This window comes from Camellia sinensis, chromosome 4 (genome assembly GCF_055761805.1).
Source record: "Camellia sinensis isolate YWXY chromosome 4, ASM5576180v1, whole genome shotgun sequence".
Classification (NCBI taxonomy): domain Eukaryota; kingdom Viridiplantae; phylum Streptophyta; class Magnoliopsida; order Ericales; family Theaceae; genus Camellia; species Camellia sinensis.
In genome coordinates this window covers 20,112,177-20,184,265 of record NC_138964.1, presented here as the reverse complement: position 1 = coordinate 20,184,265, position 72,089 = coordinate 20,112,177, and the positions used below count along the sequence as shown (strand labels likewise).

Below are 72,089 nucleotides of genomic sequence, written 5' to 3'. Positions count from 1 at the left end.
TATAGAGAAACATGAAATTCCCTCAAAAACATCCAGCCATGCACGCGGGAGCAAATGCAAGGATTTGTGCAAATAGCTAGCACAACTCTCACAAAATATCTGCAAAAGACATTGGTGGCCGACAGGTCACATCGGTGGCCGGCAGCCAGAAGTGATGGCCGGCAGCCCAAAGAGGTGGCCGGCAGGCCACCAGAGCTTACAAGCTTGAAGATCTCAGGTTTTGGTTCAAAAACAAGGCAACAGGGGTGCAAGGTTTGAAAGGCTCAAAGATGTGGCATTCCGCTGAGGATTTCGAGCACTTGACAAGCATATACATTCATCTCTGGGTGTGCAAGTGATGACATCCAAGTCGTAAGGGCTGTTAAAAATGGGGTGTCTACAGTTGCCCCTCTTTGACAGAACTCGGAGTCATGAAATGATGTGAGTAAATGTCAAAACCCGAAAACGACCCATTTTGACAAGGCCGTAAGACTTAGACAAACAATCAAGACAAAAATAAATGGTTGCGCCCACAGGCTGCGTACGTATCCCTTTGCGAGGAATCAAACCAACGTAGTTCTGGGGTAGAATGCAAACAATATGGACATGCACAAAGACACTGTGAAAGCTAGACTCATACGCTTCGCGATGCCGGCTATTTTGAAAACTCATGATCATGCGAGATGAAGTAATAAGTAATAACACAATAAGCAATATAACGAGATAATAACATATGAATAGGCTAGTTCAAGCTTAAAACCAACATAGGTTCCATGTAAAAAAGATCTACAACACAATCTAACCACGCCAAAATGCAGGACGAGGAAAGAAAACACAGCTCAGGGTTACGCCTTGCAGGTCCTGAGAAATTGAGAAACGAAAACCACTCGAGGTAGTGTTTCACACGTCCTGAGAAGCAAGAAAAACTACTCAAGGCCGTGCTTCACACATCCTGAGATAAAAAAAACAAAACCACTCAGGCTCGCGTTTCATGCAACCTAAGATAAAAACCACTCAAGGTCGCGCTTCACGTGTCCTAAGAAACAAAAAAAAATCGCTCGGGCTCACGCTTCGCACATCCCGAGATGAAAGACGCCTAGGGCAGCGTGTTACGCGTCCTGAGATACAAGAGAAAAATTGCTCGGGCTCACGCTTCACGCGTCCCGAGATAAAATACGCCCAGGGCCATGCATCACGCATCCTAAGATACAAAATAAAAACCACTCGGGCTCGCGCTTCACGCGTTCCGAGATGAAATAGAGAGGTGTGTGATAGATGTACAAAATGAAGAAATACGATAAATGCACAAAGTGAACAAGTGCGATAAATGTACATAGTGAACAAGTTGATACAATGACAACGCATATTCCATGCAAGATAGACAACCGACGTATGATGTTAATTGAAGGCATATTCTATGCGAAATTAAGAGCATGTTTTATGCATGAATCATAATTGATGCAAGACATGCGTGCAACATGGATATATGCGAAATGCATATTCTATGTGATGGGAGAGCATAAATATGTAATTCAACAAGACGACAAAAACTAATATTCGGTGACGACCTTCGATTTACCTCTCGAAGATGTTACAACATGCTCACAAAGGATACACCTCGTTCATGTTGGCAAGTGAGGAACATCGTGCGCCAAAACATAGTTTTGAGCTCCCTTAGAAACAATCTGGACCCAACAGTAAACCTTTCCTACACTTCTTGGGAAACAAAGACACAAAACAACATCAAAACCCAAAGAAAGGTCATCGACCACTCGCCGGCCACAAGCGGAGAGCGCAGGCCACCTGCCGGCCACTAATTCAGATTGCCAGCCACTAATGTGGCCTGCCAGCCACGTGCTGGCCACCCGTGGCAGTTCAGGGCATTTTGGTCTTTCCACGCGTGGGTCTTTAAGTATAGACCAAGACTCCTCATTTTCACACACCCACACTTCCGAAAACCCCCTCTCTCTCTCTCTAGGTGCTTTCTCTCTAGATTTGTGCTTTTTACGCGTTTTCCAACACCCTACGCAAACTTTTTTTCGTAAAACCCACTTTGTTCTCTACATTTTGAACCGATCAGATTTTGATTTCGGTATTTTTTCTTGGATTTTCACCACTTTAGGCTTGTTCCCCTTGTGTTTCTCTCGGGTTTTGTGAACTTTCTCGGGCTTTAACTTTTTCTCCCATTTTCTCTCTCTTAGGGTTGACTTTTTCAAAGCTTACCCTATTTTCTCCATTTCTCTTCACGTTTCACCTACTTTTCACCCATTCTCCAGATGGCGGACGAGATTCCTCACAACGGAGCTCCTCTAGAGGTTTCACCTGCGTTCTTACCTGTTGCCGAGGTAGAGGAGCCAGTAGTTGTCGAGGTTGGCGAGGCGGCTCAGGGCATTGAAGCCGATCTTAAGGCAGAGTTTGAGCCAGAGCCGCTACCATTGAGAATACGACCTTTTGATCCGGTGAGAGTACAACCTTTTAAAATAACAATCAATAGGATAGGAGGTTAGGGAGAAATAGAGTTAGGAACGTAGGGTACAATAAGGTTGGCACTTAATGGAAATGCAACCATGCAAGATGGATCAGTAACCGATGGGTGGTTAGCTCGAGATCGAATGATTAGAGCAGAGTGAGGTGAAAATTCAAACCAAACTCATGAACCGTCTAATTATATTCATTTAAAATTCTTATTAATTCATCTAAATTAACAAACAAATTTAAATAGATTATTCATTGTCAATTTAATTATAATTAAGTTTATATGAATCAGATATGGTTATTTATTTAATCCCGTCCAATTGGACACCAGTTTTATCATCAATTCAAAAAATTTTAAATAACTTTTTTTAAAATAAAAAAAAACATATATTTTTGAAAAAATAATAAAAAAATATAAGAATATATTTTTTTCAATAAAATAAAAGTAAAAAAAAATTGAAAAATAATAAAAATAAAAAATAAAATAAAAAAATAAAAAATAAAATTAATTTTTTTCAATAAACTATAAAAAAGGATTTTTTTTTTAAAATATAAAATATATTTTTTGAAAAAATAAATAATGATAATAATCGATTTGTTTGGTTTTGGTTTTCAGAAATTTCTATTTTTTATTTTCTATATTTTAATGTTTTCAATGAATTTTTTTAATAGTTTAAGCAATTTTTTTTTTTAATTTTTTTTAGACACACCTAATATAAATACACTTAAAAAGTATAATATTTGTGAAAAAAATCTTTAAAAAATACACTAAATACCAAAAAATATAAAAAAATACGAAAATTCAGTACATTTTTCATATTTTTGTGTATTTATTAAAATTTTAAAATATTTTTTCACAAATATTTTATTATTTAGATACATCTAAGTATGGTGTATCTAAAAAAAAATTACTTAAAATTTAAAAACTATTCAGTAAAAATTAAAAAAAAAATATGAAAAACAAAAAACTCATTTTTAAAAACTGTTGCGTTTGGTAGAGCTTTCTAACTAAGATTTGAGAGTAGGAGTTGTATTTTCAGTTTGTGGCTTTTGGAATTATGATTTGAGTGTGAAAAATTTATTTGGTGAAAGAGTTTTGAAAAGAGTTCTGAATTGAATGGGGAATTTTTGATGTGACATATAATATTTGATACAAAAACTTACAACTCATAACCAAACATAAAACTCAAAATTCTATTAAAACAAAAAAAAATTAAAAATTTGGAAAATATTTTTTTTGAATATATAAAAATTAATATAGGTCAATTGCAAAAAAAAAATTAAAAAAAATTGCACTGTTCCGGTCGACCAGCCAAATGATCGGTGGGACGTCTAGTAGGACATCCGGTGGGACAACCGGTCAGTCCAATTTTTCCACTTTTGATCGTGTTTTGAAAAGTGAGTGTGGAATTAAGTTTTGAAATTCGTAAACAAACGCCGTGTTCAAATTAGACACAGCCTAAATTCAGAAAGCTGAACCCAGGGATTGGTAAACTAGATTTGGATTCAACTAGTACTTTGTCTTTGCAAATCCTTACAAGAAGTAGTGGCTTCATAATCAATGGAAACAACATCACCCCAAATACTTGCAGTTTTGTGCAAGGTTTTTGCATTCCATGCATTCAAAGGAACTCCTTCAATTCAATGGCTAACTAAATTCTTCTAGTTGAAGTGAATTCTCTGTAGTCGAAATGTTTCGAACCATTATTTACTGTCTGTAAGCATTGCTTTCGTTTCATCTTCAGATCTGAATTGAAGTACAACTTTGAATCCTCCAAGCGGTTTACCTGAAATGTACTGAACCTCATCGCATCTCATAGCTTCTTCAATCATGGGTATACTGAAATAATCTCTTGCAATACCAATTGCAAAAGATTTGATCCAATCGTTATCAAGATTGTCTGTTACAATTGTTAATAGTTGGTCATTTTGATTTGCTAGTTGAGTTCTGTTCCAACGGGAATGGGTAGCCATATCCTCTCCATTCTTGCATTGTCTTTGAGATTGAGGGAGCCATCTCCTATTTTTTCCTCCATTCCTGCCTTGTGTTTTCTGGTTGAGTTCTCCTCGTTTTTTTATGAGTTCTTAATTTTGTGAAAGAAATAACTATTTTTTGATTTGATGAGCATTTGATGAAATAATTGATACAAGTATGGAATACTTTTTTATTAAATTTAAAGATGAAGAATTGAAGTTGCTCTTACATATAACTACGTATGATTGATTTTGTTCAATTTGGTAGGTAGGGTTTTTGAGTGTAAGGTTTTAGAGGACCACTATAGCAGTCAAGCGGTTTGGATAAGAAAGGCTAAGAATCTTCAAAGGGATATTGAATTAGGTTTTTGATTTTGTTATAATGGGTGTTGGTTGTGTGGTGTTGGGTGGTGGCAGATTTGAGCAGTTGTCTATATTTTTTAACTTTTTATTTTCTTGCTTTGATTTCTAGGTGGTTGTTGCGTCAAATATTTGAGGTGGAGGTAGCTAGTGGCAGATAATAGTGATGGTAGTAGCAGAGTTGAGGAGGTGAAGGTGGAGGTTGAGTGGTGAAGGGCTTGCGGAGAGGGATGGAAGTGGTGATGGGTAAAGAGAGCTGGTAGTTGCCTAGAGATGAAAAGTTGTATTTTTATTTTATTTTTATGCTTGACATACAGGGTATATTTGTTATTTTATATTTTCTGGAGGTTCGTGTCATTTCTCTTTACTAATGGGGTTGAGTGCATTTTTAATAATTTCTACAGGAGGTACGCGTAATTTTCCCTAATAATGATAACAATCACAAAATTTACTTCACGAAACCTTTCAGAAATGTGCTGGCAGTGTGTCAGCACTACTTGTGGTAACACTCAACATGTAATAATAATAATGTTGGACTTCACAATAAGTTGTGTTGGCCACATTCCAGAAAGGTTTTGGAAGCAAATTTCGTGAGACGTAACATTATTGTTATTATTATTAAGGAAAATTACATGTATCTCTCTTAGAAATTATTAAAAATACACCACACAACTTCTTGTGAACTCCAACATTATTATTATTACATGTTGAGCCTTACAACAAGTGCTGGCACACTGCAGCACATTTCGGAAAGGTTTTGGAAGCAAATTTTGTGAGACATAGCATTATTTATAATAACAACATATTAAAGGTGCGTTTGGGAAATAAGAGTATTAGTCAAAAAAATCACTAAAAATGTCAAACAAATCTTATAGTGGTTAAGATGCATAATTTTAGTAGTTAAGATTCTCTTACAATTTCTATCTAGTAACTCAATAGATATTGGAAACATACTTATTTATATTTTTCATCTTATTTTTCACTAGCAACTTCTGCAGCTAATTGGATTGTTTGTTCTAAGTTGAAGGGTCTCCTACCAGCTATAAAGCATGGGTACTTCAAAAATATTATCGTACTCGTACTGGGTACTTACTGAGTATTGGTACTCGTACCGATAGGGTTGCATGTTGTGGCTTGCTTTTCATGCTTCTTTCAGAGACAACTAGCCTCACAATTCAGACTCCCATGGTTATAAATCTGATTCCACAAGTACAATGTGAAATGGGTACTTCAAAAATATTATCGTACTCATACTGGGTACTTACTGAGTATTGGTACTCGTACCGATAGGGTTGCATGTTGTGGCTTGCTTTTCATGCTTCTTTCAGAGACAACTAGCCTCACAGTTCAGACTCCCATGGTTATAAATCTGATTCCACAAGTACAATGTGAAATAAATAAACACTAATGAGTCCAAATTCGGAAAATCCTTTAAAAAATCGATTTTGAATCAAAATGCCAAAAATGGACTGCATTACCAGATACAGAGTCGCCACCTAAATATTTTTCGGAGAAATTTAAGAAACCCGGGACTCGTGCCAAAGGCCACTTATCCGTCATCACCAAGAGTGTCTCGGCTCGGGAACTTGGGTACGAGAGGGGAAGGTCATGAATTGAGCACCCCACTCGCCCGATCGAAGATTCACCTCTACTAATCATGATGTGATTTTTATTTACCTTACATGCTCTTGTTCCAATTATTACGCTAACTTTACTATGTGTTGCACACAAGTATAGACTAATTTGCAAAAGTTGGAACACTTTGATTTTAAGTTTGTTTGAAAATATTTTGAATATGTGTTACTTGAAAAAAGTGAACCCATATGTACTTTGATCAAACTATTCCAATTTAAGCAATTAGCCTCCATCCACAGACATTCAAATAGTTTATCATTTAAGCAATTAGCCTCATGGTAATTCATGTTTGACATGGCAACAATCACATGCATACGATATGCTAAAGCAAGAAATGCTCACCAAGTACTCCAAGGCAAGCCAAAATAAAGAAAAATAATTAGAAAACATGCATGTCTCTAACTAATACAACATGACTAATGCAACACATGCGATATGCAACTAATAGATTCGGCTACGAGTTATGACATGTGAGTCAACTTGATAGCATGCAGTTCAAGCACGTAATCAAGTAAGTATTGAATAACAAATGTGAGTTAGAATGATGTGCCAAGCCTAATGAATGCAAGACAAATGAATGCAAATCATGAGAAATGCTAAGTAAACATGATACTATAAACTATCCATCATAAGCGGGTTAATAAAAGGGAGAAAGACGTGGGGTTGGAAGACAAAAACATTATTATAAGTTCGCCCTCGTGCAGGAGGGTCCGAATAAATGAATTAGCAGCTACTTAACTAATTATTATAACACCGAATTAACTAACTACTTTAACTAATTAATTATAACACAAATATAATAATAGAAAGGACTAACTAAGTAGTTACACTAGATAATTAATTAAGCTAAGTAATTAAGTACTCTAACTAATCAACCCCGAGAAGTAAAGAATGCCATGCATGAAGGTGGTTTCCACCCAAAAATGCATCTGTTTTGCTACCAGAATGCTTCTATTGCACAGTCAGGGGATTACACTACTTTTTTTTTTTTTTTTTTTTTTTTTTTTTTTTTTTTTTACCTCAGTTTCTACTCTATTCTGTAGGAAACAATACACTACCTTGTTGGAAAAAGTGGCTGATAGCCCAGAAGTAGTGGCCGGCCGGCCACTGATAGTAGCCAGTCGCCCAGTAAAGGTGGCCTGCCAGCCACTGATGTTGGGTTTCTCCTGTTGCAACAGAAAATAAACAGAGCACAAACAAAGTATTCTCAAGGGATGTCTATCCACCCTATCTCTCCTTATCATCAAATAGCTCAAATGAGGGGTAAGCTTGATTTGCAAGCTATCAATCGATGCAAATTCATTGCATGATGGCCTATGAACCAAGGTATACAATTTCAATAAATGCACAATAAAAGACTCACAAACAAAGCACAAACAAAGTATTCTCAAGGGATGTCTGTCCACCATATCTCTCCTTATCATCAAACAGCTCAAAGGAGGGGTAAGCTTGATTTGCAAGCTATCAATCGATGCAAATTCATTGCATGATGGCCTATGAACCAAGGTATACAATTTCAATAAGTGCACAATAAAAGACTCACAAACAAAGCACAAACAAAGTATTCTCAAGGGATGTCTGTCCACCATATCTCTCCTTATCATCAAACAGCTCAAAGGAGGGGTAAGCTTGATTTGTAAGCTATCAATTGATGCAAATTCATTGCATGATGGCCTATGAACCAAGGTATACAATTTCAATAAATGCACAATAAAGACTCACAAACCTCTTCCCTATTATGATTTGATCAAGGGAAGTGGTTGACCTCGAAAATTTAAACCATTTCATCACTAACAAGTATGAAATGACTCAAGTCTCCATGTGTTCAATTAGCGTCCAATTGAACACCCAATTATGTTATATTTTGTTACCTCTTTTGTGCCCAATTTTATTAACCTTTTTTCACATTACCTTTTCATTCATTAATTCATTAAGTCCAATAATGAGCACTAAGTCCACTAATGGAAAGAAGCATCAAACAAAGGGTTGTTTTGGGCATGAGAGAGATGTCATTCCGTTGGTAATGAACCTCCGAAGAGATTAAACCATTAAGTATAATACCTTTATCTCAAGCTTAAACAAACAATCGGTTTGAAATAACTCTCAAAACAATAAAAAGCCAAGAAATGAGAGAGGGTGCAGAGGTGATTAAAAGATTATCACAAGTAGGGAAAGCACAAAATAAATGCTATCAACTCAAGTAGATTGTGTGTCTAAGGCCTAAAACACTAAACATATGAGGACTATTACACTACAAACATGCTAAACAAAGCTCCAATGCAAGGATCAATAAAAAATAGTCCTAAAAAGTGCTAAAACAATGCTGAAATTAAGACAAAAATAGCTAAAATATTAAGGGAATGAAACTAGCACACAAGCATAAGGAGGGGAGGCTAATCCCTCCATTTTTTAGCCTTCAAAACATGATTTTTAGCCTCTGAAAAACTCTAAAATTCAATGGTAAAAATCTAGGGGAAAAAAAAGTTGATGAAAAGATGGGAAACACAAGGGTAAAGGCCTAGGAACCAAGGTTTAAAGAAGGGTGGTAAGCCCCGCTACCTTTAATGGCCTTAAACCACAAGCTTCAGCCCATAAAAATAGTCCGAAAACAGTGCAAAAATAGCAAGAAAAGAGAGGAAAGAAGTAGTGTAAAGATAGTCAAAGTTATACCTCTTGAAGCAAGGTAACTCTTTTGTTAACAAAACCATAAGTTCTCACTCTCAAGGGTTGAGATTTGAGCTCAAGAACCTCAACAAGAAGAGCCAAAATTTTGGTTTAGGAAGTGTAGAGAAAGAGTGTGTAGGTTACAAGATAGAGAGAGTGTGTGTTATGCAAGTCTTGGAGTTTTTTGAATTTTTTCAAATCTTAAAACCAAGAGGGAAGGTCCCCTTTATATAGAAAATCATGTGTCTATCTCTGAAATATCAGCATAGAGACAGTTGGAGTGGTGCATGCATCTGTGGAGACAGGTAGCAAAAATATCTGGTTTTTGACACAAGTGGCCGGTAGGCCACTTATGGGTCAATCTACTAAAAAATAGCCAAAATTTTCACAACTGGCTGGTAGGCCACTAAAAGTGGCCGGCCATAAAAATCTGCTCTCAAACCCGATTTCAAACAGACATATTTCCCTAATTCGGACTCAGTTTTAGATCATTCTTGAGTCTAGTTGAAGCCCCAGAAGTCTACATTCCAATGGTGGTGGCCTCACATCTGAATTATAAGTATGAAAAGAGATATGCCTATTTTAGTGAAGGCTGCTCATTTCTATCTTAACCGAATTGATGTCCAACTTGTTCCCCACCTAGTTTTCTTCCCTTCCCTCCTATTTTTTTTAACTCCACACCTATAAATAAGATGTTTTTAAAGTTTTTTGAAAGAGTTCACCTCCGTTCCATTTATTTCCACTTTGTCCTTACTCAGTTTACTGAAAAGAGTAATATTTTGAACGAATTGCGAGCCTCGAAACATCGTAGAAACATTTGAAAAAATATTTTGGAAAAGAGGGCTTTAAGGTCTAAAATAGTTTTGGTCAAAAATGGGATGTAAGGTTGGGATTTAGAAGCTCTTCTTGCTAAAGAAATCGAACGATTATACAACATAACTTTCATCATCGAGTGATCAACCTGAGGCCCCCAAGTCTTATGGGCGGTAAAAAATGGGATGTCTACAGTTGCCCCTCTTTGACATAGCTCGAAGTAATGAAATGACGTAAGTGAATGTCAAAGCCTGAAGACGACCCATTTTGACAAGGCCGTAAGACTTGGGCAAACAAACAAAATACAGATGCAATTGGTTAAACCCGAGGGTTACCTACGTATCCCTTTGCAAGGAATCAAACTAATATAGTTTAGGGGCAGAATACAAAATGATACACAATGTAACGAAACAATGTAAATGATATACAATACAACGAAATAATCAAACCACAAACAGTGCAAAACACACAAATACCATAAAGAAATGGAGATGCAAATCAAACTACCTTTTATATATAAAAGAAGTCGGCACAGCTAAACGACGCCTAACACAAGCTAAGTGGCTACACCCTCAATACTGGCCTCAGCATAGCATGGCTGCTTACACATAACTGAACCATGTTTCAATGTGAAAGAGGTGCGAGCACATGCAAAACTATGTTTTTTTATAGAAAGATAAAGAGTACAAGTAATTTGGTGGTATAATATAAGTGAGGAATGATCTGCTGAGGAAAGATAAGGATCCTAAATGCTGAATAATACAAAACAAAGTACAATGCAATGGATGTAATGGATAAAGTGGATAGGGAGGCGTAGGCCAAACCACATCTTACCTAGAAAAGATATGGACACAAAACAAACCACGTCTAACACAGAAAATGTGTTGACACCCTCAATACTGGCCTCAGCGTAGCATAGGTACTTACACATAACAGAACCATGTTTCAATGAGGGAAAGGTATGAGCGCATACCAAACTGACCTTAACGTGGAAAGGATGCATGATGTAATGAATGCGATGGATAATGTAGTAAATGCATGTGATAGATGCTATATGCAATGCGATAGAGATAATGAACATGATGTAGCAGTTAGGAAGCGGCGCTTTTAGAAAGTACCTGGCAGGGGCAATTGGCGATGACTCACCTTATGTTGTTGTGGATCTTTCTCTTCTTCTTTTTTCTAAAGCTTCTTCCTTCATCTTATGCTTCCGAACCACGAGTACTACTTTTCTTCTTGGCTATGTTTGTAACTTTCCCTATTCTCCGACAGGGTGACAACAAGGTTGGTTTAGTATCCAAAATTGAGGCACACATAAGCTACCTCAACCAATGGGTCTGCCATACAGAGTTCAAACCGAGGATACACCCCTGGGTATTCAAACTAGACTTTAGTTTCGGAAATCCCAAAGCTTTGCGTTCTAGGCCTCGACCATTTGAACTCTAGTTTCCACGGTTTCAGTTGATCTCCTAGGAACTTACTACAAACATAGTCAGGTGGCTATACCAGACCACCAAAAGTCGTTCGGGTATGACAAACACCAAAGGAATTACACCTTTAGAGGATTTAAGGTCTCCTAGACCCAGTGTGAGTGCATAAGACAGTGCGGGGTAAATGAATGCACAAAACAATGCGATACAAAGTGCACAAAACAGTACGATACAAGGTGCACAAAACACGGCGAGTAAGGGTGCACAAGACAGTGCGATACATGTGCCCAAATTAGTGCTATGTGAGTTGAATGCACAAAATAGTGCTATGGGTTGAATGCACAAAACAATGCGATACGAGGTGCACAAAACAATGCGAAGTAAGGTGCACAAAATAGTGTGATATAAGTGAATATACAAAGCAGTGCGATGCAAGTGAATGCACAAAATAGTGTTGTGCGGGGTGCACAAAACAGTGCAATGTAGATGCGATGAATGCACAAAATAGTGCTATATGATGAATACACAAAACAGTGCTATATGATGAATGCACAAAATAGTGCGAAACCAAAATACATGTACAAAATAGTGCGCTACAAGGTGAATGCACAAAACAGTGCGATGGATAATGTAGTAGATGAATGGGGTGACATACTCTAACCACGCTGGAACCGTGAGAAGAAGAAAGACAAATCCCAAACACACAAAAATTGCGTAAAGAAGGGAACACTCAAACCACTTTAAAATCGTGAGAAGAGGTCCTACCGCTCAAGTTTGAATCTCACGCATCCTGAGATACTCTAAACACGTTGAAATCGTGAGAAAAACAAGAGAAAAACCGCTAAGGGTCACGTCTCCCGTACACCCTGAGATATTCTAACCACGCCGAAATAATGAGAAGAGAAAGAGAAAAACCGCTCAATGTCACATCTCCCATACACCCTAAGACAAACTCCAAACATGCTGAAATCTTGTGAGGAATGGAACACTCAAACCACCCTAAAATCAGTAAAAGAGGTCCTACTGTTCATGGTTGCATCTCATGTGTCCTGAGATACTCTAAGAACACCAAAATCATGAGAAGACGAAGAGAAAAACTGCTCAGGGTCGCATCTCCTGCATACCCTGAGATACTCTAACCATGCCGAAATCATGAGAAAAGGAAGAGAAAAATCGCTCAGGGTCGCGTCTCCCGCACACCCTAAGATAAACTCCAAATACGCTAAAATCATGTGAGGAATGGAACACTCAAACGACTCTAAAATTATAAGAAAAGGTCCTACCGCTCAAGGTCGCATCTCACGCGTCCTAAGATACTCTAACCACATTGAAATCATGAGAAGAGGCCCTACCACTTAGGGTCGCATCTCATACGTCCTGAGATACTCTAACTGCGCTAAAATTGTGAGACGAAGAAGAGAAAATCGCTCAAGGTTATGTTCCCGCACACCCCGAGATAAATTCTAAACACGCTAAAATCATGTGAGGAAAGGAACACTCTAACCACGCTGAAGTCGTGAGAAGAGGTCCTGAGATGATGCGATGGATGCAAAGAGTATGATGAGATTTGTGCGATAGATGCATGATGTTGTATGCAATTGTGCGACAGATGCATGATGTATGATGAGATTGTGATGTAATGGATGATGTTTAGAAAATGCAGTAAGCCAACAAAGTGACGCTTTAGAAAGCACCTCATGGGGCAAGTGGCAATGAACCACTCTACTTCGACAGGGATCTCCCCTTTGTGTTTTTCAAAATTTCCACCTTCAACTCACAGTTCAAAGGTCCTCAGATGCTGACAAGGGGTAAAATCCTTCAGATAGGTCCTTGTTCTATTGCTCTCTCTTTTGATCGAGGTTGGACCCTACAGTTTATGAATGAAAGAATCCTATTTTGCACACCATGTTGGGAATGACACAGCACTCTAAGCACAAAACGATTTATTTTTGAAATTAAAATTGAGAATGATTTCTTAACTGAGTATTGAGCCTACGACTGACAAAAGTCAAAATGAATCAACAACAGGAAAGTAAAAATAACCTAAACACAAAATGACTCAAAATAAGACTTACAATAAACAAAACCACAAACACAACACTGGATATTTGCTTTCCATTGGCGGGAGAACTCTCAATTCACGAGGAGCCTGTTTTTCCAGGTATTCTTTCACACCCTTTTCTCATTTATGACTCTCACATCACTCTCGCCCTCAATCTCTTTTTCTTTGAAAAGCCATTTCCTTACTTTTTCTCTCAGTGCGCATCTCTTTATTCTTTAATCTCTCTTATTTTTATTTATCCCTTCCTAGGTGTGGTTGGTGGATAAGCTGGAAGTTGTGGACCTTATGAGGGGGGGTTCGAATATCCAGCTTTATTTCTAGTTTGTGCTTCGCACTTGGCTTGGTACCTCACTGCTTGGAGGAGGAGAGAGTTTGGCCCTTGCAGCTTCAGCTGTGCCCTTCCTAGCGAGTGCGTTGATAATAGGGAAAAGACAGAAAACCTGACTTGACTATGCCCCTAGTTCATCACTTTGACTACATTTTTTTTGTTTTTAGCTTTCTACTAAAACAATTTTGACCAACATGAGAATTAGATTAACATGCTTGTTCGACTTTCTGATTTGAAATCATGTAAGTCAGGCTGTGAGCATTGAAAATTTTCCTTTTTTGAGTCCAAGAAATTGTCCAATTTTGACCCCAAAAAAAATGAAATATTTTTCGAGAAAATTAGTCAACTTCACTAAAAATCCTCAAAACTATTTTTGCGAATGGCCACTGCTCAGTGTAGACTCCCCATTTTTGATCGTCCTCAAGACTTGGACATCATCGTTTGTGCACTTGATGATTATGCTTATTTGTGTACGTTTTGAGCGCCCGAAGTCCTTGGCGGAACGCTTCGTCTTTGAGCCTCTAAACCTTATCTATTTTGTGCATGTTTTTGGACCAGGAGCTTGTTACCTTTAGCCAGGAAGAGAGGGTGACCTGTTGGCCAGCCCTAGGATCTGTCGGCCATGGCTTGTGCTTGTCGGCTAACAGTGGTAGCCGACGGCCATTGGTCCCTTTTTCTAGATATTTGTTTGCTAGCTGTGCCAGCTGTTGCTCACTGAGCTACATCTTAATACATGTGTATGGTAGGATGTATCTAAGCTCAAACCTTATTTTTCTATATTAGGGGGGTGCCTCCCCCATTTTGAGAGGTTAGACATTTTAGACCAAAAATCTCTATCTCTCTCTCTCTCTCTTGTTATTTTGTGCCTTAAAGTCTAGTTTCTCTACACTTTTGCACACCAACCCTTAATCAAACTAGGCCACCTTGGAGCTAAGGTCTCTTGGAGTCTTGTTTGTGTTCAAGAAGAAGTTCTAAGCTTGGATTGTTGCTTAATTTGTGCTTGAGCTTCAAGAGGTAGTTTACTTGATTAGTATACTTGCTTTGAATACTTGTTTTTCCATCCTTTTGTATTGCTTTTGAGCTAGTTTTCAACTATAAAAAAAAACTCTATTTTTTAGGCTTAAAATGATGGTTTGAGGCCATTTTGTGTTAAGGGGTAATCCACCATTCTTGTTGCTTAATTGTTTAGACTTTTGCACCATTTTTCATCACATTCAAATCAAACTTTTTAGGCCTTTTGAACACTGAAATTCAGAGGTTTTTCAGTGACAAAAACCTTCTTTTGAAGTCCAAAATTTGAGGGGTTAGCCTTCCCTCCTCGTGTCTTGCTTGCATGCCTAGTTAGCCTCACATGTTAGCTTGTTTTTCTAACCTAACTTAGCTTTAGTCCAGCATGTTTTTGCCTCTGTTTTGACCTACTTTAGCTCTGTTTTGGGCTATTTGGATCATTTGAGCTTTGTTTTGTATAATTGTGGTGTAATTTTATTCACTAGCTTAGTGTTTCTAGGCTTTGAGCATCATTTGTGTGTCTTGGTTGCATGTTTTAATGCTTTTTCATGCCTAATTCCAGCACTTAATATCTCTGCAACCTCCCTCTTTGCTTCACTTTTTCATTTGTTTGTGGGTTGTTTCAACCTTAGGGTTGTTTAAGCTTGAGGTTGAGGCTCATGCTTAATGGTTTAATCCTCTTTTGAGGGTTCATTACCAACGGCATGAAGCTTCCATCATGCCTTGAACTACCCCTTAGTTGACACTTCTTTCGCTTTAGAAGACACTCACCAATGGACTTAATCGATTAAAGAATGAACCAGTAATGTAAAATGAGTAAACAAAATGAATAAGTAAAAGAGGCAAGATAAGTATCTTTCGTGTTGCATTGCATGTGTTCGAATCGGACATTAATTCGAACACAAGGAAAGTGGAACATTTCATACTCGAAAGTGATGAAATGTGCCACTTTCCTTAGTCACTATCACCCTTGATCATGCATGATAGGGTGGTGGTCTTTTTGAGTCTTGTTTTCAACTCATTAAGCTTGTACAAGCTTGGTTCCTCAGCCATCATGCATGGAAAATGCTTGATTAATAGTTTGAGGGCCAAGAGTCACACTCCTTTGAACTTGTGTGATAATAAGGAGCGTAACAGTACAAACACTCCTTGACAATACACTACTTTGCCCCTGTTTGCTCTCTGTTGCAGCAAAAGGAAGTTCAGGGCAAGGGTGGCCGACAGCCACCAGCAGTAGCCAACCGGCCACCAATGGTAGCCGACGGCCACCATTGGTAGCCAACCGGCCATCAACGAAGAAAATTGCTCAGTGTGATAGAAAGGGGGAACAGAGGCATTCTGGGAATTGGCAGCACTGTTGGTGTTCAAATATGTGCAAACAGAGGTGTTCAATGGCAAGGCGGTGGTTTTTCGGGTGGAGAAACCGAGCATGCATCCCTCGCTTCCCAAGGCCATTTAATTGCTTTGTTCAGTTAATTAGTGATAGCTAATTAATTAGTTGCTTTGTACTTAATTAGCCTAGTATTTAGCTAATTTTTTCTGTTTGTAATATTTAATTAGCTTAGAATAAGTTAGTTAATTCATTTCAAGTGTCGTAAGAATTAGCTTAATTAGCGTACCTAGTTAGCTTATTCATTCGGACCCTCCTTCGCGAGGGTGTAATGTTGTAATAAGCGTGCGTACGTGTGTGTATGTTTTTCAACCTTACGTCTTTCTTCCTTTTATTTAATCGTTTTTTATGGTTAGATTAGGGATCATGTTTTGATTAGCATATCTTATGCTTGCATATTTGCATCCATTCATTTGTTTTGCATGCACCGAGGCTCGGCGCATCATTCAAACTGCATTGTAATTTCAATATCTTCTTTGAATACGTGTTTATCGCATGTTGTTCAAATAGATCCATATGCCAAATTAGTAGTCGAGCCTATTAATTTCATATTGCATGTGTTGCATTAGGCATCTTGTATAGTTAGGATCATGCATATTTCTAACTAGTTTTTGTTTTGGCTTGGAGTACTCGGTGAGTTTTATGCTATAGCACGCTTGCATGAGTGTGATCGCCATATTGCCATGATTAGCATGCTTGCCATGAGGCTATGTGCTTAAATGCTAAATTGCATGAATGCCTGTTGATGAAAGCTTGTTGTTTGAATTGGAACGATTCAACGAATGTGTGTTTGAAGCCCACTTTGTTGAGTGGCAAATCATATTTTAAGCTCACCATGCTTGGTGGCAAATCCGCATCTTTAAGCCTACTTGAGGGTGGCAAATTCAAACCATTTTCATAAAAACAAAATGACTTGAAATGTTCCAATTCGTGCGATTTAGTCTATATTTGCTTGTGCGCATCACATAGTAAGGTTAGATTAATAACCGGAATAAGAACGCATAATGTTTATAAAAAAATCAAATCATGATTAGTAGAGGCCGATCTTTGATCGGGCGAGTGGGAGTGCTCATTTTATGACCTTCCCCCTTCGTATCTAAGTTCCCCAGCCGAGGCAACTTTGGTGATGACGGACACGTGCCTTCGGCACGAGTCAGGGTTTCCTAAATTTCCCTAAAACAAAATATTTATGGGGCGACTCTGTATCTAGCAAAGCAGTCCAATTTTGGCATTATTTGATTTAAAATCGACTTTTCAAAAAGATTTTTCGGATTGGACTCTTTGGTGATTATCAGTTTCACATTGCACTTATGAGACTAGATTCAAAACCACGGTAGTCCCAACTGTGAGGCCTTTCTTTTCAAACCCTTTTCCGAAAGGCGGGGCGCGAGAAAAATGTGAGTCCACACTCAACCAATGTGGAATTAACTCTTGAGATGCACAACCTCAAATATGAACTTGCATTGTCTGGCAGCTGAATCTTCTAACGGAATAGGACAACCGATTTTGAACGAAGATTAGCACGAAGATGAGCCAATTTGTACATCCTTGCCGAGTTTGAGCAAGCCAATCAACATGGATGAGACAAGCAAGTTGAAAAATGGTTAGGGCCAAACTTCAGGATGAAGTTGCCTATGCATCCCAAAAATGGGAATCGGGCCTTACATAGTTCCCAATTAAGGTGCACTCGAGTATTAACTCTCTCCTTTAACTTTTTCCAAGGTTGCCCTTTCAGGTTTGCAACCTTGCGAGCTCTATTTTTTTCTTTTCATTTTTCTTTCTTTTTTTTTTCTTTTGCTTTGTTTTCATTTTTTCCATTTTTGTTCTTTTTCCTTTTTTCCTCTTTGTTCTAATTTTTGCCTGGGTCGCCCTTCCTGGTTTTTGGCCCACTGAGCCTCTCAAAGATAGAAAAGTTTAACTTGTCCATATTGATTGGCCGTAGGATCTCTAAGCTATCTGAATCCATGAGAATGACTGTTGTTCCTGACTAAATAGTCTTGATGATGTAAGAGCCCATCCAATTGGGTCTGAATTTGCCTCTAGTATCGCGAATAGGAACTTGACTGTGCTTCAGCAAAAATTTTCTTCTCTCAGATTTCGGGATTTTGGCTTTCTTGCCGGTCTCTATTGCCTTAAGAAATGACCCATTTTTTAATCTTCGATCTCATCTAACATTTTTTGCCCCTAGTTTAAGAGATGCTTCTCATCCGGCTATGCAAGCTTCCTTTGATCACATTCGACCTTATTGAACCTAGTTCAAGAGCTGCTTCCAATTCGGCCATGCAAGCCTCACATTTTGGTTGATCATTGAACATTCTTGAATCAAGGTTTTGAAAGCAAAGGGGTCGAATCTTGAGGCTAAGAGTGATCTTATGCTGTACAATCTCAAAATCAATTCCAGACATGTGTTCATGGGACCATGCAAAAATATTTTTGAAATAGCGACTAGTCGCTCGTGCTCCTTTGAAGACAATGTAGAACCAATTTGGACCAAGCCAAGATCCTTCTCAGTATTCACATTAACCGACATGATTTCATTCATTAAGGGTTTAGCAGGCCTCTCTTCTTCTCAGTTGACCAAATCAAATCCTGAGGAATTCCTCCCTCTTTGTTTTCATCACAGTTCTGAAAGTTTTAAAAAAAAAAAACTTTGGTCAATGCAATGATTTAAAGGCACATAGCAATAGGTGAAAATTACTGTAATTCCATTCAGATCTTCTAGCTCAACTGGCTCCATGATAGAAACAGACTCAAAAGAAAGAGTGTAAAAGACAAACACAAAACAAGAAAGTGATGTCCGAGTTAACACCCCCAAAATCACCAAACTCTAACACAACAAGCCTGACTCAATACAACAAGACCGACTCAATACCCAAGTTTGAAAGTAAAATAAACAGAATTTTCAAAGTGCTAAAATAGTGCGTGCCATCCACCACATCTGGAGTAAAATGAATGCCATCAGCAGGTGGTTCATTCCCAATCACATACTCACGTTATCCCCCCAAGTTCATTGATCCAGCACCTATAGAATTTGTAGGACCTAGTGAGGCGATGACCTTTTTGTCAATCAAATCTTGTACTTCATGGTGAAGACGAAAACAACGATCAGTGCCATAGTCGGTTTATTGATAGAAGGTGAAATACTTAGCAGGATCATGCTTAGCTGGAAGGGGATCATGGAGAGGCCGACAATCAAGGGGTGTAAGATGGCCTTGCCCGATAAGGATTTGGAAAGCTTTGGACAAGGTCATGTAAAGGGGATTGAAAGTGCGGTTACTAGTCCTGGAGGGGTTAACAGAGGGTTGGTAGGTGTTGACTGGGCTTGATGATCTCTTATGAGTGTAGGATTGGAGTTGAAAAGGGTGTTTCTGGTACAACAGCCTTTTTCATGGTTTACTGCCGGATTCACAATGCCTCCAACCTGAGTGGCAAAAGTGTCATCTACAGTTTTCGAAACAACTACAAGCACTTGCTGCTTGTTCATCCCTTTGACCTTGAAAGCCTCTATAGCCCACCGGAGATGTGCATTAGGATCGATACTTTCCCCGGCCTTGTTCTTGCCACTTGCTTCAGCTTTATCAAGGGATTGGATGACTAGGCAAGGCCCATTCATTGTTGACATGTCATCACTCAGGCTTGAGATAGCTTCGGGTTAGCCCTTTTCAACTGCACCTCGGCCCAAGATTGGTGAGCCTTTTGGCGTGAAATTTTTGGCCTGTGATATGGTCGATGATGGAGCCAAAATCTCAAAGGCTGAATCTGCCACAGTTTTTTGCAGATCTTCAATCATGCTTATTAGCTCAGAAGTAATGGGTTCATAGTTTTGAGATGATTGGGGTTCGAGTGCATCCATCATACACAAGTCCGTGCTTTCTAGAATGAATACCTCAGGCTTGGGTAAATGGGCTGTGGTGATATATATGTTGGGGTTGTAGGTGGATGGCAGTGTATGGATTACGTTGAGGTATGGAGGTAATGGATTAGTGGTGGCCTGAGGTTTTTTTGGTGGAGCTATGATCTCTTCGTCAATAAGATCCTGAATCTTATGACGGAGGCAAATGCAACGGTTTGTATCATGACTCGGTTGTTGATGATAAGCACAGTGTTTAGCAGGGTCATATCTTGGTAGAAGAGGATTTGGGAGGGGTCGGGGTTCTAGGAGCTCTATGTGCCCTTTTTCTAGCATAATTTTCAAAGGTTGAGAGAGAGGCATGTAAAGGGGATGAAAATTTCGGGCTTGGGGCCGAGTTGAAGTGGTTGGTTTTAGGCTATCATCAACAAAAGGGTTTTCGATGACACTGGTGACAGTGTTTACTTCTGAACATTTTGTGGTTATGCTACCACTGGTGGTAGCATTGGAGCTACGAACAATATTCTTCCTCACAGGCTCATTACCTTCCACAATGATCCCTTGTCTAATGGCATCCTCGATTTGAACCCCAATTTCATGAAGTTCTCCGAATGTAAATAAGGGAAGAACAATCATTTTCTACAGCAGCTTGCCATGCAAGTTCCGGATAACCATTATATCTGGTCTTTCTCTGAAGGTCGAACAGTCATCATGGATGCTTTAGCCCTTCATCTTTCCACAAACTCAGAGAAGCCTTCCTTTGGCTCTTGACGCATCGCCTCGAGATCACGAGTTTTGACCTCATTTTGCGTGTTGTAAGAGTACTGAGGGATGAAGGACTCAGCTAACTCCTCACAAGTCTGTTTTACTGAATCTTCAAACTTGGCATACTAGATAGCTGCTATACCCAACATGGTGTGACCAAAAAAGGATAGCTTCTGCCGGTGTAGTTAAGCCCATCGGTCGTAAAATATCTAAAAATAGCCGTAAGTGAACCATTGGATCCCCAGAACTGTCAAAGCGGTCAATGTGCGGCATCTTGAACCGCTCTGGTAAAGTAACCGTAGATTTGGTGTACCCATCCTCTATGTTTGGAATGGAGTTGACCCCTTGCGCTTTTTTGAACAGTTTCTCCAGTTTGTTGATTTTGAGCACGGTTAGATCAACCTCAAATTCGAACGGTGCCTCGGTTTGATAAACCGGGGTTTTGAAAGCTTGTGCTGGGATGGGTTCTACTTGGACTAGGAAAATCGAAACACCCTCGGTTTGTGGATCTTGAGCAGTGGCAGTATTAGTAGTAGCACTGGACACAGGAATAGTCGCGGTGGGTACATGGGATGTAGAGGTCGTCGCTGGCTACGGTTGCTGTTGCTGTTGCTGTAGTCTGGTTATGACCTCAACTTGACGGGCTGTGACCTCGGCCAGGCGGGCCGCATCATGCTATAGTGTCTCAACTGTTTGTTGCAGATAGAGGATTAGTTCCTCCATATTGGCCGAGGGCTATTGTGCCATTGGAATAGGTGACTGCACTGGTGCTGAACAAGAAGCAGATGACTGTTCTCGAACTGGACTGAACATAGGTGAATTGAGAGGTGATCACTGTAAGAACTGGATTGGCAAACTTTGCCTAATCCTCCTTCATCTTGTAACTAGCGGTAGCGAGGAAAACATAGGTTGTCCCTGAACTAGATCTCCAACCTGACAAAGTCTATCAACACGAGTCCAGAGTACCCGAGGGATATCAGAGCCTTCTAAAGCTATGGTTCCAGAACTACCTTGCAAAAGAGAAAACAAACAACACTTCGGCCCAATTTCACTAGACCGGATATGATCACAGCTGACTGATTGTACTCCCTATTGAATTTTGCCCCACAAACTGATATCAACTATACAACTGATATGAAGCACCCCTGTACAGTTTCAATGCAAAGCACGTACTAGGTAAAAGAGAGCCAAAACACCCCTATGAGGGGGTAGGGTTACTCTATCCTAGTTTTGTTATGAAGTAGGGTTTCACTAGTTCAAAAAAAATGGCTTCACACAATCCTGCATACGGGTGAGCATCATGTCCTAGTTTGGAACAGTCACTATGGCTTTTCTATATGCAGCTAGGCCGAATGGTCAAAAAGGGGTACCTCAACAAGACTACCTAATATACCTCTCACACCTAACACCAAGAAGTGAAAGGAGAATCAAACGGTACAGTTGTAGCCCAGATCCAAGGGTTGTGTTCCCAACATGGCAGAGCCCACAATCGGTCAGCCTTTTAGCAAACTTTTGAGCAAGCCTCCGACAAACTGTCCAGGAATAGCAGATGGCAAACACGATGACTTAAAAGCAACAATGCAAATGCAATGCAAAAAAAAAAATATAAGTGTAAATAAAATTTCACATCATGAAGTTCGAGTCAAGTTCTCTAAATCCCCAGCAGAGCCGTCAGAAATTGTGGCTTGCTTTTTGTGCTCCTTTCAGAGATGACTAGCCCTATAGTACGAACTCCCGTGGTTCTGAATTTGATTTCACAAGCGCAATGTGAAATAGATAAACACTAATGAGTCCAAATTCGGAAAATCCTTAGGAAAATCAATTTTGAATCAAAATACCAAAAATTGACTGCATTACTAGATACTGAGTTATCACCTACATATTTTTTGAAAAATTTAGGAAACCTGGTCTCGTGCCAAAGGCCACTTATCCGTCATCACCAAAAGTGTCTCGGTTCGAGAACTTGGGTATGAGAGGGGAAGGTCATGACTTGAGCACCCCACTCGCCCGATCGAAGATCGGTCTCTACTAATCATGATGTGATTCTTATTTACTTTATATGCTCTTGTTCCGAATATTAGGCTAACTTTACTATGTGTTGCACACAAGTATAGACTAATTTGAAAAAGTTGGAACACTTTGATTTTAAGTTTGTTTGAAAATGTTTTGAATATGTGTTACTTGAAAAAAGTGAACCCATATGTACTTTGATCAAACTATTCCAGTTTAAGTAATTAGCCTCCATCCACAGCCATTCAAGTAGTTTATCATTTAAGCAATTAGCCTCATGGTAGATCATGCTTGACATGGCAACAATCACATGCATGCGATATGCTAAAGCAAGAAATGCTCACCAAGTACTCCAAGGCAAGCCAAAACAAAGCAAAATAATTAGAAAACATGCATGTCTCTAACTAATGCAACACATGCGATATACAACTAATAGGCTCGGTTACTAGTTATGACATGTAAATCAACTTGATAGCATGCAGTTCAAGCACGTACGCAAGTAAGTATTGAATAAAAAATGTGTGTTAGAATGATGCGCCAAGCCTAATGCATGTAAGACAAATGACTGCAAATCATGAAAAATGCTAAGTAAACATGATGCTCTAAACTATCCATCATAAGTGGGTAAATAAAAGAGAGAAAGACGTAAGTTGGAAGACATATACATTATTACAAGTTCTCCCTCATGCAGGAGAGTCCGAATAAATGAATTAGGTAAGCTACTTAACTAATTATTACACCACCGAATTTAACTAACTACTTTGACTAATTAATTACAACACAAATATAATAATACAAAGGACTAACTAAGTAGTTACACAAGAGAATTAATTAAGCTAACTAAGTACTCTAGCTAATCAGCCCTAAGAAGTAAAGAATGCTCATGCATGAAGGCGGTTTCCACCGGAAAATACCTCGTTTTGTTACCGGAATGCTTATGTTGCACAATCAGGGGATTGCACTAATTTTTTTACCTCAATTTCTGTTTTATTATGCGGGAAACAATATACTACCTTGTTGGAAAAAGTGGCCGGCAGCCCAGAAGTAGTGGTCGGCCGGCCACTAATAGTAGCCTTCCACCCAGTAAAGGTGGCATGCCGGCCACTGATGTTGGGTTTCTCCTACTGCAACAGAAAATAAACAGAGCACAAACAAAGTATTCTAAGGAGGGGAGGCTAATGCCTCCATTTTTGAGACTTCAAAACATGATTTTTAGCCTCTAAAAAACTCTAAAATTCAATGGTAAAAATCTGGAAAAAAAAAAAAAAAAGTTGATGAGAAGATGGGAAACACAAGGGTAAAGGCCTAGGAACCAAGGTTTAAAGAAGGGTGGTAAGCCCCTTTACCTTTAATGGCCTTAAACCACAAGCTTCAGCCCTTAAAAATAGTCCAAAAATAGTACAAAAATAGCAGGAAAAGAGAATAAAGAAGTAGTGGAAAGATCGTCAAAGTTATACCTCTTGAAGTAAGGTAACTCTTTTGTTAACAAACCCACAAGTTCTCACTCCCAAGGGATGAGATTTGAGCTTAAGAACCTCAGCAAGAATAGCTAAATTTTTTGTTTAGGAAGTGTAGAAAGAGAGAGTGTGTAGGTTGCAAGATAGAAAGAGAGAGTGCTATGCAAGTCTTCGAGTTTTTAGAATTTTTCTAACCTTAAAACCAAGAGGGAAGGTCCCCTATATATAGAAAACCATGTGTCTATCTCAGAAATATTAGTAAAGAGACAGCTGGAGTGGTGCATGCATCTGTAGAGAGAGCTGGGAAAAATATCTGGTTTTTGACAGATGTGGCCGGCAGGCCACTTGTGGGTCAATCTACTCAAAAATGGCCAAAATTTTCACAACTGGCCGGCAGGCCACTAATAAGGGGGCGGCAGACCACTAAAAGTGACAGGCCACAAAAATCTGGTCTCAAGCCCGATTTCATTTGGGCATATCTCCCTCACCCGAACTCAATTTTTGGTCATTCTTGAGTCTAAATTGAAGCCTTGGAAATCTACTTTCCAATGGTGGTATCCTCACATATAAATTCTAAGTATGCAAAGGGATATGCCTATTTTAGTGAAGGTTGCTCCTTTCTATCTTAACCGGATTGATGCCCAACTTGTTCCCCAACAAGTTTTCTTCCCTCCCCTCCTATTTTCGTCAACTCGACACCTATAAATAAGATGTTTTTAAAGATTTTTCAAAGAGTTCACCTCCTTTCCATTTATTTTCACTTTGTCCTTGCTCGGTTTACTGAAAAGTGCAATATTTTGAACGAAATGCGAGCCTCAGAACATCGTAGAAAAATTTGGAAAATATTTTGGAAAATAGGGTTTTAAGGTCTAAAATAGATTTGGTCAAAATAGTTTTGGTCAAAAATGGGGTGTAAGGTTGGAATTTAGAAACTCTTTTTGCTAAAGAAATCGAATAATTATACATGATAACTTTCATCATCGAGTGATCAACCTGAGGCGCCCAAGTCTTATGGGCTGTCAAAAATGGGGTGTCTACACATGCGTACCGGATACTTGAAATACGTACTTGGTACTTCTTATACATTCTTTGGCAGTTGGGTACTCCGTGGGTACTTTATGGGTACGGCATAGGTACATCGAGGGTATACCAAGCTATATGATTGTGGGTATTGATTTTTGGCCTCACAACCAAATAGATCTCCTTGCTGAGATCTAGGAAACCCAGCCGAAGAGTACGCGAAAGAATAGATTAAGCCAGCACCCACATACAAGAAAACAAGAAATACTGCGATGGCTCATTCACCCGGGGGCACTGCGATGATCAAGTCAATAACCTATCTCACATGATATCAACTCAAATCAAGAGATCACAAAATAATTCACACTTAGACCCACGGGAGTGCCTTACTTTTGTAATGAACAGTGTCCAACTTCCTCTAGAAGTCTTACTTCATGGGACTCTATCTTTTACAAGAATATCAATTATCCAAGACTCCTCCTATTTGGATTAAGATCAACTCACTTGTAACGTGCCGAAATAAATAATAATAACCTATTTGCTAACAATTTTACAATTAATCAACAATCTCATATCTTCCATTCATTGTATATATGTGATCATTACAAAAGTTGTTCCCACATAGGGTGAGTCAAACCCTAGTAGAAATACTTTGACACATTATATGAATCTTCGCAAAATCATAAAGTGAATGCATGTATATGCCATTTGTCAAATGTTCCTCGTTTTCCATCGCAAAACAATGCAATGCCAAAATATACTTCAATTCATGAACATGATTTGTTTATAACAGAAAACAGGGCAGTGGATACAACACACTAGGAATCTTTAGGTACATGTCTACCAGTAGGCTATACAAGCACTACCAAAGCCATTTTAACGGTACTAACTAAAAGGATCGCCACTCGACTGCATGGGTTTCTGAACTTTCACCAAGAACACATAGGCCAACATCATAACCACAACTACACCCCCTAACCAAATTCACCAAGGTATTAACTCATTTTTCTCAAAAACTGATACATTTTCAATGTTCAATGTGTAATGATACTCAATGCACAATGGATGAGAAATTAGTTTCAATTCAACGTAATCCTCATGCAATGTCTACAACAATCAAGACTATCCTCCACCGATAGCTCAAAATAGATATTTCTATTCAACAGATAAATTTCAAATAAAATAAAAAAAAAGCAATCCCATCAATTTCAATGGGAGTGATATTATATATCTAACTCCAACATCATTATCAGCATAACCATTATTCCAATTTCACAATATCCAACATCATTTTCCATTTCCTTTTCACAATTCCAAATATCAAAAATTAGGGCAAAAACCCTCTTCATTTATGAGAATCAATTTTAAGAAAGGATTTCCACCATTTCAACACAACTTATCCATAACCATAATCCCACAACCCTTTGCAAGAATCAATTTGGAAAACCCCTCTTTTGATTTCAAACCAAACCCTAAGTTTTACCAAAAATTGCCAAATAACTAACCCTTTTCAAACAACAAATAACTAAGCTAAAAATCATATAAAAAGAGTCAAAGAAATTCCTACCTCAAAGTAGATGATACGAAGAAGAGATGGGTAGAACTTGGCAAAGACAAAAACAATAACTTCACTGATTAACACGAAGCCCTTGACGTGCTCAACACTTTTCTCCAAAGGCTTAGGGTGAAGAGATCAAAGGATTGAGAGTATTTAAAGCAAGAAGTTAAGAACCTAGAGAGAGAGTGTGAGGATCTAGGGTTTCGAAATGTTTAGAGAAAGAAAGAGGTGAGAAAGTGACTGAAAATGGCTTCCTCTCGGATTGATAAATGCACAGACCGCTCAAGCGCATGAATGGTCGCTCGAACGACAGACACAATAAGTGACACCGCTTAAGTGACTAAAACCACTGCTCGAGTGCACAATGACTGCCTCTCAGTAGTTCAAACTTGAAAAAGTTCGCTCGAGCACAAGAAATACCGCTCGAGTGAAGATATCAAACTCTCAGTAGTTTTACTGACTGTAAAAGATCACTCGAGAGCAGAAATGGTCGCTAGAGCAAACAAGCCAAAATCTGGGAACAACTCTTTGAAAACAACCTCCCAACCTATTTTAAACACAACCAAAACTCCCAATAGCCAAACCCAACAAGTAACAAGATGTAAAAGAGCTGAACAACAGGTAAATACACAGGTTCTCGAGTCCGAAAATAATAAATAGGTCGGGTCTAAACCAGAATCGTTATAATGTCCCGTCCTCTAAATTTAAAATCAATCAACATTTAAAGAAAGTGAAACAATTTCCATACATCCAAATTTGTAACAAGGATACACCAAATCTTTCAACACCAACTATTACCATTCAATTCTCTAAAACATATAAAATGTTCACATACTACAACATTTACAAAATTTTCAACATAAGTTTCAAATATTAACAAATAGGTCTAGATACTTCTCACGGAATTCTACCTCACATTCCCAAGTTACCTTTTCAACCCCGTGGTGTCGCCATAACACCTTAACAATGGAATATTCTTGCCTCGCAAGACTTGGTCTCGAGAGTCTACAACTCGTACCGGTCTCTCCTCATACGAGGCATTCTCATCTAACTTGGTCCAATTCAACACGTGTGAAGGATCAGGATCATACTTCTAGAGCATACATATATGAAATACGTCATGAACCTTAGAAAGTTAGAATGGCAAGGCCAAACAGTAAGCTACCTCCCATATCCGCTCTAAAATCTCAAAAAGGCTAATAAATCTAAGAGACAACTTCCCGCTCTTTTCAAACCTCATTAAACCCCACCTCGGTGATATCTTCAGGAACACATGATCTCCTATCTCAAAAGACAAAGGTCTCCTTCTACAGTCGACATAACTCTTCTGGCAACTCTGAGCCGAAGCCAATCTCTTACGGATAAGTGTAACCTTCTCAATTATTTCCCATACTAATTCAGGACCTAACATAGGTGTATCACTCACCTAGGCCCAATAGACTAGAGATCTACAGGGTCGGCCGTACAAGGCCTCAAATGGCGCCATACCAATACTCGCCTGAAAACTGTTGTTATAGGAAAACTCCACTAATGGTAAATACCTCTCCCACAACCCCTTAAAATCAAGAACACAGTCTCGAAGCATATCCTCTAGGATCTAAATGGTCCGTTCGGACTGCCCGTCAGTCTGAGGATGATAGGCGGTGCTAAATGTCAATCTAGCGCCAAACGCATTCTATAAGCTCTACCACAACCGAGCCGTAAAACGAGGATCTCAATCTGAAGCAATAGTCACATGAACTACATGAAGTCGAACTATGTCCCTAACATAAAGGTCGGTAAGATAATCTACCAAGTCACTCGTGCGTATAGGTACAAAATGTGCTAACTTAGTTAATCGGTCGACTATCGCCCACACGGCATCATTACCTCGTTGAGTTCTCAAAAGACCTACAACAAAGTCCATCGTGACATGCTCCCACTTCCACTCAGTTATAGGCAAGGGTTGTAACAAACCCGCTGGTCGCTGATGCTCGGTCTTCACTTGTTGACAAGTAAGGCACTCGAAACAAACAAGGCTATATCTCTCTTCATTCTCCTCTACCAAAACTGGCGACTAAGGTCATGGTACACCTTTGTGCCTCCCAGGTATACCGCAACGCATGAATGGTGAAACTCTCGAAGTACCTCCTCCCTACAAGAGTTTGGCATGAAAAGACTATCCAAATACCACACACTCAAGTCAGAATACAAGTTCAACCACTTTTCTACCTTCCCACTAGCTATCTTCCCTCGGATAATCTCTACCTCATGGTCACTCCTTTGTGCTTTTAAAACTCGGCTCACTAATGTAGGTTGTGCAAATACGGTGAAATAAAGCGGCCGACTCAACGGACTCGCCAAGATACAAGTCAAACTTGCCAATAGCTTCCAACATCTTTCATTCCTGGATAGCAATACTAGCTATACTACTTACGGACTTCCGACTCAAAGCATCGGCTACTACATTGGCTTTCCCCGGATGATAATACAACTCGAAATCATAGTCCTGCATAAACTATATGCACCTCATCTGCCTCAAATTCAAATCTTTCTGTGAAAGCAGATACTTCAAACTCTTGTAATCGAAAAATACCTCAACCTTACCACCATACAAGTAATGCCTCCAAATCCTTAAAGCAAAAATCATCACTGCTAGCTCTACGTCATGAGTATGATAATTTCTCTCATGAGTTTTCCCATGTCGCGAATTGTATGCTACCACCTTTCCTTTTTGTATTAACACACAACCTAACCCTTCCCATGACGCATTATAATAAACCGAATAACCCAAACCTCTCTTCGGAATAATCAATACTGGAGCAGTGATGAGTCTAACCTTAAGCTCTTGGAATGACTTTTCACAAGTCTCACTCCACACAAACTTAAACCCCTTCATTGTCAATCTAATCAACGGTGAGGTCAATCTAGAGAAATCCTTCACAAAATGTCGGTAATACCCGGCTAAGCCCAAGAAACTCCAGATCTCAAAGGCATTCTTAGGTTGTTCCCAATCTTGCACTACCTCTATCTTAGAAGAGTCTACGATCATTCCTTCCCTAGATACCACATGGCCTAAGAACTTAACTTATTTTCACCAAAACTCGCACTTCCCCGAACTTAGAATATAGACAGTGGGCTCTAAGCAATTCAAGTACAACTCGTAAATATTCTTCATGTTCCTCCTCGGAAGGTGAGTAGATCAAGATGTCATCAACAAAGACAACCACAAAATAGTCTAAGAACTCACAAAAAATTCGATTCATCAAGTCCATAAACGAAGCCGTTCCATTGATTAGCCCAAAAGACATCACTAAGAACTCGTAATGGCCATACCGCGTATGAAACGCTGTTTTCTAAATATCCTCTTCCTTCACCCTCAACTGGTGATAACTCGATCTCAAATTGATTTTGGAAAAACAATAAGATCCTTTTAATTGGTCAAACAAATCATCTATATGAGGTAATGGGTACTTGTTTTTAACTGCCACCTGGTTCAGCTTTCGGTAATCAATACAGAGTCGCAAAGTGTCATCCTTCTTCTTAGCAAAGAGAGTCAGTGCTCCCCAAAGCGATGTATTAGGGTCAAATTCCCTTATCTAACAACTTCTGGAGTTGAATCTTTAATTCATGCAACTCGGCGAGCGCAAATTTATACGGTGCCATGCAAAATCAGTGTCGTGCCAAGCACTAAGTCAATAGAGAACTCGATCTTTCGGTGGGGTGGCAAACTAGTAAGATCCTCAAGAAAAACGTTCGGTTATTCACAAACTACCCTCGGCAACTTAACTTAGGCCACGTCACTCTCATTACCCGGGAGAGTTGCAAGAAGACAACTTAGCTCACTCCCTACCATGAGGGTCATAAACTAGCAATAAGATTCTATCAGCTCGGTCCCCCAGAAAATAAAAACAATCACCACTCGAGGTGGTCACCGTAACTCTCTGACAATAACAATCTATAATAGCTCCATACGAGGATAATCAATCCATACCCAATATAACATTGAAACTCGACATATCTAACAACACAAATGCAAAAAGAAGTCGGTGCCTAGAAACCTCTATTTCATAACCACGACATCCCCGGTCCAAGTCAACCTTACCCCCAACGGGAGACTTTACCTTAAGCGGAGATGCTAACTGAGTCACCTTTAACTCCAAAACTGATGCCAATGAAGATGAAATAAAAGAATGAAATGCACCAGTATCAGTCAACGCATTGGCAATAAAATTAAACAATAGGAAGTTACCTCTCAAAATAGAGGGTGCTGCCAACTGATCTAGCATGGTAACAGTATACACACGCCATGTAGGTCTCTGCTCCACCTGCTCACCTCTCAGAGCATAAGACTGATAAACTGACTGAGCTGAAGAGGCACCCTGTGTGGCCCTCAAGGCCTGTACTAACTGAGTAGGCTAATGGCTCTGCGTCTGTCTCGAACCAGACATACTAGGTGTGCCACTTGTTTGAGGGAAAAACCTCCTCAAGTGCCCCGAGTGCCCACACTTAATAGGTAGGCGGCTACCCTCTCCCCTGACTTTGGCTCTGAGAACGAGCTGCTAACGGTGCAGACTGTTGCCCTCCTTCTCTCTGCGGGCAAACAGGAGACTTGTGGCCCAACTAACCACACTTAAAACAAGTGATCACACCCTGACTACTCCTCCATGAACCAAAACTCGATACAGGAAAAGTGGATCTAAACTGTGCTGCCTGGGACGGTTGTGGGTTAAAACCCCTCTGCCTCTTGTTGTCAATCGTCTCTCACTGCACTTCCTAACTCCTTTGCCTGGAGCCCCTCATTCTCTCATTCTCCATCTGAATCACGGTCTCTAAATGAGCCGCCGCCTCTACAAGATCACCATAATCCCTAATCATAGACTCGACTACTTAAAATAGGAGCCCGGTCCTCAGTCTCTTCTCACACTCCACACAACGGCGTTCCTTCGTCGCCACAAGCTTCGTGCAAGTCTAGAGAGTTTAGTAAAAGCTGCCTCAAACACCATTACAGGTGTGTTCAGTTGTTTGAGCTTCAAGAACTGATCCCTTAACTTCTCCTTAGCGGTGGGAGGCAAGAACTTGTCTTGGAAGACGTTAACAAAGGCCTCCCAAGTCATTCCAATGTGCCCACACGCATACTTTCATCACTGACCTGCATCTCCCTTCAGTTAGAAGGATGCCAAGGTCACTCTCAAGCCATCATCCTCGATGCCAAGCATCTTGAACGTCTTCACCATCTGTTCTAACCACTCATCCACCTTCAGTAGCTACGTAGGATCCCCCAAAAACTCATCTGGATTCGACCGAAAGAACTCCCTTTTCAGAAAAGATGGCCCTGTCTCAGCAACGTAGGTCTGGACTAGATTCTCAGCCCTAAGAATGTCAATGGATTCCCTGAAAGTACCAGCCATCTCCCGGGCCAACGTGTCCATGGCTTGTTGACCTGTTGGCTTGGCCACGTTGGCCTGACCAACTCCTTCCTTTTGCGCAGGAATTTCATCCAATAACGGCACCTCCTGTCGCTTAGGCCTACCACGCCTACCACCACCACATCCACGTCCTGACATCCTAATGAAGGTAACACAATAGATTAGCACATTCACAAATGTGCCGAAACTAATTCACTCACGTCCTAATACGGTGGACAACAATTAGTTCACTCCACTTAAGCACTTAATCACGTAAACACAAACAAATTTCCTTTCTAGCTAGTGACCATCTCGCTACATTGCCAGAGTTCCAGTTAGAAATAGCAGTGATCAAGTGCTCTTCTAACAGGACTTCTAGAAACTCGTAGACCCAATCAATATCTAAGAAATTAAATTCCACACCCATTTAGTCACATATGCATGTTATCACATAGCATACCAGGCCTATTCCTATTATTATCAAACATGAGAACCCATTGTGGTAAAAACCACATCCCACGATCCCAAAGTATTCTAACCTGGTAGCTCTAATACCAAGTTGTAACGCCCCGAAATAAATAACAATAACCCATTTGCTAACAATGCTACAATTAATCAACAATCCCATATCTTCCATTCATTATATCTATGATCATTACAAAAGATGGCATATGTGATATATATTTTCACAAATTCTAGATTCTGAATCTATAGCATAAAACATTGATACAAGAGTAAAAAGAAAAATCAACCAATTACAAAAATGCCTTAATGGCTACAACTTTCCAAGACAATACTTGGTTACAACAAAAGAGTTTAATCTTAATACAAGTAAAGCCTGGGGCTTAAACAAAATAATTATATCACAAAAACAAGAAGGAAGCCTTAAGCTCCGGGTCCTCCCAAGCTATGTCCTTCACGGAGGCATATCATAAGCACCTGAAAGTTGTTTCCCACATAAGGTGAGTCAAACCGTAGTAAAAATACTCTAACACAATACATGGATCTTTGCAAAATCATAAGGTGAATGCATGTACATGTCATTTGTCAAATATTCTTCGTTTTCCAATCTCAAAGCAATGCAACGCAAAAATATATTTCAAAATCATGAAAATAATCTTTTTATAATAGAAAACAGGGCAGTGGATACAATACGTTGGGAATTTCTAGGTACGTGTCTGCCAGTGGGCTATACAAGCACTACCAAAGCCATTTTACTGATATCGGCACCTAACTGTGCGGGTTTTTAGATTTTCACCAAGAACACACAGGCCAACATCATAACCACAACTACACCCCCTAACCAAATTCACCAAGGTATTCACCCATTTTTCTCAAAAATCGATACATTTTCAATGTTCAATATGTAATGATGTTCAATGCACAATGGATGAGAAATTAGTTTCAATTCAACCTAATCATCATGCAATGTCTACAATAATCAAGACTATACTCCACCGGTAGCTCAAAACAGATATTTCTATTCAATAGATAAATTTCAAATTAAAAAAAAAATACAATCCCGTCAATTTCAATAGGAGTGATATTACATATCCAACTCCACCATCATTATCAGCATAACCATTATTCTAATTTCGCAATATTTAACATCATTTCCCATTTCCTTTTCACAATTCCAACTATAAAAAATTAAGGCAAAATCCCCCTTCATTTATGAGAATCAATTTTAAAAAAGGATTTCCATCATTTCAACACAACTCATCGATAACCATAATCCCAGAACCCTTTGCAAGAATCAATTTGGAAAACCCCTCTTTTGATTTCAAACCAAACCCTAAGTTTTACAAAAAATTGCCAAATAACTAACCCTTTTCAAAAAACAAAAAACTAAGCTAAAAATCATATAAAATAGTCAAAAAAAAAAATCCCTACCTCAAAGTAGATGATACGAAGAAGTGATGGGTAAAACTTGACAGAGCCGAAAACAATAATTTCACCGATTAAAACGAAGCCCTTAACGTGCTCAACACTTTTCTCTAAAGGCCTAAGGTGAAGAGATCAAAGGATTAAGAGTATTTAGAGCTAGCAATTAGGAACCTAGATAGAGAGAGAGTGCAAATCTAGGGTTTTGAAATGTTTAGAGAGAGAGGTGAAAAAGTGGCCAAAAATGGCTTCCTCTCGAACTGATATACGCACAGACCGCTCGAGCACATGAATAGTCAATTAAGCGACATATACAATAAGTGACACTGTTCGATCGACCAAAATCACCACTTGAGCGCACAATAACCCCCTCCTAATAGTTCAGACCTGCAAAAGTTTGCTCGAGTGCAAGAAATACCGCTCTAGCAAAGACATCAAACTCTCAGTAATTTTGTAGATTGTAAAAGACCGCTTGAGCATAGGAATGGTCGCTCGAGCGAACAAGCCAAAATCTGGGTAACAACTCTTTGCAAAACTAACCTCCCAACCTATTTCAAACACAACCAAAACTCCCAATAACCAAACCCAACAAGTAACAAGATGTAAAAGAGTTTAACAACAGTTAAATACATAAGTTCTCGGATCCAAAAGCAACAAATGGGTCGGGTCTAAACCAAAATCGTTATACCTCTCAAGAGTCTAACCCTACCCAAATAGAGAGTCTATCATCATCTAGGACTCTAGTCCCTCATTTGAACATCTTGGATTCAAATGTAGTTTGACCACACCTCGGCTAATCAGAATCACCCACGTGGCACCTTGGCCAACCGCCTAGGCCACGTGGACAACTCAAAATTATGTCACCCACAACTTCTCCCTAGGTTTTATTACCTCGGCAACTTGAAGTGATGGAACCTATATCGTTTGATCTTTCAACTTGTCGGCTAAACAATTATGCTAGAGATACTCCTCCGGCCGAGATCATGACTTGTCGGCATTAGAAAACAAGGACTCAAATGTCCACACATCAGGAACGAAGAACTAATATCTCATCCGATATCGCACTACTAATCGAGATCATGACCCCACTAGTTTAAGAATTCCTAGAACCCAAGACGCTTGTGAGTTGTCATGTCATAATTGCCTCAATCATTTCATCCACGTGTCAGCACCAGACTAGTTCGTACTTATCACGCGACAGACACGTTGTTTCATCTCTAAACTACGCCGCTTGACGTCACCCGACGTCAGCCAGGCCATCGCCTAAGGGTTTGAATCAATGACTTTTGTTGCCCTTTTAGTTTTCAACAAAACTATTTTCTTCTCTCTCTGTCTTTTCATTCTGCCATCACAACTCTCTCAAACTCTCTCTCTCTAAACCTCTATTTCCAAAGCTCTATTGTCAAAACTTCAAAGATCCCTACAACTGCTTCTCTTTATCATCTCTAGAGACCTGATAGTTGTTTTGCTCCGATTGTCTAAAGCGTCTCGTTCCAAGAAATAAGAATCTGACTTCCATTCCTTCGATTTCAATCTATAAGTCTCTCATTCTCTTAATTTCAGTTTTGGTTCTTCAAAGTCTCTTCATGTTCTTGAATATATATACTATGAATGTCTGGTTTCCTCAATGACCACCACACACACTGTACTTGCATTTGAATTTATACCATTGCTTGGTTTTTGTGCATCTTCATTCATGTTACTACCATGCCATGCTCATATCCCCTGTGTTTTTACACTCAAACTTCTTCATGAAATTCACTTTCTATTATTCGTGTGTGTCCATGTAGCTCAATCTTTATCCTCTGAATCCGCTTGGTTTTTTTTTCTTGGTTTTTCAAATTACTGTCTCTCATTCTTGCCATTGTTCTTGCACTCCTTATATTAGGATTGGGATTTGCTAGTTCACTTAGGAAAATTGAAACAAACTGTGCCCAAAACCTTCTTCAATAGAATACCAAAATCCAAAACCCTAGGTAAAGAACACCTAGAATATCAATATCACCTCAGGCCATCGATACCCAATCATTTAGCCAAGATAATGGGAATTTTTAATTGGAGGGTAGATTTCCCTAGCAAACTAGAGTATTTCTACCAAGAGTTTAACATTCTAACCGATGTCCACATTAGGCTAGCCGATGAGAACGATTCCATAATGCCTGGGGAGAAGTACATGCCCTTCCCCATGGTATCAATCATTGAGGGTGGAATCAGATTCCCCCTCAACATCCTTTTTTGAGAGATGATGTACTATTATCGCCTTAACCCCATGCAATTAGCAATTAACACATTTAGGATCAACAAAGACATAGCCGAGTTATGTTGTCGACATAACTTCAAGGTTACCTTGCTCGACGTCCAGTACTGCTACACCATGTGTAGCCTCAAGTCTTCCAACGGTTATACCTACTATCTCAAACCTCGGTCAACTATCTACAAGATAATAGTCGACCTTCCAAACTCCAACAAGGGTGCTGGAGAAGACTATCTTATCATCTCAGGCAACTGGGAGTTTGCACCAAATGATGAACTTCACCTCTTTCCATTACGCAGAGGGATCTTTAGGGAAGATGATGGTAAGCACTTAGTTACTAAGGACTGGATGCTGGATTCAAGTCCCCAGCAGGCGGATGTATCAAAGGTGCAAACCTTTGACACTTCTCGCATTTCTTGACATAGGCTTCTGCATCCTTTTGCACGTAGGGCCACCAGTACCCTTATGATATTGCTCTATGGGAAAAAGATATGCCCCTTTCATGGCTTCCACAAACTCCTTCGTGGATCTCATATAGGAAGTCTTCTACATGGGAAAGGTGCACATATCACAATAATGGTCCAAAAAATGACCTTCTGTAGAGGTGGCCTGCAGCCAACAGGCAGAACCTTGCCGACCTGAGTTTGATCTTGTGTGCCTTCTTCTTGTCTTCCGGTAACCTGCCATCTCTGATGAATTTCACCAAGGCATCTATCCATCTTAGGCCTAGCTCTATGCACATTGCCTCATACTCTGTTATCAGGAGTTCAATGCTTGGGCCTGATAAGTAATCCACCATAATGGTTCTTGACATGTCTAACTTCATGGCACGAGCAAGGTTTGCTAGTGCATCTGCATGACTGTTGTCTTCTCGGCATACCTACTGAAGGCGACAACTCTTGAACTGTGCTAACAACTTGATGACCTCTTTGACATAGGCCACCATTCTCTCATCTCGGGCGATGTACTACCCCGTCGCTTGGTTCACGATAAGTTGAGAGTCACAGTAGACTACCACCTCATCGGTTTCAACTGCTACCACTAGCTTCAATCTAGCAATTAATGCCTCGTACTGTACTTCTTTATTTCAAGCCCTGAACCTTAACTGGATTGATTGTTCCCGTATTTGTCCATCTGGTGGGACTAGTACCACTCCTACCTCCACTCCTTGTCGGTTTGAGCTGCCATCGACAAAGAGGCGGAAGGAATTACTGATGTAAATATCACAAGGCTTTAACTTCTCCTGCTTTTTCTTTTGTCCTACTGGCTTGGGGTTCTATACTTCCAGCTGTGTTTCCTCTAGTTCTTCTGCACATCCTAGGCTGAGGTTTACAAGCCTTGGCTTTGGGTTTGCGCTCGATGTAAACTCAGCAACAAAGTCGGCCAAAACCTAACCTTTGATTGCTGTCCTTGGTCTATACTCTATGTCATATTGACCTAGAACTATAGCCCGTTATGCTATTCTTCTCGAGAAGTCTCCATGTTGTTTCAAAGCCTTCAGTAGGTGCTCTGTAAGCCCCATAATCTTGTGAGCCTGAAAGTAATGGTTCAGCTTTTTTTATGCCATTACCAAAGCGAGTGTTAGTTTCTCTAGAGGTTGGTACCTCATCTCCGCACTTGCCAAAGTTTTGCTCACATAATATACTGTCTTCTAGTCTCCTTCTTCTTCTCGGACAACCACTACGCTAACTGTGTAATTTGAGACTGCCAGGTACAAAAATTGTTCTTTTCCTAGAACTAGGTTGGACAATACTTGTGGGGTTGTCAAATGCCTTTTCAAGTTAGCCAATGCGACTTCGTATGCTTCTGTCCATAAGAAATCTATAGCCTTCTTCAACAGTTAGAAGAATGACTGCACTTATCTGAACTCTGGCTTATGAACCTGTTTAACGCCGTAGTTTTTCTGGACAAGATTTAGACCTTCTTTGCTGTAGTCAGGCTCTTCAGATCAATGATGGCCTTGATCTGATCAAGGTTTGCTTCTATCCCCTTTCTGGTTACCAAATACCCTAGAAGCTTACCAGATCATACTCAGAAAGTGCACTTAGAGGCATTCAGCCGAAGCCGATATGCCTTTAAGATGTCAAAAACCTTCTTCAAATCGGTTAGATAATTAGAAGGTTCCTTACTTTTTATGACTATGTCATCGATGTAGAGTTCCACGATCTTTCCAATCAGATGTTTGAACATCTTGGTTACAGGCCTCTAGTATGTTGCCCCTACATTCTTCAATCCTAAAGGGCATGACTCTATAGCAATAGAGTCCCTTTGGAGTGATGCGTGTCTTCTTCTCTTCATCTGGTGCGTACATGGTTATCTGGTGATAACCTCTATATACATCAAGAAAGCTCATCCTTCCATGTCCCGATGCGGCATCCACGAGCTGGTCTATTTTGGGCAAAGGAAAGCAATCATTTGGGCAAGCTTTGCTTAGACTCATGAAGTCAGCGGAAACCCTCCACTTGTTGTTCTTCTTCTTAACTACCACCGTATTGGACAATCAAGTCAGGTAGTTCACTTCTCGGATTGCCTGTGCCTCCAGCAATCTCTCTACTTCCTTTTTAACAACTTCCACATGGACCAAGGTCGGTCGCCTTACTCTATGGATCACTGGTTTGGTCGATCTATCCACATTGAGCTTATGGCAAGTAACCTCAGGGTTGATCCCCTGCATCTCGTATGGTATCCAGGCAAACACCTCTATATGTTCTCTTAAGAATGCTTCCAATTTTCTTTATTTCTCCTCAACTAAACCCAAGTCGAAAAGAAAGAATCGCTCTTCATACCCTTCTTATACCAGGATCTTTTTCAAAGGCTTCTGGCTCTTGTCGACAAGTTCTTTGTCGACATCATCCAAGACCTCTTGGTCTTCATCTTCTACTTCAGAGATCTCTTCTTCTCTGACATTACAGGTGTACTTTATTATTGCCATAGAGCAATATTTTGCCTGCATTTGGTCTCCTCTCACTTCTTTAATCCTAAACTCGGTTGGGAACTGCAACAGTTAATGCAAGGTTGAGGAAACAACCCTCATGGCATGTAACCAAGGTCTTCCGAAGATAATGTTTTATGGGAAAGGCGTATCAATCACGGTGAACTCTGTGGGTATAATCTTTGTTCCCTGCTGAATCTCCAAACATATGGTTCCCAATGGCCACGTCGGCGTCCTATTGAATCTGACCATGGGGTTGTCGAATTGCTCCAAGTCATCCTTGTGAAAACCAAGCTCTTTGTAACATTTGGTGTACATGATGTCATAGAAAGTATCCGCCTTACCTGGCATTCTCTGATCTTTAGGGTTACCACTAGAGCATTGTTATATGGATGTTGGACTATTTCCAAGTCTTCATCTGTGAATGAGATCATCGGCCCCCGGTGTCCCTCCATCCAGGCCTTCTTCTGCTGAACTTGAAAGACATGCTGCAGATGTCTCACTCTCTGTGTTTCTCCCTAGATTTCATTCGCGCCAACCTTGGAGTGGATCACGTTGATAACCCATGGTCCGTCTAGCTGTGGCGCTGGGGCTGGTGGTGCTACTACTGGTGCCCGAGCCAGCTTCGCCTATTCCACCCTTGTCTGTTCATCGTCTACCAAATCCCTTAGACGTCCATGCCTGACAAGATCTTCTAGATGTTGCTTCAGAGCCCGACATCCTTTAGGTCACGTGCCCGTTCTCGTTATGGTAGGTACAATTCTTCTCGGGGAACCTGTCCATGTATAGCTGCTCTCTGATTCTTCCCGGAGGCCTGAAGTATGGCTGCTCTCTGATTCTTTCTAAGATCCTGTAGATCGGGATTTTGAAAAGTGTACTCACAACTTGCATGGCCTTCAATCCTGGTTTCGATTTGTCGGTGCTGGTACTGCCTCAGTTATGCTTTGGTGAGCCATTTCGATTCTCCTGCTTGATTCTCCTGCTTCACTGTACTTTCTTTCTTTGTGTTCTTGTCCTCATCTGCCCTTACTTACTTCTCAATCCTTGCCATGAGATCCTCAAATATTTTTTGGGAGGGTCTTTGTAAGGGATTGTCAAAGTGGGAAATCATTCTCTAAGCTGCTCTTGAAAGACACAACTGCAAGTTCCTAATTACACGTCGGAATCCGATTGTAAATCTCGTAGTACCTCTTAGCATAAGCCTTACAGCTTTCGCCATCATCAATCTTCAAAGCCAATATTGAATCAACCCTCAATGGCTGCAATCTGCTCATAACAAACCTGGCCACAAATATCTCGACCAAGCCTTCCCAACTCTTGACACATCCTTTCGGCAATTTGAGGAACCAATCTGATGCTATTTCCCCAAATGTCGACGAGAACACTTTGCGTAACAACTGTTCGTTCTCACTCTACATAGACATTGCATTCAAGTATAAACCAACATGAAAGTTCGAATCTGACTTACCATCGTAGATCTGGAACCTTGGCAAGGTAAATCTCTTAGGTGCCTCGAACGTATCTAACTCCACCGAGAATGGTGGCCTCAGCTAAGCTGTGGACCTAACCTCAACACTATTTCTTTTCCTCTGGAGGTAATTCTGTAAGTCCTCTTTGGTTCGTCCTAGGGCTCGACTATCCACCAACTTTAATCTCTTCGGCGCGCTGCTTTCCATGTTGGGATGCATCCTTTTGGACTTCTCCAAATCAACTATCTCGTCAAGGTAGAGGCACTGCCCGTTGATTTACCGAGATCTCCTAAACTGCACCCCTTTGGTTCTCTGTGAATCTCCTTGCCGTGACTCTGTTCATTTGGTGTTCTGCTGTCATCGATTTGAAGTCTCGGGTCCCTTTTCGTGCTACGAGACGGTCGACACCATTGTCTGTCATCCTTACTGGGCGCCAACGTTTACTGTTGGCATCAGTGTTGCTGATAACGGCAATGCAAGTTGCAGCACCTTGTTCTGCATCATGAAGTTCACCACGGTTGCAAGTTTGTCAACTTGGTTGTCAAGTTCTTCACTTCATCGTCTCTTCTCAGGCACGGGTCTTTCTTGACCTGGAAGTCGTTTTCATTGTAGTATTCCTCTCGGTTGCCCCTCTTTGGGCCATTACGGCCCCTAACAGCATTGTTTGCTTCAAGATTCAATTCTTGTAGTTCTTTTTCATTATTTTCGCCTTCGATGTTTGGACCAACATACTCCTCTTCCTCACTATGTATGTCGTCCCCGACTCTCACCATTTGTCCAGTGTTAGCCATTTATTCTTACTAAGTTCCCACAAATGCCGCAAAATTGTGGGTGTTGATTTTTGACCTCACAACCAAATAAATCTCTGTGTCAAAATTTAGGAAACTCAATTAGAGAGCACATGGAAGAATAGATTAAGCCAACACTTGCGCACAAGAAGACAAGAAATACCATGGTGGCTCGTCCACCCAGTGCCTGACGATCAAGTTAGTAACTTATCTCACAAGATATCAACTCAAATCAAGGGCTCACAAAATAAATCACATACCTTAGACCCACGAGGGTACCTTACTTTTATAATGATCAGTGTCCAACTTCCCCTAGAGGTCTTACTTCATAGGACTCTATCATTTACAATGATCAGTGTCCAACTTTCCCTAGAAGTCTTACTTCATAGGACTCTATCATTTACAATGATCAGTGTCCAACTTCCCCTAGAAATCTTACTTTATGGGACTCTATCATTTACAAGGATATCAATTTCCCAAGACTCCTCCTATTTGGATTAAGATCAACCCTCTCAAGAGTCCAACCTTACCCAAACAAAAAGTATGTCATTATCTAGGACTCTAGTCCCTCATTTGAACATCTTGGATTCAGATGTGGTTTGACCACACCTCAGCCAATCAGAATCACCAACGTAACACACCACCGAGGCCACGTGGACAACTCAAAATTATGTCTCCACAGTGACATTCGCGAAGATACATTTAATTTAATTCTGATTTACTTGAAATTGCAAAACTTTTACTTTATGTGACATATATGAAAGATGTATTATTCAAAAATAACTCTAGGAGGTAGGTTTAATGGGTGCAACTTAGGACCTAGGGGTGTGCTCCCTATTGGTCTCAAGTTCAACTCCGAGTATGAGCAATCCGCTCGTTGGAGCCACGTCCACAAGTTTTACTCAAGATTTGTCCGATCCACGTAAAGTATACACTTTGCATGGGTCCTGAAATTAATTGTGGTAAGCATAAACTAATTCGAAGATCCAATTATACAAAATTTTAAAAAATAAAAAATAAAAAATAAAAAATTGAACTTTAAACAAAAATCAAATATACAAGAGCATGAGTGTGAGTGGAGTGGGAGATGAGAGTCTAGCAGTACAATTAAAATGTTAATATTTTAAAATAAAAAATAATTATAATTTGATAGATGGTTCCATGAAGAACAAAAATGGTAGAATAATTGATATTGGTCTTTTATTGTTAGGTATATTGTATTAAAATTGTTACATGAACTGCGAACTTAATTGAATAATAAATAATAGATAGATCGACAATGCTACGTAGCTCAAATTTCGTGGCTCAAAAGTGGCTCAAATGGCCAAAACGACGTCGTTTTGAGTACAGAACAACATAAAAATGGCCAAAACGACGTCGTTTTGGCCATTTGAGCCACTTTTGAGCCACAAAATTTGAGTTACGAGACATTTTCCTAGATAGAGTGGTTCAACTTTGAGTACCTTTTTTATGAAATATAACATCAAAGAAAGTGCTAAGTAAATGCCAAAAAAAAGGGGGGGATAATATATTATATTTACTATTATATGTTTTAGATATTAGATTAGATTGGATATGCATAGTGAAATATGCATAGTCAACTCTAATTTTGTTCACGCACTAAAAAATTTGTGTGAGCAATACACACTTTTTAATTACTATAAAATAGTAAGGCCTATTATTTTGTATGAGATCATTATACTTTCTAAATATATAGGATCAACATTTTTAATTCAATGATATTTTGTATATTGTTCAGACAATTATTTTCTACCGAAAGCCCATGCGTATAACTTTGAAAAAGTAATGAAAAAAAAAGTTGGAGCAATTTTGAATCATTATTAATGAAAGCTGTAAAGAAAAATGTATTTGAAATTATTACTGAAACTAGAGTCCCACCTGTGCTCAATCTTGGACCAACAATTACTTTTCTTTCTTTTTTTTTTCTTTTTTTAACCCAATTACTTTTCTAATTGTTACTGAAATTTGCGTAAGTTACAACCAACCAACCTTGGAATAGTCACTACACAAAGTTTTGTTGCAAATTAACAAAAACCAGACCTAGCTATGAGGATGGAAGTTAAACTCATTTCCAAGGAAATTATTAAACCATCTTCATCAACACCTCCTCACCTACAAACCTTGAGACTCTGTGTCCTAGACCAAAATGGTGGCCTAGCTCATGTGCCAATCATCTTATACTATCCCAAGAGGGATGCAAATTTCAACATCAATGAGAAACTGATTAATCAACTCAAAGACTCGCTCTCGGAAACACTGACTCTCTTCTACCCTCTTGCCGGAAGAGTCAAAGACGATGGCCTCTCCATCGACTTCGGCTGAAAGGATGTTGCTTAGGGAGGGAAAGGGTATCATAGAGAGATTTGTGTTGGACTCTGAGGCTCTATGGACTCTCAAAGCTAAAGCCATCAGTGGACGGGTGCCTAACCCAACACGTGTCCAAGTCATATCAGCCTTCATTTGGAAACATGCTATGGCTGCATCAAGAGTGGTTTGGGGTATGAAACAACCTTTCATATTGAGTCAACAAATGTACTTGAGGCAACGAACATTGGTAACGTCGTCATCAAAATATTCTGTTGGGAATCTTTTGTGGAAAGTAGTTGCACATTGTGATGCAGTCGTTGAAGATGAAGAGATCATGTCATTGAATGGCTTGGTGGGCTTACTGAGAGATACAATAGAGAGAACAAGAGACGATATTCTGCCAAAGCTACAGCAAGGAGATGAGGGGGGTTATGAACTATTCATTAAAGAAATATGTGAGAGTAACAAAAATCTAAACCCATACATGTTTAGCAGTTGGTGCAAATTGGGTTTCAATGAAGTTGATTTTGGGTGGGGAAACCCGGCATGGATTAGTTCTGTTGGGGCTAGAGTTGATTCCATCCATCAGAATATTATTTTTTTGATTGAAGTTGGATTGGATGATAAAATTGAAGATTGGCAACAACCACTTTCGGAAATGTCACCACCGCGACTCTTTCTCACTAGTGTCATCTCCGCATTGTTTTCATCATCATTCTCATGCTTCTTCTTCTTCTTCTATAAGCCCTATATCTATTCTTTCTCTTTTTCACGCAAGGATTGAGGTGAGTGAGGGATTTGTAGTAAGGAAATGTGACTAGAAGAATGTTTGCAGTAAGAAGGGTATTGGGTTGGAAGTTCATGACGGAGAAAAAGAGTCACGATGCATGAAAGGGGCTGGGGGAGTGGGTAATGATGGATTGGGGGTAGTGGCCAGAAATAGTGGTGGTAGTTGGTGGCTGAATGGAGGTAAGGTTAGGGTTATGTGGAGGTAACATTGAAAATTATTGGGTTGTCAAAACAAAACAAAAAATAATATTTAAATTTTAAAATAGGATTTCTAACAAAATTTTTAAAGAGCATTTAGAGACACTCAGTCCTTAATCATTTTGAAAAAAAGTGAGGGACATTTTATCCATTCATTTAATTAAATTGATACATACTACAACAAATTATACTTTTGGCAACTAAATTTTTAATCGCCAAAAGTCATATTTTTAGTTGCTAAAGCTTTTTGCCGACTAAATTTTTTGGTCGCTAACTTTGTCGCTAGATGATTGTCAAGAAAGGTATTGGCGACTCATTTTTTTTAGTTGCCGAAAGTCACCAATTGGCGACTAAATATTTAGTCGCCCAAAAGAACATATTCAGTCGTTAAAAAGAAAATATTTTCCATCTTTAATATTTTAGCTACTAATTTTTTAGTTGCTACAAACGTGACACTCCTTTTTTACTACCAATTTTTTGGTCGCTAAAAACGTGACACTTCTTTTCGGCTACCAAGTTTTTAGTCGCCAAAAAAATTTTTTTTTTTTGGCTGCTAACTGTTTGGTCGCTAATAAATTCCTTTTTTTTTTTTGGCTACTAAATGTTTAGTCGCCAAAAGCTCAAGCTCTATTTATTAATTTTTTTACAATGCACAAATTGAATATTTTTCATTAATTTCTAAATTATATGCATTTCATTATCAATGTAACCTGTAACCTGTATGTATATAGAATAATATATCTATCAATTATAATCTAAATCCATCATCAATAATATCCATTTCATTATCAACTATTCAAAAACTTTAACTTGTAACATCATATTCCAAATATCATATAAATCCATACAAATCAAGTAGAGCATCTCCAACGGTAGTAAGCATTTTACCTATCTAAATATTACTATAAAGTATATATTTTATTTTGCCTATCAACTGTCTTATATTTTTACTCCAACCATGCTCTTTATTTTAGTTATTTATTCAAATACTATTAATTTTATAGAATGTCACGTCAACAACATAGATGGATGGAAATGATCATAATGATTGAATACATTTTGCCTAGCGTTGAAGGTTAGCTACATGCAACTAGTGAATATGAGTTAAGCCAAAATGCCTAATCATATGCCTAGTGCATTGGAATTGAAAAAAGTGAATCACACTAGACATTTTAACTAACAAGTATTATATGCCTAGTGCATTGGAGATGCTTATCTAAATTAAATATTAAATACAAAAACATTGAATTTCCAAAATAGAGGATTGTTCCAAAATAAATACCTTCCATATACAGAACAAATGCTCTTCTTACACATCCATAATAGTCCACGCAAAAGCAATTTGTAAAAAAAGAAAATAAAAATTAACCATTAGTACTTATTCAATAAATTTGACGTTTCAAGGTAAACATATTGACAAAATATGAAGCCAATTGTAAAGGATTGTAGTAAACCGAATACGAAAGATACCAATTATATAATTGAAATTAGAAAGACACACGATTTCAAATTTAATAAATGAAAAAAAGAGACACTCACAGGAACAGTTCACACAGGCACAGTACTCGGCTTCAATGGTAATTTGAGGTCAGCCATCATTTCCTCCCCAACAAAGAGGTAAAATGGGTTTATCATATATAGTATGATCTCTGTGACCACAAGAAGCAGCAATATAAGCCAATCATGCATGTGATTCCTTGCAACTGAGGCTCCATGAGACTTAATGGTATGTGCACCAAGCTCTGCCTCGCTCATTCTACCCTGCTGACATAAAAAGAAATGAAAAAAAGGTGGTAGCAGTGCACAAAGCTCCCACTTACAGTAGAGTCTGGGAGAGTTTGGTAACACAAACAATAGTCATTATGAAATAAACAATAGTATTGTTTCCCAGGACATTATTTCTTCCCAAAAATACCAAAAAAATTAGTATTGAATTTTCATTACATTAAACAAGTTCATTGAAAAGACCAACAGCTTAATAGGGAATTTTTTTCGTGAAGTTGTCTCATCTTCTATGCTAATTAACCTCATGAATATCAATCACACAATTTACTTTCACCACTTTTTCAAGCATGAAGAGATAACCCCACATATTGCTATGTATTCGATATGTGAAGCTACCGACGTATTAAGCAATTCACAATTTTCCAGGAAAGGAATTCTGTTGTGATAAATTGTAATAACTATATATGGATTTTCATGGGCATGCAATTCCCATAGAAATATAGTAGGACTATGTAATCCCATAGAAATATAGTAGGCTTCACTTTTATCAACATGAAAACAAAACACACTAAAATAAACCAATATTTCCACCAAATGGCATATTTTGTCTTTTACTATTGGTACAAGAAATTATCTGATCATAGTTGCACACTGATCATCATGGTTATACCCACTAGATCAATTCACAGGACAACCATTTAAACTTCCTGGGTTTGTTTGAATGGCTTAACTAGTCAGAATCATATTAGGCATTCAAAGTCACTTAATTTAACAAGATGGTTGCAGGGAAACTCAAAATTCCCCCTAAAGCAAGTCAAACTGTGGCCCTCGTGTTAAGGAAGTATCATAGATCAACACGTAAAAAGATCAAACCCTGATGATTGGAGTTCAGATCATGAGTTTTGGAAGACCATCCACAAATATGTGCAAGCCTCCCCAGTGCAAGTCTAAAATACGGTGACAAAATTGGGATTTTGAAAGGCATTGTGTAGTAATTGTGGGCAAATATGGGATCACTTCAGCCAATATCAATGAAATAATTGGACTACTATAGAGAGGGGAATAATTAGCAATCCAGAATCAATTTGGTCAATTCAATTTCTTGAACAATGAATGTTATGAATGCAATCAAGTATATTTAGCAAATGTCAATAACAATTTGATGTTTCGTCCCAATCACTGCAAATGACATGTAGGTACGAAGGCAATTTTAAACTTACCTTGTTTAGTGCTTCAAGTAATAGTGACTCAGCTTCATCAAAATTTCCCATATGCATGCAGCACACGGCCTTTCCATTCAGGATCAAACTGGTAATCTGATAAATCTTGGAAAATGAGATATGCTTCCGGTATCTTGGATCCACCCTGATTTACATGCCAATATATTTGAACATAAAAATCAACAATTCCTGATTTGACTTTAGAAATTGAGAATGGGTATGTACCACGGCCAAGTTTAGCCATGCATTTGCAAGTTGAGTTAGTGTATGGTCCTCATCAATCTGTTGCATGATCCTCAACTGTTTTTCCGCATAATCTGATCTATGCATCTTAAGGAATATTTGGACATTCAATGCATGCCTGCAAAAACAAAAGCAATAGGCATATTAATGACTATTCACATCATATTTGCAGTAAAAGGTGGAGCTCATTAAACACACTATATTAGTTTCCAGGAATATATCTATATATACATATAGTGTGAAAATAGAACAGGAAATTTAAGGGAAAATGAAAAGACAATGGCTTTGAAAGTTCATGCAATTTATCAAATAGTTAACAGGCGAGATAGTGAAATCATATGTTCAAGTTGATAGCAGAAAGGGAAGTAGCTACATAGATTAAAAACCAACAATGGCTGCATGGACAAAGTTATTCAATTTCACCAACATTCCCCAAAAAAAACATAAAACACCATGACCAATGTTTTGAGCCAAACAAAATGTTAGGCCATTATCATTTTTAATATGAATCAAACACAAACTATTTTACGACTTCAAAGTGGTCCTTCAAAAAAATATATTATATCCTCCAAGTTCAATTGTAAAAGAAGCAGAAATAGAACAATAATACTTGGAAAAAAATAATACCCATCCCACGCAATTGGAAACTAATTGTCAACTCTCCTCCTATTAGCCTCCCCCAGAACCATACTTATTTCCGAACACGATCAGCTAGAGCTTGTTGTAACCGCAAGCACACCCGCACTAGCAATCGCACGGAGAATGGGATGGAACCCATTAATGGAAAGCTAGAATTAGAGCAAAAAGTGAATGACCCAATAGAGTATTAAACCATCTCCAATCGTTCACAAAATCCAACATCAAATTCAAATTTGAAGAAAAAAATGTGCTTTTTGTGCTCCAACGGTTGCACTAAAACAGCATCAAATTGAGAAAACATCAAACGTTTCACCAAACTGAGGACGGCTTGCCCCTTTCACCAATTCATTGTGCATAGCCGTTGAGTTTGACCCACTGGACGTCTGGCTGGATGTCCCATCGGATAACCGCTTTAAAGCAGAAATTTGTGAAAATCTTACACTAGGGGGTTGACCACCCGGTCGACCACCTTAACATTTTTTTGAAGCAACAGAAATAAAGGCAAAAACTTCAAATTTGCTCTTGCCGGTCGACTCCCCGGACGACCCTCTCTATTTGATGCACGCTACAGTGAACGGTTGGAGCTGTTAGTATCAGAATGAGAAAATTGGCTTTTTTTTACTCAAATTTGGTGAAAATTTTGTTCAACCGTTGGAGATGCTCTTATGCACTAGAAATCATACCTTCTGACTATTTGAAAAACCCATGTGTTTGCGTGTATGTGAAGCTCTGTGGGTTTTTGTGAGTAAATGGTGAAAGAAAGAGAGACAGAAAAACAGAGCCGACAGGGAGAGAGAGGATCTCAGGCGACAGTAACCAACAAGGAGGTGAATCGCTGCTCTGGTTGTCAGCGAATGCGAGGAGGAGTGGCGGTAAGAGATGGAGGGGAGAGGAAGTAGAGGGAGGACGCTGGAGAGAGAGAGAGGCATTAGTTTTGTTCAGGGTTGGGTTCGGTTTGGTTTGGTGAGAGCATGAGATATTTTATATAAATGGGCTGAAAGTAATTTATAAATCCCTCCAAAATATTTGAAATGTCTCACTCCAAATCATTTTAGTTCTTTGGCAACAAAAAATCTTTTTGTCGCTGAAAACAAACTTTGGGCTACCAAAATTTTGGTTGCCAAAGGTAAAAAATAATTTTTTATTTTCCATTCGGTGACTAAATGGTTTTAGTAGTCACAACTCAATATATGGTGACTAAATTTATTTTTTGTCCCTGAAAATAGACTTTTGGCGACCAAAAAGGTAAAAAATAATTTTTTATTTTTTATTCGGCGACTAAATGGTTTTAGTACCCAAAACTCAATATACGGCGACTAAATTTATTTTTTGTCGCTGAAAACAGACTTTTGGCGACCAAATTTGGTCGCCAAAGGTAAAAAATAATTTTTTATTTTTTATTTTTTAGTTGGCGACTAAATGGTTTTAGTAGTCAAAACTCAATATATGGCAATCAAAATTATATTTTTGTCGCCAATTCAGGCATTTTTAGCGACTAAATTTTTTTCAGTCGCCAATAACCAATATACCCCTTCTAAAAAAATTAGTAGCTAAATATTTTACTTTTTTCGACTAAAAATATTTTAGTCGCCAATTCCATAACTTTTGGCGACTAAATTTTTTTAGTCGCTAATTTTGATCACCAAAGGTACATTTTGTTGTAGTGACACTATTAAAATTCAATGATAAAATTAAAATAACTATAATTCAATAAATCATTTGAAATAAGTACAGATCACGAATTGAGAAGGGTTCGATTTGATCTACAAGGGGTTGAGGGTAGTGAATTGAGAAGGGTTCGATTTGATCTACTGGGGGCTGAGGGTGGCGTGGGTCTTGAAAAGAGTAAATTGTAGATATATCTTCTAAAAGTTATTTAAAATATAAATTGTTCTTTGTAATTTTAAAAATTAGATTTCATTCTTTTAACTTTTTAATTGCATAACAAATGATCTTTTTTATTAATAAATTATCAATTCAATTAACTCTTTTCAATGATATTATAAATATATTTCAATTAATAATTTATATATTTTTATCATTGTATAGAAAAGTGGTTATGAATTTCATTTTTTCTTTTAATTTTATTAAATAAAAAATTCTGATACTAAAGTATTTGTAATTTTTAGAACCACAAGAAACAATTTATATCTACCTACTATTTACATTAATTTTGATCATTTTAATCTTATTAAAATAAAGATTAGTCTAATTATGTACAAAAAAAATTATGAAGCTAATTGTATTTATTTACCCTTATTATTAATTAGGGTAAATTACAAATACACTCTTGAAGTTTGCTTAAAGTGTGCATTGTCCTTTGTGCTGTGAAAACTTGTAAATATCACCTTCTCAAAAAAAATTATTTAACAGAAGTAATTTAAAAATGAAATTCTTAACTGCTCTCCTCTACATTAATAAAATAACTTAAATTATTAATTGAAATAAATTTTTAACATCATTAAAAATTGTTAGTCGATTTGATAATTTATTAATAAAATTCGTTATTTATGAGGAAATTAAAAATTTTAAGAAGCGAGATGTAATTTTTAAAATTACAAGAGATAAATCATATTTTAAGCAAACCTAATAGTGTAGCAATTATCCTATTATTCAAAAATTTCATGTTAAAAGTTTGTCTAATTAATAATAAGAGACTGAATGAATAAATGACACTTATAATGAGATAATGAATAAACTATAATATTTTTTGTTGATAATGACAGAAGTACCCTAATAATTAATACGATAATGAGAGATGTATTCACAGCTAAGGTCGTGTAAAATATCGCTCAATCCGTTAAAATCACATCGATCTGTATTAATTCGTACCACTCTATCCACTAACTACGGTTTAAATTTTAAAATTTATAATTCGTCTTCGAAATTGTTTCGCTCTGCTATAGTTAACACATATATATTTTTTAATTTATAATGAAATATTAAAGTAAAAATGAGTGAGAGAGATTTAAGATATAAAATTTATTATAAATTAGTAATCATATATATATAATATTATGTAAAATTAGTTTGTGTTATACATATAAATATTATATAAATTAATATTATATATTATGCAAAGACTTGATAATTGGTTAAAATATTTTTTAATTTATCAATCTACTCAAAATTATTTAAATCACAATTTACTAATCTACTATTTAATTATTAATTTTAATTTCAAACCGTCCAAACTGCAACCCCGACACTTTAACTCACAGCCACGAGGAGGAGAAAACCATGACAACCACGAGGCTCATGCCTTGTGACTGAATAGATTTATTGGTTTATCTCCCCCCCATGCCATAATTATACTAACTTTCATTTTGGTAATGTTAAATGAACCGGAATTAATGCAAAGTGTGAGAATATAAAGATAAATAACGTAAAATATATATTTTCATGTAAAAAATACGTAAAATATATATTTTTGTGTAAAAAAGGGACAACATCATTTTTTTTATTATCTATATAGTTAACAAATTATTTTAAAGTGTTATATGAATTAAAATCTTAAATGAGCTCAATATAATTATATCAAAATTACGAAAATTACTATATTTTATTTGAAATCTAGAGAAATGTCAATATAATTTACTTCATTTTCAAGGGAAAAATTGCAGATCAAATAATTGCAAAAACATGGGAATATGATGCAAATACACATAACATGAAATCTAAAATAAATAAATAAATAAAATTGCTAAAACATGGGAATATGATTATTTATTTATTTATTGGATAAGTTGGTGTGGCACTTCAATTTTATTGTTATAAGTTTCTTTCTGAATAGGACTGATTACTGACATTTATCTTTCAATAAATAATATAGAATAATATTTCAAAACGAATCAATCCTTTATGGGGTTTGATTTTGAAATGCGTTAAAAGTAGAGTATAGTATTCCACTGATCTAACGTGGACATATTGGCAACCATTGGCTCCGGCTCTTGGCCACGTGGCGTCCACGAGGTACAAAAGAATTACAAAAATGTCACTTTAAAAATTTTATGGATAAGTTATAAAAAGTTGTTTGAAATATCTTAAATAAGTGTATTTTTTAATTTTTTGATTAAAAAGTTGAAAAAAAAATAGTTGTTTGAGATAATTTTTTGACTTTTTATAAAAAAAAATATGTATTAAAAAAATTATATAATTTAATGCATTGGAGAAGGGAGAGAAGAATAGACTGTACGGTGGCAGAGTATGGGGCAGAGGGTCTGAATAGGATATGCTTGCCTTCTTTTCGGATATTGAATTGGACAATGATGTTTGGCCCGTGGAGGCCCACCACGGGTCTTGTTTTGGTAATCGAAACTGTTTAATGTGTAGAACTCGTCGAGTACTATAAATTTGTAAAAAAGTACGTTGATCGGATATCGATAGCTATCTGATCGGATTAGTTTTTTGTCAACCGTTAACTATAACACCATCTATTTTTTTTTTTTTATACAAACCTGATTTGGTCATGTAATTATCGATATCCAATCAACGCAATTTTTTACAAGCATCTAGTACTTAACAAGTTTTACATATTCAACAGTTCAGATTATCAAAACGGAATCCGTGATGAGCCCCCACAGGCCGAACAACACCGTCTTTAAGCTTGCCTCCAACGAGGCTCATGCCATAATTATACTAACTTTCATTTTGGTAATGTCAAATGAACCGGAATTAATGCAAAGTGTGAAAATATAAAGATAAATAACGTAAAATATATATTTTTATGTAAAAAATACGTAAAATATATATTTTGTGTAAAAAAGTGACAACATCATTTTTTTTATTATCTATATAGTTAACAAATTATTTTAAAGTGTTATATGAATTAAAATCTTAAATGAGCTCAATATAATTATATCAAAATTACGAAAATTACTATATTTTATTCGAAATATGGAGAAATGCCAATATAATTTACTTCATTTTCAACGGAAAAATTGCAGATCAAAAAGCTACAAATAATTGCAAAAACATGGGAATATGATGCAAATACACAAAACATGAAATCTAAAATAAATAAATAAAATAAAAATGTTAAAACATGGGAATATGATTATTTATTTATTTATTTATTTATTGGATAAGTTGGTGTGGCACTTCAATTTTATTGTTATAAGTTTCTCAATAGGACCGAATAAATAATATAGAATAATATTTCAAAACGAATCAATCCTTTATGGGGTTTGATTTTGAAATGCGTTAAAAGTAGAGTATAGTATTCCACTGATCTAACGTGGACATATTGGCAACCATTGGCTCCGGCTCTTGGCCACGTGGCGTCCACGAGGTACAAAAGAATTACAAAAGAAAAATGAGTTACACCCCCTTTTGTGGAGGACTCCACGACCCCCTCACTAATCTATACCACTCATGATGTGTGGGGTCCACTCATGTGAGAGGGTAATTCTTGGGAAGAATTGGGCCGAGCTGCGTGATTGGACTTTGAGGCCCAAAGTGTGAAGGACTCAGTAAAAGGCCGCAATGATATTCCGGTCCAGAAGAAGCATAGTTACTCCGGCCCAAGAGAGGTATGGTTACTCTAGTTTAGGAGAGGTGTAATTACTTCGGCCCTAGATGGTATAAAGCTACTCCGGTCTGGAGGTAACTTGATGTTAGTCCGGCCTCACGGTTAGTTCATAACTAGAGTTAGTCCGGTCTCGGAGTTAATCCGGTCGCGATGTATTGTGGTTAGATCGGCCAGAGCTTGCTACTCAGAAGCTTGGTATAAACGCATCATGGTTGAACGGGGGAAAGCCGAGATCTAGGTGAGATGTTCCAGATCCTGAAGAAACACAAGTTGCGCCTCAATGCGTCCAAATGCGCATTCAGAGTCGGATCTGGTAAATTCTTGGGCTTCCTGGTGACCAACCGAGGTATAGAGGCAGACCCCTCTCAGATTAAAGCAATCCAGGAGTTTGAGAGACCAAACTCTGTCAAAGAAGTACAGCATCTCACCGGTATGGCAGCTGCGCTCAACCGGTTCATAAGCAGGTCATCAGACAGACTACGACCATTCTTCCAAGCTTTAAAGGCCAAGTTTGAGTGGGATGAAGAATGCGACCGAGCTCTGGAAAGCTTAAAGGAATACATGTCTTCCCCACCACTACTTGTTACTCCAGTACCTGGAGAAGAACTCTTTTTGTACCTGGCAGTCTCTCAGCACGCAGTCAGCGCAGTGTTGGTTCGTGCAGAAGGAGTACAACACTTGCCCATCTTTTATGTCAGCAAGACATTGATGGGAGTCGAAACAAGGTACTTGCTGTAACAACCCTCATACTGTTTACTGATTAATGACTGATTGATTACCGATAATCACCGATTACTGCTAAACGGAACTGATAATGAACTGACTGACTGAAATTGGAAACCGAATTGATTGAGTATATGTTAGTTAAATTGCATTCTATCTGTTTGACTGTATGATTATCTGTTCATGTTCATATGTTTAAACTGCTAATTGAAGGCCTTATCGGCGGCCGAATCCGAAACCGATTAGTGTTCTATGACCTTCATAATTTATGTGATTTTATAGTACAATTATCTGAAAATTTATTAGGTATGATTAAATTAGATTAAATAAGCTAATTAAAGAGTTGGACTTAATTACCGAATTGCCACCCTTAGTGGTCCACTCAAATACACACACTTGAGCCTTGTATACACTTCAATCAGAGCATTTCATCAGCTCATTTCTTGAGCTTAACCGACCAAGAGAGGGAAAGGGAGAGGAATTGAGTTCTACCTTGTGAATTGCTTGGAAATTGAAGGAATTGGAACATAGGTTGCAAATTTAGCTTCCTCATCTTGTAACTAAAGCTCTAGGTAAGGAATTCAACCCCTCTTTGTTGTGTTTAATCTCATTCATGTAAGATTCTTGAGCCTCTAGTGATTTAAGTCTAGAATTGGTTCATTGTTGTTGATTTGGAACTCATTTCATGCATGCATGTTTGTAATGTAGATGTTTGAGTTGTTTTCATGGCAAAAGGTTACATGCATGTCCATCTTTTGGTCATACCCCATGAATTCATCATGTTCTTGAAGAAATGAGTCCATTTGAACAAGCTTTGAAGATTTAATTTGGTTTAAAACTCATCCATGCATGTTTGAATGTTGTTCTTGAAAATGGGTTTGAATATGGTTTTAATTGACTCACCTTTGGGGCTTGAATTCATAAATTGAGCTTTGAAACTTGTTATACATTGAATTTAGTTATGTTTTCCAGAATTTGGGCCCAATAGGTCGAGTTTGGAGTGGTAGAATGCTTGGTTTGAGCTTGGGAGGCAAATCTGGAAATTCCAGATTTGGCTTCCTCGCTCGAGCGAAGGGTTCCCCGCTCGAGCGAGCACCTTTGTCCAGGGCTTCGCTCGAGCGACCATCGAGCGACCATCGAGCGACCATCGCGCGTAAAATCTCAGCATCCAGTATTTTTACTGTTTTGCAGACCGCTCGAGCGAAGGATTTCTCGCTCGAGCGAAGCCTTTGATTTTGGACTTCCGCTCGAGCGAAGAAAGTCTCGCTCGAGCGAGGCTCCTATTTTCAGCAAGTTTGCAAAATGTTTTCTAAGTGTATTTTTGCATCCTCATCCCATCCTAGGCATTCTTAGGCCTAGTTTAAGACATTTAGATGAGGATATCGTTGTAGAACACACCAAGGCAAATTAGGGATTAAGTTATGATATTTCCCAACTGTGTAGCTTAGTGTGTGTTCAACCTGTGAACTGTGTAGGGTTGGCAACTGGGGAGACACGCTCTAGCATACTGTAGCCCAGAACTCTGTGAGTAACAATTGTGTAAAGATATGTTCAACTGATATCTTTTGAATACTGAACTGAACTGTTTACTGAACTGGTATTACTGAATGAATGTATGTCCTTTATTTCTGAACTGTACTGTGGCATCCTTAGTACCTACTGTTTACTGTTACTGTTACTGTTACAGAGATCTCTGTCGGTTCCCTCGTGGAGCCACTACTGTTTACTGACTGATGGCCATCATTACTGTTCGGTCTTTTAAGACCTACTGTTACTGTTGTACTAATGGATGTACCACATATGACTGTTTACTGTACTGAACAACTGAAATACTGATTGAATTGAACTGTTTTCATTACTGTAAGGACATTCATTCTAAACCCCTTTACGCTTTATGTTATTCACTGGGCTTTAGCTCACTGCTCATATATATATGTAGGTGTACAGGCACCGGACCGGAGCTAGGAGCGCGGGTTAGACTCCAATTTTGTCAAGCCAGCCTATGTGCCTCACTGCGAGGTTCCGAGCCTATCTGCTAAGGCTTAGGGGTGTTTTAAGAATTCCCCCTTCTGTACTGTTTCACTGTTTTGTATAGGCTGACTGTTCACTGTACCGCTATCTAGGGTTGAGTCCCTAGTTTGAATAAATGTAAATATTGTGCATACTGTTCTGTACTGTTTATGTATGAATGCATGAAAAAAATCTTTTGGCATACAGACTGTCACAGCTCAATGGACACTATTTATTTACTGTATTGGCTTCCGCCAGGCCCTGTACTCTGTTTTACTGTATTACTGTTAAGCAGGCCTTCGGTAATCTTGGATTACTGGCCGGTTACGGTGCTAAACCCATAGGGCCGGGTTTGGGTCGTGACAGAGTGGTATCAGAGCGATACTTACCACGAGTTATACCGCACACACGTGTCCAAACGAGCTATAGGGTGTCCTAGAAAAGTGATTAGGGCATTTCATGAACTTGAAAAGTGTGTGGTTACGTTATGACTGAATATCTGCTCATGTGTTAAACTGGTAAACAAATGACTGCTTATGTTTAAAACTGTTATAACTGCTTATAGTGAAATGGACAATGCAAATGAACCTAAATCCTCGTCTACCGAGGCAAGAATGGAAAGAATGGAAAGAATGATAGAACTGATAACTGCTAGACTGGAACAACAACAGAACCAACAGCCCCCACCTCCTCCTCCTCCTCCGGTACAGCCGGAACCTAATGCGAATGTGGATGATGGGGATATTATTGCTCTCACCCATAAATTCAGCAAGATGAAACCGCCATCCTTTCAGGGAGGCCTTGAACCGTTAAAAGCTGAAGCTTGGGTTCTGGAAACAGAAAAATTATTTGAAGTGTTTCCGTGCTCAGAAGCGAACAAAGTATTGTTAGCTACCTTCACCCTACAAGAAGAGGCTAGAAGGTGGTGGATGTTAATCCGTGATACAAATACTGTTATGACTTGGGCTCAGTTCAAGGAGTCCTTCTTTGAAAAGTACTTCCCTCAGTGTGTCAGGGATAGAAAAGTGACTGAATTTGAACAGCTGAGGCAGGGCACAATGTCCGTTGCAGAGTATGAAACCAAATTTACTGAACTTGCCCGTTATGCACCGCACATGGTGGATACTGAATATAAGAAGGCCAGAAAATTTGAAGGTGGCCTTAATGTGGCAATACTTGACCGGATAAATGTTTTGAAATTACCGACTTTTGTGGGTGTTCTCGACCGGGCATTGATGGCCGAGTCGAACATTGCAGCAGTGAAACAATCTGAAACACCAATAACCGAATGGCATGGTAAAAGGCAGGGTTTCAAATTTAAGAAAGGCAAGTACAACCCGGCCAACAAGAAACAGAATACGGGGACAACAACTAGCCCCAGTCAAGGGAGTGGATTCATACCACCCTGTCCTGAGTGTGGCAAGAAGCACAAGGGTGTCTGCTACAGAATATCTGGAGCCTGTTACAGGTGTGGCAAGGTGGGCCACATGGTTAAAGACTGCCCCTCTGCTCCACAAGCCAGTAGTAAAGCTGCACCAAGCGCAGCAGCATCAACTGTAGCACCAAAGCCTAACCCTAGAGCTACCGGGAAAGAGCCCATGAGGCAAGGCCGAGTGTTCGCCCTAGTACCGGGAGACGTGCAAAACACTGAGACCGTTGTGTCAGGTATCCTCTCTATCTGTACACAAAATGCATATGTATTGATTGATTCGGGGTCTACGCATTCTTATGTATCGCATGCTTTTTCACGAAAATTGAATAGACCCTTAGAACCTATGAACTATCTGCTAGCCGTATCATCACCCGTAGGGGGATCCATGACATGTGCTTATATGTACCCCGCATGTGAAATCATTGTTGGGGATATGCATCTGTTTATTGATTTACTGCCATTGAACATTGATCATTTTGACGTAATATTGGGGATGGATTGGTTACAAAAATATCATGCCACTATTGACTGTGTGACCAAGCAAGTTGTTTTCCGTCCACCTGGTTTACCTGAATTTGTGTTTAATGGGAGTGGAGTAGTACATCCTCCGTATTTGATTTCGTCAGTGAAAGCTGTTAAATTAATTAGAAAGGGGTGTAAAGGATATCTGTGTTCTGTACTGACTGTGTTTACTGATGATAGTGTTAAAACTGATGTGAATTGCATTCCTATAGTCAGAGAATTTCCAGATGTTTTTCCAGATAATCTTCCAGGAGATTTGACTGACAGGGAGATTGAATTTACCGTTGATGTGATTCCCGAAACACAACCAGTTTCTAAAGCTCCATACCGAATGGCTCTAACTGAATTGAAAGAACTGAAAGTGCAACTGCAAGAACTGTTAGACAAAAAGTTCATTAGACCCAGTACCTCGCCATGGGGTGCTCCTGTTTTGTTTGTCAAGAAGAAAGATGGCTCACTGAGACTGTGCATTGACTATCGCGAACTGAATAAGGTAACTGTAAAGAATAAATACCCATTGCCACGCATTGATGATTTATTTGATCAGTTACAGGGTGCACAAGTGTTTTCTAAGATTGATCTCAGATCGGGGTATCATCAACTGAAGGTTAAACCGGAAGACATTGATAAAACTGCTTTCAGAACGAGGTATGGCCATTATGAATTTTTAGTTATGCCTTTTGGAGTCACGAATGCACCAGCTGCTTTCATGGACCTCATGAACAGAATTTTTAAACCATACCTTGATGACTTTATTGTTGTATTTATCGATGACATATTGATTTACTCCAAAAGTATAGAACAGCATGAACATCATCTGAGACTTGCCCTACAAACCTTAAGAGAACAGAAACTGTATGCTAAACTGTCTAAATGTGAATTTTGGCTTGACCATGTTATGTTTCTGGGGCATGTTGTTAGCAAAAATGGAATTTCTGTTGATCCGCAGAAAATTGAAGCTGTAGTGAACTGGCCTAGACCGACAAATGTGACTGAAGTCCGAAGCTTTTTGGGATTGGCCGGATATTACAGAAGATTTGTCAAAGATTTCTCCAAAATTGCCCTACCACTGACACAGTTAACACAAAAGGGGACATCATTTGACTGGACTGACCAAAGGGAATCTGCCTTCCAGGAGTTGAAAACTCGATTAGTGACTGCACCAGTTCTTACCTTACCTTCAGGTACGGATGGTTATACTGTATTTAGTGATGCTTCTCATAAGGGTCTGGGGTGTGTTTTAATGCAGAATGGGAGAGTTATCGCTTATGCTTCCCGACAACTGAGACCGTACGAAAAGAACTACCCGACCCATGATCTGGAACTTGCTGCAGTAGTATTTGCACTGAAAATCTGGCGTCACTATCTGTACGGGGTGACATGTGAAGTATACACCGACCACAAGAGTTTAAAGTATTTCTTCACACAGAAAGAACTGAATATGAGACAGCGGAGATGGCTGGACCTGATTAAAGACTATGACCTACAGATATTGTACCATCCGGGAAAAGCCAATACCGTTGCCGATGCATTGAGCCGGAAATCGATTGGAAACTTAGCCTGTTTGCTTACAGGATAGAAAGAGTTGCTTTGTGACCTTGAAAAATCTGAAATCGAAATTGTTTTACGAGAACAAGGTGGAATCTTAGCTGCTATTTCTGCTCAACCGGCACTGATTGAAGAGATTAAAGAGAAACAGCAATTGGATGACTTCTTGAAGAAGATCATCGAAGAAAGAGAATCTAAACCGAGACCGGGATTCATATTTGAGAATAATGTACTGAAATTTCAAGAAAGACTGTGTGTACCAAATGATACTGAACTGAAAAGAAGAGTTCTGCAAGAAGGCCACAATTCGAAATTGTCTATCCATCCGGGGAATACGAAAATGTACCAAGATCTGAAACAGAATTTCTGGTGGCCGGGAATGAAGAAAGAAATTGCTGATTTTGTATCCAAATGTCTTCATTGCCAACAGGTCAAAGCTGAACATCAACGACCTGCCGGATTATTGCAACCCCTACCCATACCAGAGTGGAAATGAGAGCATATCACGATGGATTTCATTGTAGGATTACCTCGCTCCAGAAAAGGTATGGATTCAATTTGGGTTATTGTTGATAGATTAACCAAATCTGCTCACTTCTTACCTGTCAAGACGATTTATAATGCGGACAAATTGGCCGTTATTTATATTGATGAAATTGTAAGACTGCATGGAGTGCCTGTGTCTATTGTTTCTGACAGGGATTCGAAGTTTACATCGAGGTTTTGGCAAAGCCTACAAACTGCACTGGGTACTGAACTGAGACTGAGTAGTGCCTATCATCCTCAGACAGATGGCCAATCAGAAAGGACCATCCAAACTCTGGAGGATTTATTGAGAATGTGTGTCCTTGATTTTCAAGGAAACTGGGAAAGTCACTTGCCCTTAGCTGAATTCGCCTACAACAACAGCTACCATTCGAGTATTGGTATGGCGTCTTTTGAGGCATTGTATGGCAGAAAATGTAGATCTCCAATTTGCTAGGCAGAAGTTGGAGATGGGCCTTTGCTTGGGCCCGAGATGGTGTATGAAACAACTGAAAAAGTAAAACTGATACAGCAAAGACTGAAAACTGCACAGAGTAGACAGAAAAGTTATGCAGATGTCAGAAGACGGGACAGAGAGTATGAAGTGGGTGATCACGTTTTTGTGAAAGTGACACCAATAAAAGGCCAGACTCGTTTTGGAGTCAAAGGCAAGTTAGCACCGAGATACGTTGGACCATATGAGATCATTGAGAAAATCAATCCGGTGGCGTATCAAGTTGCGCTTCCTCCTGAAATGGAGCATATGCATAACGTCTTCTACATTTCCATGTTGAGAGACTACCTCCGGGATCCCTTCCATGTGATTGAGCCTACTCGGATAATGTTGAGTGATGACTACATTTACGAGGAACGGCCTATACAGATTGTAAACCGACGGATCAAGAAACTAAGGAACAAAGAGATCCCGCTAGTAAAAGTTGACTGGCAAAACCACGGTGGCATGTATGCCACTTGGGAAAGGGAAGATGACATGGCTAAAAGATATCCTGAACTGTTTCCACTGAATCCTGTTTTCTTCCAGAATAAAGGTAACTCGAGTTTAGAGGACTAAACTCTTTATAAGGAGGGGAGACTGTAACAACCCTCATACTGTTTACTGATTAATGACTGATTGATTACCGATAATCACCGATTACTGCTAAACGGAACTGATAATGAACTGACTGACTGAAATTGGAAACCGAATTGATTAAGTATATGTTAGTTAAATTGCATTCTATCTGTTTGACTGTATGGTTATCTGTTCATGTTCATATGTTTAAACTGCTAATTGAAGGCCTTATCGGCGGCCGAATCCGAAACCGATTAGTGTTCTATGACCTTCATAATTTATGTGATTTTATAGTACAATTATCTGAAAATTTATTAGGTATGATTAAATTAGATTAAATAAGCTAATTAAAGAGTTGGACTTAATTACCGAATTGCCACCCTTAGTGGTCCACTCAAATACACACACTTGAGCCTTGTATACACTTCAATCAGAGCATTTCATCAGCTCATTTCTTGAGCTTAACCGACCAAGAGAGGGAAAGGGAGAGGAATTGAGTTCTACCTTGTGAATTGCTTGGAAATTGAAGGAATTGGAACATAGGTTGCAAATTTAGCTTCCTCATCTTGTAACTAAAGCTCTAGGTAAGGAATTCAACCCCTCTTTGTTGTGTTTAATCTCATTCATGTAAGATTCTTGAGCCTCTAGTGATTTAAGTCTAGAATTGGTTCATTGTTGTTGATTTGGAACTCATTTCATGCATGCATGTTTGTAATGTAGATGTTTGAGTTGTTTTCATGGCAAAAGGTTACATGCATGTCCATCTTTTGGTCATACCCCATGAATTCATCATGTTCTTGAAGAAATGAGTCCATTTGAACAAGCTTTGAAGATTTAATTTGGTTTAAAACTCATCCATGCATGTTTGAATGTTGTTCTTGAAAATGGGTTTGAATATGGTTTTAATTTACTCACCTTTGGGGCTTGAATTCATAAATTGAGCTTTGAAACTTGTTATACATTGAATTTAGTTATGTTTTCCAGAATTTGGGCCCAAGAGGTCGAGTTTGGAGTGGTAGAATGCTTGGTTTGAGCTTGGGAGGCAAATCTGGAAATTCCAGATTTGGCTTCCTCGCTCGAGCGAAGGGTTCCCCGCTCGAGCGAGCACCTTTGTCCAGGGCTCCGCTCGAGCGACCATCGAGCGACCATCGAGCGACCATCGCGCGTAAAATCTCAGCATCCAGTATTTTTACTGTTTTGCAGACCGCTCGAGCGAAGGATTTCTCGCTCGAGCGAAGCCTTTGATTTTGGACTTCCGCTCGAGCGAAGAAAGTCTCGCTCGAGCGAGGCTCCTATTTTCAGCAAGTTTGCAAAATGTTTTCTAAGTGTATTTTTGCATCCTCATCCCATCCTAGGCATTCTTAGGCCTAGTTTAAGACATTTAGATGAGGATATCGTTGTAGAACACACCAAGGCAAATTAGGGATTAAGTTATGATATTTCCCAACTGTGTAGCTTAGTGTGTGTTCAACCTGTGAACTGTGTAGGGTTGGCAACTGGGGAGACACGCTCTAGCATACTGTAGCCCAGAACTCTGTGAGTAACAATTGTGTAAAGATATGTTCAACTGATATCTTTTGAATACTGAACTGAACTGTTTACTGAACTGGTATTACTGAATGAATGTATGTCCTTTATTTCTGAACTGTACTGTGGCATCCTTAGTACCTACTGTTTACTGTTACTGTTACTGTTACAGAGATCTCTGTCGGTTCCCTCGTGGAGCCACTACTGTTTACTGACTGATGGCCATCATTACTGTTCGGTCTTTTAAGACCTACTGTTACTGTTGTACTAATGGATGTACCACATATGACTGTTTACTGTACTGAACAACTGAAATACTGATTGAATTGAACTGTTTTCATTACTGTAAGGACATTCATTCTAAACCCCTTTACGCTTTATGTTATTCACTGGGCTTTAGCTCACTGCTCATATATATATGTAGGTGTACAGGCACCGGACCGGAGCTAGGAGCGCGGGTTAGACTCCAATTTTGTCAAGCCAGCCTATGTGCCTCACTGCGAGGTTCCGAGCCTATCTGCTAAGGCTTAGGGGTGTTTTAAGAATTCCCCCTTCTGTACTGTTTCACTGTTTTGTATAGGCTGACTGTTCACTGTACCGCTATCTAGGGTTGAGTCCCTAGTTTGAATAAATGTAAATATTGTGCATACTGTTCTGTACTGTTTATGTATGAATGCATGAAAAAAATCTTTTGGCATACAGACTGTCACAGCTCAATGGACACTATTTATTTACTGTATTGGCTTCCGCCAGGCCCTGTACTCTGTTTTACTGTATTACTGTTAAGCAGGCCTTCGGTAATCTTGGATTACTGGCCGGTTACGGTGCTAAACCCATAGGGCCGGGTTTGGGTCGTGACACTTGCCCCTGGAGAAACTAGCATTAGCATTAATGATGGCATCCAGAAAATTGGCGCACTACTTTCACGCCCACACTAGAGTCGTCCTCACAGCCTTTCCACTAAAAGCTCTGTTTGAAAGGGCGAACTTTAGTGGGCGAATTTTGAAGTGGGCAGTCGAGTTGGGACAATTCGACATCAAGTTCCAACCCAAGACCGCAATAAAAGCCCAATCTTTGGCAGACTTCGTCGCAGAGTTTACTCCTGGAAGTCATCATATCTGCCCAGTCGACTTAACTGACACAACCGAGCTAGGGACAGAAGTTGACACCGGAATAGCGCAAAACCTAGTAGAAGGTAGTCAATCAAGCACCAGGGCAGACCATACTAAGGACAACAAGGAAGAGACAAACAAAGGCTCACCAGCAGTTCAAACAGAGGACGAATGGCAGACATCCAACATGGACCTTGAAGAAAACACCATTCTTGACCCCACTACATCATCTGATCCTTCCACTTGCTGGAAGCTATTCGTTGGAGAGATGTGGAAGCTCTTTGTCGATGGAGCATCTAACCGACATGGTGCAGGGCTTGGCATAGTCCTCATCTCTCCAGACGGCCTGGTTGTAGAGCAAGCAATCAACCTTGGCTTCCCAGCATCCAACAATGAAGCAGAGTATGAGGCGCTTCTCGCAGGACTTAAGTCGGCATACTACATGAAGGCCACCGAACTAATGGTATACAGTGACTCTCTGCTGGTGGTAAACCAAATTTCTGGCGAATACGAAGCAAAGGACGACAGAATGGCCAAGTACCAAGAGTTAGTCAGAACAGAGATCAAGAAATTTGATGTAGTAAGGATAGAACAAATTGGCAGGGAGGAAAACAGCCGAGCGGACGAACTAGCAGGCCTTGCCTCAATGGCAGATACATCCATCCCTCATCCATTACTCATCGACTTCTTACCAAGACCAAGCATAGAAGACCCCGAAGCAGAAGAGGTGTGTTGCGCAGAACTAGGCCCCTCCTGGATGGATCCCATCATCCAATTCCTAAAAGACGGCATCCTACCAGAAGAGAAAAAAGAAGCCAACAGAATAAGAGCAAAGTCGCAGCGATTTTGGATATCTCCATCTTTGGCACTTTACAAGAAGTCATTCTCAGGGCCTTACCTAAAATGTGTTCATCCTAGCAAAGTAGAAGCATTCTTGTTCGAAATACACGAAGGGGTGTGTGGAAGTCATCAAGGGGGAAGGTCGCTCGCTTACAGGGCTATTTCGCAAGGATATTGGTGGCCCTATATGCAAGCAGACTTAGAAAAATATGTGAAGAGGTGTGAGAAATGCCAAAAATTCGCGCACCAAATACATCAACCAGCAAGAGAACTCCTACCATTAACTAGCCCATGGCCTTTCGCAATGTGGGGCTTGGACATAGTAGGACCACTTCCAACAGCACCCGGCGGCAGAAAATTCTTTCTCGCAGCAACAGACTACTTCACAAAGTGGGTGGAAGCAGAAGCATTGTCATCAATCAAAGAAAAAGACGTGAAGAAGTTTGTTTGGCAGAATATCATCACTCGGTTTGGCATACCAAAAGCACTGATCTCTGACAATGGAACTCAGTTCGACGGCAGAATCTTTAGAAGCTTTTGTGAAGAGTACAAGATAGAGTTCTACAATTCTACACCGGCATATCCTCAAGCAAATGGACAAGCTGAAGCATCAAATAAAGTCGTCTTGGATGGACTAAAGAAAAGGCTAGAGAAAGCAAAAGGCAAATGGGCAGATGAACTTCCTCACGTCTTATGGGCTTACTGCACCACGCCTCGGCGATCAACCGGAGAAACACCATTCTCCTTGGCCTATGGAATGGAAGCAGTGATCCCACTAGAAGTTGGCCTCCCCACAATTCAAAGCGAAAATTTTGATCCAAACTTAAATGGAGAAGCCATAGCCTTAGAACTCGACCTTGCAGAAGAAAGAAGAGAAAGAGCACTAGTCCACATCGCCTCATACCAACGAGAGTTAATCAGGAAATACAGCAAAAAGGTTCATCCAAGACAATTCAAGATTGGGGATTGGGTACTACGCAAAGTAATGGGAAACACCTTGATCCCAGGAGACGGCAAGTTAGGCCCAAATTGGGAAGGTCCTTATAAGGTGGTTGGGTTAGCAGGCAAAGGGGCATACCACCTAAAAGACAAGGATGGCAAGGCAATCCCTAGGCCATGGAATACGGCCAATCTCAAGTTATTTTACTTTTAGCTTTTCTTTTTCAAACATATGTAATTTTTTCTTCCTTCAATAAAATGAGAAATTCTTTTTAGCAGAAGTTGTTCCTTGTAGAAGTTAGCTTTAGTAAAGATTAGGCGCATTGCAAGCATTTTATTCTAAGTTAGCCGGAAAAACTAACTTAGGGGTTGGCTGGAATAAACCAACACTTGTTACTCTTCAGCCGAAGTAAGTGCAAGGCTGAAGAGTGGTTGGCTGGAATAAACCAACTCTTGTTACTCTTCAGCCGAAGTAAGTGCATGGCTGAAGAGTGGTTGGCTAGAATAAACCAACACTTGTTTCTCTTCAGCCGAAGTAAGTGCATGGCTAAAGAGTGGTTGGCTGGAATAAACCAACACCCTTACTAAGCCCAGGATAAGGATCCAGGCTGCAGGACATTTGGTCGGAATAACCAAATACTATAAGTTAGCTGGAAAAACTAACTTCGATGGTTGGCTGGAATAAACCAACTCTTGTTACTCTTCAGCCAAAGTAAGTGCAAGGCTGAAGAGTGGTTGGCTGGACTAAACCAACTCTTGTTACTCTTCAGCCGAAGTAAGTGCAAGGATGAAGAGTGGTTGGCTGGAATAAACCAACTCTTGTTACTCTTCAGCCGAAGTAAGTGCAAGGCTGAAGAGTGGTTGGCTGGAATAAACCAACTCCTGTTATTCTTCAGCCGAAGTAAGTGCAAGGCTGAAGAGTGGTTGGCTGGAATAAACCAACTCTTGTTACTCTTCAGCCGAAGTAAGTGCAAGGCTGAAGAGTGGTTGGCTGGAATAAACCAACTCCTGTTACTCTTCAGCCGAAGTAAGTGCAAGACTGAAGAATGGTTGGCTGGAATAAATCAACACTTGTTACTCTTCAGCTGAAATAAGTGCAAGGCTAAAGAGTGGTTGGCTGGAATAAACCAACTCTTACTCTTCAGCCGAAGTAAGTGCAAGGCTGAAGAGTGGTTGGCTGGAATAAACCAACTCTTACTCTTCAGCCGAAGTAAGTGCAAGGCTGAAGAGTGGTTAGCTGAAATAAACCAACACTTCTGACTCTTCAGCCGAAGTAAGTGCAAGGCTGAAACTGGATTGGCTAGATTAAACACTCTATACTCCTCAGCCGAAGTGATTATATCGGCTAAGGAGTGGTTGGCTAATAATCGTAGTTTAACCAGCCAAAACCGAAATAACAGTTGGAGTAACTGAAGGCATTACAAGTGCAAGCATATGAATCAGAAACCGGAATAAGAGTCGATAAAATCTTCATTCATTGAAAAGCAAGTACAAAGCAATGACCGAAGCCCAGTTACAAAGACGAAATAACAATGAAAAGAAGAAAAAATCAAGAAAAAAGATCTTCAATCTCGGCATCAAAAGCTGCATCACCATCAACTTGAAGACCGGTTTCTTGAGGAAGCTCATTCACAATAGAGAGAGTCACTTCGGCTGGAACCACGGTTTCACTGGGAAGACCAACTGTTAGGTCTTCCACAATGGGCTCCGACCGGACTGGCTGTTCCACGTTATCAACCGCAGTATCTTCAGAAATGGAGTCATCGGATTCTGACTCTTCCAGAAACTCTTGTTGCAGGGCATTAGCGTAGTCCGCAAGAGAGCTCGGTATAAAATAGGCTGGAGGGTTGAAAACCTCGGTCTGTGGATCAAGACCGAGCTTCTCAACGGCCGCCCTCCAGTCGCACTTGAAGAACAACTCCTTGGCAGCATCGCACTGTTTCACATATGCTTCCTCCGCCTTCTTGTAACCCTGCTTGTAACCCTGCTTTTCGGCTCCCTCCACGCTCTTTTTTAGTTGGCTTATTTCGGTATCCTTTCTCTTTTCAAGCTTTACCAGCTCGCGCAAATATATGTCTTTCATAGCAATGGCCGCTTTCTGCCTCTCCGCTTCAGCCGAGCTAACCAGATCGGCAAGTCGACCGTTCTCTGCTTGTAGCTCGGTCATTTTCTTTTCGGCCTCCTCTAGTTCGGCCGCCTTTGCCTCGGCTTCCGCCATTGCTTGCCTTGTGGTTTTTCTTAGTTCTTGGACTTTCTTGTAAGTAATATTGTTCTTTTGTAAGGCCTGGCAAAACAAAGATTTCCTTTGAGCCGAAGTACAAGTTGGAAAATTTAGGCAGAAGAAGCGGACAGAGTTACTTACCAAAATCAAGGACTTGGATGTAGACCGAATTGACTTCATTTCGGTGTTCAATTTCTTTAAGTGGTGCTCCATATCTTTTGGGAGGCACACACTTTTGGCCAGATTAAAAGCCAATTGGTGATCTTTTTCAGCCACGACCGAGTCAGTAGCTTTGATGTCTCGGTCGTTGAAGGTCAGCGGCGGAGCCCACTTCGGAGATTCAGCTCGGTCAGTTTGCTCCGGTTGGGGGGAAGGTTGAGGACTCTGGGGGATGGATTCAACCTCATCGACAAGTTGCTATTCGGTCGATGTAGATCGGGCGCGTTTGGAAGGGCGAGATGAAGAAGGCCGTTGAGAAGGGAGGGCCACAACGGCAGGCTGCGCCTCAATAGTTGGTGGTACTTCGGCTCTGGTTGTTGCGGTCAGAAGGGCCCTAACCCTGCTTTTCTTTGCCATCTCTTCTTCAGCAGTTAATGGGACAAGTCGTATTTCGGGTAAGGTTGGGTCCGGTTCTGGTGCTTCCTCAAGAAGGAAATCGGTTACTCTTGCTTTTCGGCGACCGCTATACCGATAGGTCGGCTCAAAGTTTAGAAGCTTAGCCCAACTCCTTTCTTGACACCGTAGTGCGGCTCGCAAAATCGCAAGGTTGGGATAGCTATATAGGGAACGGAGGTGGGCGAAATCTGCAAAAGGAGAACTGTTAGTTCGGTTAATTGACTAAAAAAACCGAAATAAAATACAAGGAAGAGGACCGAAGTCATATTACCGGGCTCCCCCTTTTTCCAATTTATAGGCCGACCAGGAATTTGGGCTTGAAAATCCTCAAAGTTCCCAGAGACCCAGAAAAAATCATCATCATTAAGGTCTTTGTCCGGTGTGTGCTTAACTATCTTCTCTCGGCGGCGGCGAATCCTAAGGTAATAGACCCACCCAGCATCTTTTGAGCCGATGGAGTATTGGTGGAAAATTTCGGCCAGACCAAGGTTTAGTCCGGTTTGATGGTTTAGTGCGGCTATTCCCATAATAATGCGGTATGTATTGGTGGACAGTTGGGTGGGGCATAACCTAGTCTGCCTAAGAAATTCACAGATCAATGGTTGGACAGGAAATCGTAGTCCGGTTTCTATTATGGATTGAAGGGTAAGAGGGACGAAGCCTTCTTTTTCCCACGGAATAACATCTTTTTTGGCCAACATCAGATGGACGTCATCAGGAATTTGGTAGTCTTTCCTAAATTCGGCCATGCCACCAGGGGTCTCAACTAGATACCTATACTTACCCATCTGATGTATAATTTACTTATAATTTATATCGGTTCAAAAATCGTGCTCAGTAGCTCGGTTGAGCGCACGCAGGAGTGCCTGGGTAACGTAAGTCTGCAAAGTAAAAAACAGAGGGGGTTAAAGCACTGATCAACGGACCGTGCTACAATTTAAAAGCAAGGTATAAAAGCCCTACTTCGGCCTCAAAAAACTGGTTCTATCTCGGTTCATCAAAAGGTTTGGTAGCTCGGTTTGAGCAGTTTGCTCGGTAGACCGGTTTAACGTCTAGGGGCAGCTTTCTGAGTTCGGTCTAAAAAACTAAGAAAGCTGGTTTAGCCCCAAGGCCTAAATCGGTTGCAGTGTGAATAAAGTTACTTCGGTTAAGCCTCTAGGGGACGGCTTTCTGAGTTCGGTTTAGGAACTAAGGAAGCCGGCTTGGCCCCAAAAGCTTAGTTCGGTTAAAAACCGAGGTTCCTAAGTTTGATATATTCAAAACTCGGTAATCTTATTTCAGCTAAAGTGAGTCAGGCTCTGGTAACCCTTTGAAACTTTCAAGTTCTAGTTCGGTTATTGAGTACAGTGATCTACCTATATAATGCAAACAGGATCCTACTTCGGTTGCTACCTAATTTTGGATCTAAGGCGAGTTTTTTACAGAAGTTCATGCACGTATGAGCCCTACTGGTTTTTTCATAAAAATACAAGAGCAAAAGCAACAAATGAAAGAAAGTATTTGCAAAAAGAATACAAAACAAAACTATACAAATGATGAAGCAGACAAAGAGAAACAAGGATAGGCTTGCTTACCCGAATAAGAATGAAGCCTGGAAATGAAGGCAGTAGCAGCGATGGAGGCACGAACACAGCAAGCTCAAAACTCAGGTGCTCAAGGAACAAGGGGGAGAAGAATGTGAATGTTCAAGAATGAGAAGAATGTTTTGTGAAATGAGAGAGAGGGAAAAGAAAAGGGAAGAAGCGGGAACTGTTCAAAAATTACGAAACACGAAGACGGCGTTGACAGCTGCCTTCTACGAATGGGAGCATACCACGTGTATACGGAAAGGGAAGCGTTACAGTCGTGGCTGAAGAGACGTTTTGACCGGACGAAGTAAAGCCTGAAGTAAAATTAGCTCGGTCTGAGAGCCCGAGGGTTTTTTCGCTCGGTTGGAGAGGCTAAAGGATTTTTAGCTCGGCCGGAAAGGCTTAATAAACTCTAGCTCGGCCAGTAGACTGGTAATCCCAATCATGATTGCACAGATGGGATTAAGGGGCAATTGAGAGGGTAATTCTTGGGAAGAATTGGGCCGAGCTGCGTGATTGGGCTTTGAGGCCCAAAGTGTGAAGGACTCAGTAAAAGGCCGCAATGATATTCCGGTCCAGAAGAAGCATAGTTACTCCGGCCCAGGAGAGGTATGGTTACTCCGGTTTAGGAGAGGTGTAATTGCTTCGGCCCTAGATGGTATAAAGCTACTCCGGTCTGGAGGTAACTTGATGTTAGTCCGGCCTCATGGTTAGTTCATAACTAGAGTTAGTCCGGTCTCGGAGTTAATCCGGTCGCGATGTATTGTGGTTAGATCGGCCAGAGCTTGCTACTCAGAAGCTTGGTATAAACGCATCATGGTTAAACGGGGGAAAGCCGAGATAAGGAGTTGGAGGAGAAAACCGAGCTAAGGATAGTTCGATCTTCTCTGTGGCTCAGCATAGCCAGTATTACTTCGGTCAAATGGTGATTCGGCCATGGAGAAAACCATCCCACTTGGTTTAAGCAGTGGGGGAGGGTGTAAAAGGATAAGCATTATCCTTAGGAGTATGAATCCTAGGAGGACTCTGCATGGAGAAATACAAGTCCTACTAGGATTGTGCCACGGGAACTTATAAAAGCTCACAAACATCACCTTGGAGGAGGTAATTGAACACAACCTTTCTGAGAACTTAGAGCTTTGTCTATTTGTCAAGTTCTCTGACTTAGGCATCGGAGAGGTTTCCGGCACACACCCGCCGGCTAGCTCACGTTTGTGTTTTCAGATGACAAAGCGACGTCGTACGGAGGAGCGTGGACTTGGTCAACAGGA

The 72,089-nt window shown here is 39.5% G+C and overlaps 1 long non-coding RNA gene across 1 annotated transcript; it reads right to left on the bottom strand.

The window, feature by feature from the left end:
• Positions 1–32,923: 32,923 nt before the first annotated feature.
• LOC145823271 (uncharacterized) lies at positions 32,924–48,185 on the bottom strand. The gene is made up of 4 exons (XR_014365554.1): positions 47,753–48,185; positions 46,347–46,568; positions 46,090–46,112; positions 32,924–33,104 (listed from the first exon to the last, which is right to left on the bottom strand). It is a non-coding gene; the product is annotated as an uncharacterized LOC145823271 (long non-coding RNA).
• Positions 48,186–72,089: the final 23,904 nt, after the last annotated feature.